This window comes from Rana temporaria, chromosome 8, assembly GCF_905171775.1.
Source record: "Rana temporaria chromosome 8, aRanTem1.1, whole genome shotgun sequence".
Classification (NCBI taxonomy): Eukaryota; Metazoa; Chordata; class Amphibia; order Anura; family Ranidae; genus Rana; species Rana temporaria.
Window position 1 is genome coordinate 174,217,316 of NC_053496.1, and position 72,089 is coordinate 174,289,404.

At 46.2% G+C, this 72,089-nt stretch overlaps 2 protein-coding genes across 3 annotated transcripts; both read right to left on the minus strand.

Annotated features, from left to right (window-relative positions):
* Window positions 1-6,749: 6,749 nt before the first annotated feature.
* LOC120909448 (oocyte zinc finger protein XlCOF7.1-like) lies at window positions 6,750-40,987 on the minus strand. Its single transcript, XM_040321223.1, has 11 exons — window positions 40,772-40,987; window positions 34,398-34,507; window positions 33,571-33,753; window positions 33,245-33,311; window positions 33,050-33,126; window positions 17,033-17,170; window positions 16,702-16,893; window positions 16,340-16,406; window positions 16,124-16,221; window positions 10,466-10,589; window positions 6,750-8,126 (listed from the first exon to the last, which is right to left on the minus strand). Exons 2-11 carry the CDS (start codon window positions 34,488-34,490, stop codon window positions 7,162-7,164), a joined length of 2,004 nt encoding a protein of 667 aa, XP_040177157.1. The 5' UTR covers window positions 34,491-34,507; window positions 40,772-40,987; the 3' UTR covers window positions 6,750-7,161.
* Window positions 40,988-56,383: 15,396 nt separating this feature from the next.
* Window positions 56,384-69,403, minus strand: LOC120909449 (tigger transposable element-derived protein 1-like). 2 transcript variants are annotated; one of them, XM_040321224.1, is made up of 3 exons: window positions 69,317-69,401; window positions 62,174-62,246; window positions 56,384-58,291 (listed from the first exon to the last, which is right to left on the minus strand). In XM_040321224.1, exons 2-3 carry the CDS (start codon window positions 62,177-62,179, stop codon window positions 56,468-56,470), a joined length of 1,830 nt encoding a protein of 609 aa, XP_040177158.1. In that variant the 5' UTR covers window positions 62,180-62,246; window positions 69,317-69,401; the 3' UTR covers window positions 56,384-56,467. The 2 variants fall into 2 exon arrangements, with proteins under 2 accessions (XP_040177158.1, XP_040177160.1); XM_040321226.1 differs by lacking the exon at window positions 62,174-62,246 and having other exon boundaries at window positions 69,317-69,403.
* Window positions 69,404-72,089: the final 2,686 nt, after the last annotated feature.

The window sequence follows — 72,089 nt, forward strand, 5'->3', positions numbered from 1 at the left end:
CGGTTGTAAAACCGCATATACATATTTTTTTTTTTTACACCTGCAAAGCAAAAGGCATAATGAGCTAGTATGTGCCGCATATTAGCTCATTATGAAATGCTTACCTCGGAATGAGGTGTAGGGAACTTAACTGGTCCACGCCGAGCGAGATGTCATCTTGACTCGGCGTATCTTCCGGGTATCGCCGCTCCAGCGCTGTGATTGGCTGAAGCGGCGATGTCGCCGGCCCTTCAGCCGAGGATCCCCCCTGCGCATGCGCCGCTGCAATCAGTGGCGCATTGCGAGGGGAATATGTCCTAAACCGTACAGGTTTAGGAGATATTCTTTATACCTACGGGTAAGCCTTATTATAGGCTTACATGTAGGTAAAAGTGGGGTTTACAACCACTTTAATGAACAAACAGAAATATGAAGGCCAAGGAACACACCAGACAGGTCAGGGATAAAGATGTGGAAAAGTTTACAGCAGGGTTAGGCTATAAAAAAAAAAAAAACATCCCAAGCTTTAAACATCTCACAGAGCATCATCGGAAAATGGAAAAAGTATGGCACAACTGCAAACCTACCAAGACATGGCCATCCACCTAAACTGACAGGCCGGGCAAGGAGAGCATTCATCAGAAAATAAGCCAAGAGGGTCATGATAACTCTAGAGGAGCTGCAGAGCTCCACAGGGCAGGTGGGAGAATCTGTCCACAGGACAACTATTAGTCGGTGCTCTCCACAAATCTGCCCTTTATGGAAGAGTGGCAAGAAGAAATCCATTGTTGAAAGACATAAGAAGTCCCGTTTGCGGGAAGCCATGTGGGGGATACAGCAAACACGTGGAAGAAGGTGCTCTGGTCAGAGGATACCAAAATGTTACTTTTTGGCCTAAAAGCAAAACGCTATGTGTGGCAGAAAACCAAAACACAGCACATAACCATAAACACACCATCCCCACTGTGAAACATGGTGGTGGCAGCATCATGTTGTGGGGATGCTTTTCTTCAGCAGACAGGGAAACTGGTCAGAGTTGATGGGAAGATGGATGGAGCCAAATACAGGGCAATCTTAGACAAAACCTGTTATGCCACGTACACACGATAATTTTTCGGGTTGTAAAAAATTTTTTTTTTCCAACTTCATCATTAAAACGACGTTGCCCACACACGATTGTGAAAAAAAATGCTCTAGCAAAGCGCGGTGACGTACAACGGCACTATAAAGGGGAAGTACCATGCGGATGACGCCACCCTTGGGGCTGCTTTCGTGTTACCGCGTGTTAGTAAAAGTTTGGTGAGAGATGCTTTTTTTTTCGCGCTTTTCAGTCTGTTACAGTGTAATGAATGTGCCATCTCCATTATGAACTCTAGTTTTACCAGAACGAGCGCTCCCGTCTCATAACTTGCTTCTGAGCATGCGCAGGTTTTTCACGTCGTTAAAGCCCCCACACGATGATTTTTTACAACCCGAAAAACGACATTGTTTAAAACGTCGTGAAAAAATAGAGCATGTTCCAATTTGTTTTTGTCGTTTTTCAGAACCCCCGAAAAACGCTCTGAAGCCCACACACGATCGTTTTAAATGACATTTTTAAAAAACTTTTTTACAACCCGAAAAATGATCGTGTGTACGCGGCATTAAAGACTGCAAAAGACTTGAGACTGGGGTGGAGATTCATCTTCCAGCAAGACAACGACCCTAAACATACAGCCAGAGCTACAATGGAATGGTTTGGATCAAAGCATATTCATGTGTTAGAATGACCCAGTCAAAGTCTAGACCTAAATCCAAATGAGAATCTGTTGCAAGAAAATTGCTGTTCACAGACGCTCTCCATCCAATCTGACAGAGCTTGAGCTATTTTGCAAAGAAGAATGGGCAAAAATGTTCCTCTCTAGATGTGCAAATCTGGTAGAGACATCCCCAAAAAGACTTGCAACTGTAATTGCAGCGAAAGGTGGTTTTACAAAGTATTGACTCGGGGGGTGTTGTGGAAATTTAAAGATATATTTATTATGTATTGTCATAGTGTCACCCATGGTTGGTTCTCTCTCAGCCCGCTCTAGAAAGCGGACTGGGGCAGACAGACTGGTGGAGATACACTTCCTGATTTGGAGAAGGGTGTTTGTGGAGGGGGGTGTCGGCCGGCGAAAGGGCCCCTGTGTGATGCACAGATATTCGCCTTCCCTGTGCTTCCGCTCTGCAAGAGCATTGTCAATTTAGCAGATGTACGCTCCTGTCATCTCTCAGTACCTGATCAATACTGTTTTGTGATGTGAGCTTACACCTGCAGATATGCTCCTCTGATCAGGAACTGTATCCTATTGTTATTATATTGCTGTATTGTTATTTATTATTACTGTATTGTATTGTGGTATTACTTTATTGTTATATTACTGTATGGAATCCCTGTTGGAGGGGTTTCCGTATATGGGCATCTGCTGGGTGGAGCTGACACCCTGTGAGCTCACTTCCTATGGAGGCGGTCACATGTTGTGACATCACTTCCTACTGAGTCTTTAATAAAACTGCCTGTGATGGCGTCGGCAAACCAGTGATGACTGGGAGCTAGGATGGAATGAGAACAATTGCTGAGGTCTCTTGACTTGAATGAATGGCAGGGAATATGGTGAGTGAATCTATTTAGCTTAAATATGGATTATTTCATTAAGACGGATTCTGTGCTTAATAGCACAGGGCAAAATGGCGGTATGCTCTGCGTACAGCCCAGTTTTTGCCACAACAGGGGGCTGAATACAAAAGTAAACAGACAATTCTTTCACCGCTCCAGGTGAGCCTCGTGGATCATCAAGGGTCGTTTGAACCACCAGGGTGCCGGCAATGCTGATTGTAGCACATAAACGAAAAGAACTCTGGACAGCCGCACTCCAAAATGACTTAAAATAAAGTTGGTCTTTTAATGTAAAAAGTACATGCAGACACTGCAAACAACGAGTACAGAATTGGCCATTCTGTACTCGTTGTTTGCAGTGTCTGCATGTACTTTTTACATTAAAAGACCAACTTTATTTTAAGTCATTTTGGAGTGCGGCTGTCCAGAGTTCTTTTCGTTTATGTGCCTGAATACAAAAGTACCCCACACTTTTCACATATTCATTTGTAAAAAAAAAAAAATTGAAAAACATTTATAATTTTCCTTCCACTTCACAATTATGTGCCACTTTGTGTTGGTCTACATAAAACACCAATAAAATACGTTTATGGCTGTAACATGACAAAATGTGGAAAATTTCAAAGGGTGTGAATACTTTTTCAAGGCACTGTACTTTATTGAATCAAATCCATTTAGGGTCCTTTCACACGTACGGACAAACGGTCCGTTTATTACAAGTCCGTTTACGGACTTGTAATGTATCCCTATGGGATTGCAGACGTTAGCGGATGAGTATCCGCTAACGTCCGCAACCATCCACGTCCGCAAACCCTATTTTTCTTCTGTCCGGCGGAACGGATCGGATGAATACGGACAGACGGTCCGTATTCATCCGATTCCCCATAGGGGAGAGCGGAGGAGCGACAGGGCGGTCTCTGCACAGTGTGCGGGGACCGCCCTGTCCGCCGACAGCTCAGCGGGGATTTCGGAGGAATCCCCGCTGAGCCAAATGGGCTAACGGAGCGGATCAATTACGGATCCGCTCCGTGTGAAAGAGCCCTTATAGATGTGTGAAAACATTTATAAAATAATGGCAGCTGGTGTTTTACTCCAGAGTCTCCAGGTACATTCCTGGGGTATAGTGTTGGGAACTAAAAAAATTCATACCACATTTATATGACCATTCTATAGACTATGATAATACTAGGGATACTCCAATACTAGGAATACTCCAATACTTTCTCTCCCAACAGAAGCTGACAGTACGGGCCAGACGGCTTCTGATTGATCACCGCCATCCATGCGATGATGTGGACCAATTAGAATCCCTGTAGTCCGTACTCTCAGGCTGGGGGGAGTGAGCCACTGGAGATGTGGGGGAACATAGCCACTATGACAAGCCTGGGTTCACACAGGAGCAGTGTGGACAGGAATCGCACTGCATTCCTGTTTAAATCGCATGCAATTCTTTGCCATTCATTTTGTATAGATGCAAAGTATCGGTTTCGGGAGTATTTTTCGTGGAACGGAAGATTTGGGTGAGTCTACAGCTGTCTCCTCTCCCCCGGGGTTGGGCTTTAAACTTAGAACACTGGCACCTCCGGGCTCTTTAACCACTTAACCCCCGGACCATATTGCTGGTCAAAGACCAGAGCACTTTTTGCGATTCGGCACTGCGTGGCTTTAACTGACAATTGCGCGGTCGTGCGACGTGGCTCCCAAATAAAATTGGCGTCCTTTTTCCCCCACAAATAGAGCTTTCTTTTGGTGGTATTTGATCACCTCTGCGGTTTTTAGTTTTTGCGCTATAAACAAAAAAAGCGACAATTTTGAAAAACAATATATATTTTTTGACTTTTTGCTATAATAAATATCCCCCAAAAATATATAAAAAAAAATGTTTTTCCTCAGTTTAGGCCGATACATATTCTTCTACATATTTTTTTTTTTTTTTATGAAAATCACAATAAGCGTTTATTGATTGCTTTGCGCAAAAGTTATAGCGTTTACAAAATAGGGGGTATTTTTATGGCATTTTTATTAATATTTTTTTTTTTACTAATGGCGATCAGCGATTTATTTTCAGTACTGCGACATTATGGCGGACACTTCGGACACATTTTTGGGACCATTGGCATTTTTATAGCGATCAGTGCTATAAAAATGCATTGGATTACTATAAAAATGCCACTGGCAGTGAAGGGGTTAACACTAGGGGGCGGGGAAGGGGTTAAGTATGTTCCCTGGGTGTGATCTAACTGTAGGGGAGGGTGGCCTCACTAGGGGAAATGACTGATCTTCTGTTCATAAGTTGTATGAACAGAAGATCAGCATTTCTCTCCCTGACAGGACAGGGAGCTGTGTGTTTACACACACAGCTCCCGGTCCTCGCTCTGTAACGAGCGATCGCTGTGCCCGGCGGCAATCGCGCCCATCGGGCACGGGAGTCGGGGGAGCCTGCGCGAGAGCCGACGTATAGCCATTTGCTCTCGCACAGGGGAGCCGACCTGCCGCCGTAAAACGACGGCGGCTGGTCGGCAAGTTGTTGAGAGGTTGATGCTGGGAGGCGAGGCGGGGCTTAAGAGCACATGACCGCCGTTATTGGCTGTCACATGATTCGAAAATGCTTGATCGCAGCAATCTGGAGCTTTTGGTTAGGCGCCATAAGCACGCATGCTCTCAGCACTGCACTTTATGCAAATATGCAGCCCCTCGTGCCAAGGCGCTGCATATTTGCGTGCGGCCAGCGCCAAGGGGTTAAAAAATAATCAGTTTAAGTGGTATTAACCGTAGGAATTTTTACCTACAGGTAAGCTTCTAATAAAGCCTACCTGTAGGTTAAATGAATATCTCATAAACATAAACCATTTAGGAGATAGTCAAGGCAGCAAGTCAAGGCAGCAGTGGCCAATGATGTCAACGGTGCATGCGCTCAGAGGGAACATTATTTGTGCTGTTCCTTCAGAGATCTGTGCCGTGGCTCCTGCGCACATGCACGGGAGTGATGTCATCACGTGAACCCGGAAGAAAAATCGGGTGAAGATGGAAGCCTCTATAGCAGTGACTGCACACCGCTGGAGGGCTTAGTTTCAAGGAAAGTCTTTCAGAGTGTGCTAGTATGCAATGCAAAGTTTACACGGTTTTATATTGCACATACAAACATTTTCTAGGCAGATTATATATATATATATATATATATAAAAAAAAAAAAAAAAAAAAAAAGAAGGGGGAATGGCATCCAGGGTCAGTAAAATGACAAAACAAGCGGTCCTTAAATTAGAATTTTTCTTCTTTTGTAGTGGTTTAATTTTTTAAATGATTTTTACAATGCTAAAATAATTTTAGTACAAATCTAGATCACCTGAGGATTTTTTTATTAATTTTTTTAACATTTTTTAATTTTATAAAGAAAAAATAAAATGAAGGGTGCAATTATATAATACAGTTTTTATTTCTTGAAATGCAAGAAGTCACTGTAAATAAATACTACCGATGCTAGAGTAAGAATGATCCCCCCCCAAACACCCAAAAACCGAAGCAAAGAACGCCCTCCCGCGCAACCCCCCACCCCACCCCCCAAAGTCTGTACAAGTTGCTTCCCGAATATGTTGAGCCATCAGAATCGCGATTAAACAAACTTTCAACTGTTAAGAGAAGAGGAGACAAGTTCCAACTACGGTTATGAGACACCAAACTACCCAAAAAAGGAGAAGCTTAGCAAGAAATGTAGAATTTTTCGTTTCCGGTTTAATGGCAGAATTGTACAAGCCTGCGTCAGGTAGGCTTTCATGTTAAGGTAAACTGGTATTTTGTTAAATTTATACAATTTAACTTTTCCAACTTGCTAACCGGAAAATCAATCAAGGAAAAAAAAAATTAAAAAAATTAATTATAGCATGTGTATAATTTTTTCCTAGATAATAAAAACTAATACACTGCACTAGGTAAAGTGCAAATATATGATTGTTAAAATACAATGTACTTTTTTCCCCCCAATATGGTAACATTTTTTTTATAGTAATCAAACTGAATAAATTAGACTACAAAAAAAAAAAAATAGCACATGTTTGATGGTAAGAAATACAAATAATTCCTACCATCATACTTAACCGTTTCTCAAATAATCACTTGTGTCCATGATATTTAAATAAAAAAAAAAAAAATTGCACTTGAAAGATTCTGCTCAAAATCAACCATATATTTTGTGATTTATGGAACTCCATTCAAAAAAAAAAAAAAAAAAAAAAAAGATGAAAATCCCCCATTTAAAAAAATTATAATTTGGATTTGATTGGCATTGAATGGTGTTTTTTTTTTACGATTATTAGAAAAAAGGATGCTGAAGGCCTATACAGTATAACTACGCACGGGTCTTGCGAATGGATGATTTTTATTTTTCTCCGGACCGATTATGACAGCGCCGTTCGGTCGTTGTTGATGTGAAAGGTTGATAAATGTGATATTGCGTTAGTACAGAGCATGATTTCTATGTGTTCTACCGCTCGGTATCGCTAAAAGCACAACCCCGTCCACCCCCCCATCCCCCCCTACTGTCCTTGGCCTCAACTGACAGGGGGGACAACTTTTGGCTTGTGAATTTTGCGGTGGATGATGAGGCCCGGCCTCTGGGCGAAACACTTGCCGCATTCGGGGCACATGTACGGCTTCTCCCCCCGGTGAAGGATCTGGTGGTTGGTGAGGTGGGACTTGCGCCCGAAGCACCGCCCGCACTCCTGGCACAGGAACGGCTTTTCGCCCGTGTGGATGATCTGATGCTTGGCCATGTGCGACTTCCGGGAAAAGCACTTGCCGCAAATGGGGCAGGGAAAGGGCTTCTCGCCAGAGTGGATTCTCTCGTGCTTGGCGCGGCCCGATTTGTCTGTGAAGCATTTGCCGCATTTGGAGCACGGGAATGGTTTCTCTCCGGTGTGGATCCTCTCGTGTTTAATGAGATCGGCCTTGTACGTGAAGCCCTTCCCGCACGAACAGCACTGGTACGGCCTTTCGGTCAAATGGATCCTGACGTGCTTCATCAGGCCAGAGTTGTCCGTAAAGCATTTGCCGCACTCGGAGCAGATGAAAGGCTTCTCGCCCGTGTGAGAACGCTCGTGCTTGATCAAATAGGATTTGTGTGGGAAGAACTTGCCACACTCGCAGCACTGGAATCGCTTCTCGTCCACGGGAGTCTTCCGTCGGCGGACTTTGGGTTGGGGTGGGGGCTTGGGCTGTGGTGTCCTCTTCTGTCTGGGTTTAGGCTTTTCGACGTAAAACCCGTCGAAATTGGGATTCAGGACTATGTTTCCCACCGTGTGTGTAATGATTTCAGGGGAGGATCCCCCAGTGTTGGATAGATCAAGGGCTTTCTCTGTGCAGTCCTCCGGTTGTACGTCTATGGTGACTGGGTTATCTTCCTCTTCCTCGTCCTCCTCATCGTCCTCTTCTTCCGGAGAATCCTGCACTACGTCGTTCTCCATGTCGCAAGATAAGATCAGACAGCCCTCCGCGGTCCGACGGATACGGCGACCATCTAGTGGATGCAGATAGCAAAAAAAAATAAAAAATTAGGGTCAACTCAAGTCAAGAGATCACTTACATTTAACCTCATCAGATAGCATTTGTCATATGGTCAAAAAGGTGAAGAAAGCCATCAAACCATGCCTGGGTGGCCAAAACATTTACCAATGTAGAGTAAATATCATTACAAATGCCAACCATGCTGAGCAGGGATGTAGCACTGTAACTCTATAGAAAGCCAATCTGGTTGACCTGAAACCTGATTCCTACCACACAAGTAGCGTTTAAACTTTGTAGACAACCTTGGAAAGCCAACCTGATTTACACAAGACTGGCCTATGGCCATTGCTAAATTTCTACTGGTTTGTAGGCCACACAGCTCTGCGAGAAATGCCAAAACTCATGTTGGCCACTGTAAAGACTTATTTCGGTCCCATGCTGATCGACCTGCTCAGCATTCTGTTGCCCAGGCAACATAGATACACTTTGGGCTCAACCTTCTGGCTTCCTATGGGTCTTGGGAGGCCTGACTGTCCAGTTTCATGGCAACATGACCACATCTGGAATTTTCTAACACTCTGTGTTCTACAGCTTGGTAACACCTGTAGCATACCCCTCCCTTCTTGCCTTCCATTGGCCTTTTGTCTGCCGATACTCAATTTACCTTCGCCGACCCTGAGCCCAACACTTGTAATAGGTCTCTCCATGTGCTCCTCTAGCTGCTATTTTTGTATCTCAAGCCTGACCTACCTGTTATCGGAATCTTGCCCATTTACGGACCATGTCTCTTGCCTGCTGCCTGGACCAGGACTTTTGCTTGCTGCCTGCATTGACCATATCCCTTGCCTGCCACCTGGACTGAACTTTTCCGACTGACAGTCCATGGGGGTTATTTACGAAAGGCGAATCCACTTTGCACTACAAGTGCAAACTACAAGTGCAAACTACAAGTGCACTTGAAATTGCACTGGAAGTGCAGTCGCTGTAGATCCGAGGGGGACATGCAAGGAAAATAAACAGCATTTTAGCTTGCACATGATTGGATAATAAAATCAGCAGAGCTTCCCCTCGTTTCAGATCTATCCCTCAGATTTACAGCGACTGCACTTTCAGTGCAATTTCATTTCCTAATATTTTTATTAAAGTTTCAAAAGAATACAATAAAAAAAGAACATCTTTTGTCATTGCCATGAAAATAGACATACAAGTACGAGTGATTGAAAGCGAATATATAACCAACATTCACTACTCTCTTGGGTCCATATACTAGAACTGCCAGTGAACAAGATCCAAATCAGAGTTATCTCAGGACCTCCTAACTAAATTTCCAACTGGCCTCAGGGATCCAGTGCAATTTCAAGTGCAAGGTGGATTTGCCTTTCCTAAATAACCCCCCCCCCCCCCCCTCCATGTCTCTTGTCTGCTGCCTGTACCAGTACTTGCCTACTGCCATATCACTCTTTTGCTCGTTGCCTGAACCGACCATTGCTTAATCACCAAACTTGTCCCTTGCCTGCTGCCTGGATCGACCTTCTCCCACCGACAGACCACATCTCTTGCCTGCTGCCTGTACTAGTACTTGCATACTGACAGATCACGTCTTTTGCTTGCTGCCTGGACTGACCATTATTTGTTAATTGACCCGGTCTCTTGCCTGCCGTCTGGACTGATCCTTGCCTATTTACAGACCGGGCATGTCTGTGCTGCCTGGACCGACCCCTTGGCCGTTTACTGACCCCATGTTTGCCTGCTGCCCGGGACCTACCCCTTGCCACTTTACTTTGATTACTCTCCAGCTGAGGCACATGGCCTGCCATCCTCTGAGGACAGCTGTACCTTCCTGAACCACAGGTAGTGTTGTTCTACCCTTGCTCAGCTCCAGCTAACTGGCCAGATAGTGTAGCATCATGTAGTAACACCTGGAGGAAACCCAAGTACTCATAGGTCCGTTTGCCTTAAGGGGATAATGGCTGCTATAGTTGAAGCTACACTAACCAGCTATACCCGCTGATCACTTGTACAGCTGATGTTGGGCAAGTCTTACAAAGCTACAAAACATTCTCACATCCAATAAACAATCCCACCAAAATGAAAAACCACAAAGGATAGGCAAAAAAAAAAAAAAAGTCAAGTGAGTAAGCTTCCATCTACAATGACCACATTTTCTATGGAGACCCAACGAACACATGGGACAGGGACAGTTATACTAAACAATATACATAAAATAGCACCACCACAAGAGGCTCAACTGAAGGCCCATGAACTGTTGGCATAATTTTTGCAGACAGAAGTGTCTAGATTATTCCAGATGGAACGATTAGGAATTTTTCAAGTCTACTGCTCATCGCTTACCTATGCCAATATCCGGTGGATACTCTTCCTCTTTGATTGTCACGTGAATGACTTCATCATCCGCCCCTTGCTCTTCTTTCTTTTCTTGTTTGACAAAAATCTTAAAATCGCCTACGTGCTCGTCCTGTAGATTTCAGGAAATAAAAAGGCTTTGTTAATACAGATTATCAGAAGACTCGAGGTCTTCGATATCAGAGACTTTTACGATCTCACATCATGTGAAGGAGAATGGTCTAAGGGTCCTTTCACACGTGCGGACCGTTTTTTAGATCCGTTTTTTATCATCAGTTGATCCGTTTTTCATCAGTTGTCATCCGTTTTTCAATCCGGTTTTTTTTTTGTTAGAACTTTATTTTTGTTACATATTTTGATGAAAAACGGATGTTAGCGGATCGGATGTTAAACGGATCGTCCGCTAACATCCGTTTTTCGTCCGTTCCGTTTTTTTGATGGAAGAAAAATTGGGTTTTCTTCCGTTCAAAAAAACGGAGCTTAACGGAGACGGATGTTAACGGATGCTCATCCGCTAACGTACGCTATCCCATTGGAAAGCATTGTGTGATAGGTAGGGGGCGCTATTTTAACAAAATATGTGTCTTGGCTAAATGACAAAAATAATGTTAGACGAAAAATCTATTCGATAGGTGATAGCAATTACAAAACTCATGTGATATCAATTAAAAAATAAACAAACACATATCAACCAAAACTAAATTGCAAAGACCTAGTTAGATCAATAGTGAAAGAAAAAAGATTCACAAGAGAACCTCTATTGGAAGAGTGATGTGCTCCCAAAACCATAAATCAAAAAAAATATATATAATTTTAGTGATGATGATAATGTCCATATATTTCTATAATAGTGGTGAACCACTAGTAAATACAGGAGTGAATCTTTGCAATGGTCCAGAAAGTAAACATGCAATCTTCTCATGGACAGCAGTGCTTCAAAATCCTTCCACCAATTCCGCAAAACGACACCCAAAAGTGTAAATAATAAATGCGCTTACCAAAGCGCTTTGACTCCTTTAGCTAAAAAGAGAGTCAAACACGCTTGTGCAGTTGTTAATGTCTGCAAACATATAGTGCGTCCTCCAGTGGTTGACACAGGCAAATCTTCTCCCAGTAATCTCAAGATACGCTCCCAGTGTAGCCAATGTAGTTCTCAATAAATGGGAACACGAAAGCATTTTTTCTAACCAAAATCAGTCTTTATGTTTCTACCGGAGATATATAGACGATGTGATCCTTTTTTGGGAAGGTTCAGCTAGTAGTTTAAAAGTTTTTCTTGCCCAGATGAATGCCAACAAGTATAGCCTTAAATTCACAGCTGAGACTAGTATGGAGACAGTGAACTACCTAGATCTCACCATTACAAAAAATTAAACCATATTTGAAACAAAAACATACTTCAAAGCAACCGATAGGAATGGCTTTGTGCCAACTACTAGTTGTCACCACCCCCAGTGGGTAGGAGCCATTCCTAAAGGCCAATACATGCGTCTCAGACGCAATTGTGCCACACAAAGGGATTTTGAGGCACAAGCAGAAGTATTGACAAGTAAATTCCTAGAAAAAGGCTATTCTGAAGCAAATTTAAATAAAGTATTGACCCAAGTGTCTGGAATGGAAAGAGAATCTCTACTTATCACCAAGCCAAAAAAGTTATTTGAGAGCCAAGTTCCTTTCATCTCAGGATTTCATCGACAATATCGTCAGGTAGAGATCATATTTAAAAGGCACTGGCCACTACTCCTTAAAGATCCTGACTTGATGACATTGATCGCATCAAAACCAAAATTCATATACAGAAGAGCTCCGGGGCTTAGAAACCGGTTAGCCCAAAATGTACCAGATCCCCCCAAAAAATTGAGTACTTTCCTAGATGGCTCTGGCTTCCATCATTGTACACGCTGTAAGGCCTGTCAGACTACAAGAAAACCTGGAGCCATAAAGAAAAGAACACATTTTCAGTCTAATGTAACTAAAGAAAAGTTTAAAATCAAACCATTGATCACCTGCAATTCTGATCATGTCACCTACGTCCTGGAGTGCCCTTGCTCGCTCCAGTACGTGGGTCGTACCACTCGTAAACTTAGAGTGAGGATAAATGAACATTTAGCGAATATAAAAAAGAAATTTCCAAATCACAGTGTGTCTAGACACTTCGAAAAATATCATCAAAGTGATCCATCTCTCTGTCAGTTCTATGGAATTGACAGGATATCAAACCACTGGCGGGGCACTCATATGAGAAGAGCTATCTCTCAGAATGAGACCATGTGGTTGCATAAGCTCAGAAGTATGCAGCCCCTGGGCCTTAACATCGAACTCGATCTCAACTGTTTTTTATCTAATGACTGAGCCTTGTGCATGCTCCTTCCTTGATGTTTACACAGTCCAATAGGTCCATCTTTTCAATCTTTGTATCCTTAATTTGGGGCCAATAATTTGTATTAATGTTATGGTCTAGATTTACCACATTCATCCATGCGAGTCAGTTTGTCAGGCCAATTCACCCTTTTGCGGGCCCCCTTTATCTCTCTCCACATATATATATAATATAGTCATATGTGTAATATCACGAATATATATTATATATACATATATATATATATATATATATATATATATATATATATATATATATATATATATATATACACACACACACACACACACACACACACACACACATATATATATATATATATATATATATATATATATATATATATATATATATATATATATATATATATATATATATATATATATATATTTTTTTTTTTTTCCTTTATGGAGCAAACTAGCTAGATATATATACTTTATCATTTTTTGACAATGGGACTTAATAAGATTTTGTTGTCTTTAAATTTTAAAATACTCCAACATATTCTGCCATACAATTTGGTGTGTTTCTCCTAATGAATTATAGGGTGCCATCTTGTGGATTTTTATTAGAAGACAGCCATTTTTCAATCCAATATATCTTATTATTTATTTTTTTAATCGAATCGCCGTCATATGTTTAAAATTACATTCTCATCGTTCCTTAGATAGAGATTGAGGAGATAATTTGTTTAACATCAGGAAATAAGTTATTTATGATTAGATATTGTTGTTAGGCAATGTCGTTTTTTTCATTAACAAATTTTAAGATGTAAGTGCTGAAGCCAACACTGGGACTGCGCTGTGAATGGCCAGAATCTGTGTCAATCATTTTTCTGTCCTTCCGTTTCCCAGTGTCTTGATACTGCGCTGCAATTGGCTGCAGCATCTGTCCATCAGCTTCGGCCATTTCCGGGTTTCATTCTGACCGCAACCGCGCTGTAACTGGCCAGATTGTGTGTCAATCAAGGTGAATACTTCCGGTTTCTCCAAAACAAGTAAACGTGACCCCAGTGACCAGGCACGCCCCCCTGAAGACGTTTATACGAAACGATCGTCGGCGGCGTAGCCTGGTCACGCTTTTTACTTACCTCCCATCATCCGACCCTTGTGAGCTGGCGAGGCGAGAGGAGACACACGCCACACGCAAATTGAGGTTGCTACCTCCTCTATTTAAAGGCCCGCAGACCCAGTGCCGGGATGGGCACCTTTTAATGTAAGTGGCCACTTGGCCCATGATTTGTTTTATTATTTTTAAAATAAAAACCGGTTGCACTATGGAGTTTTTCTGTTTTGTATTCCATTCTTGAGATTACTGGGAGAAGATTTGCCTGTGTCAACCACTGGAGGACGCACTATATGTTTGCAGACATTAACAACTGCACAAGCGTGTTTGACTCTCTTTTTAGCTAAAGGAGTCAAAGCGCTTTGGTAAGCGCATTTATTATTTACACTTTTGGGTGTCGTTTTGCGGAATTGGTGGAAGGATTTTGAAGCACTGCTGTCCATGAGAAGATTGCATGTTTACTTTCTGGACCATTGCAAAGATTCACTCCTGTATTTACTAGTGGTTCACCACTATTATAGAAATATATGGACATTATCATCATCACTAAAATTATATATATTTTTTTTGATTTATGGTTTTGGGAGCACATCACTCTTCCAATAGAGGTTCTCTTGTGAATCTTTTTTCTTTCACTATTGATCTAACTAGGTCTTTGCAATTTAGTTTTGGTTGATATGTGTTTGTTTATTTTTTAATTGATATCACATGAGTTTTGTAATTGCTATCACCTATCGAATAGATTTTTCGTCTAACATTATTTTTGTCATTTAGCCAAGACACATATTTTGTTAAAATAGCGCCCCCTACCTATCACACATTCACTAAATTTAATGAGGTATTGCCCTCTTATATTTTTAGGGGAGCAGCTTTATTTTCCATTTTATTGTAAATTTCAAGTCTATATGTTCCACATTCCTTTGGCGCGAAAATTTATCCTCAAACATTGGAAAGCATTGCAGTCCGTAAACGGACGTATGAAAAAACGGACGAACGGTCCGCACGTGTGAAAGGACCCTTAGCCGCCTGACCCTCAGGCCTTTTTCAGGTGCTTTTGTTTACATGTAAAAAATCTGTAATTTTGATAGAAAATTAGTTGGAACCCCCAAACATATATATTTTACTATATATTTAAATATTTATTTTTCGTTTTTAAGCTGGGGCCCTAGCGAAAAAAAAAAGGTGGGTTTTGCAATTTATGTAGGTTTTTCAAACTGAATTTTTTTTTGGGGGGGGGGGGGAACCCCACACACACAAAATACATAACCCAATTTTTTTGTAAAATATACGTTACGGCGAGTAAATAGATACCCAACATGTCACACTTTAAAATTACGCACAACTGTGCAATGGCTACAAACTGCTCTAAAAAATGTTGGGGTCATCGCTCCTGGGTTACCATAGCGGAGAGCCAATCCCAGCTTTGCTCGGCTGTCCGGCCAGCTGACGGACGTACTGGCTGGACACTCGGGCAAGCCCGAGCAAGCTACAGAGGGTGGCAGGAAAAGAGAAGGGGTAAAATCCTCTCCCGCTGCCTGTAAAAGCAATCCAGCGGGTAGTTAGCTGCTAGAATTGCTTTCCTAGAGCTGACCACCAGCTCAAAAAAAATAATTAAACAGTACTGGGATGATGCCTGCAACTGCAAGCATAATCCCAGTATAACTCTTGGAAGACCAGCAACGTACGGGTACATTGCTGGTCAGCAATCAGCGCTCCACCCAAAAGGGGAAGCTCCGCTCGTCTTCCTCCCCACCCTCCCTCCACTGCCATATTTAGCACCTTTTGAGACGGAAGCGGATACCTGGCTTCGACAGGTACCTGCTCCCACTTTCGGCTCATTTAATGTCAAACCCCTCCTAACATTTCTTCTTCAGCCAAACAATTCTCAAAGTTCAGCACAAGCGCAGGAGGAAATTGGTGGCAAAGGCTTCACTGCCGGTTTCCCGTAGTCACGATGGCTGCGCCGGCATCAGATAGCGTATCAAAAAATTTACTTGGGTGAGGACACAATGGGATTCCTGAACAGGCAAGTGCCCTAATATTAAAAATCAGCAGCTACAGTATTTGTAGATGTTGACTTTTAATTATTTGGGGGGGGGGGGGGGGGGCTGTAGCCCTTCTTTAAGTGGTCATTCAAAAATAAGATTGTACCGGCGGATAATGGAAGATCGTGTAGGATTCAGAGGAAGTAGAGTACCCACCTGATAAAACCGTGTGACACCATGACGAACGTCTATACAGTCCCGGGAAAAATGAGGATTGGGAGATTCCTCTTGTGAAACTACGTTACTGGATCCATCTGTAGGAAAAACACACACACACACACACACACACACTGACTGAATACATTGTTTCCATGCGTTTTATCAAATGATGGGGGGGGGGATCTAGGTGGACTCTCCAAATTCCCCTCTTACCTGACGAGGAAACAGAGTGGTGATCCTGGATAACCTCTTCTTTGTAGTCATCGTCAGACCCCCATACCTGCAGAGAAGAGGACAACCTGGTGACCTTTAATCATGACAACTGTGCTTCACATATTTCAATACTGCTCCTAGCAATGTCTTTCCCTATTTAGAGTTGGCACCAGATCTTCTGGTCTGGACACAATATACTTTCAGGAATCTTAGATCTCATCATAAATGGCTCAGAACTGGGAACTGATCTCCAGAACTGTGTCCTCTGTATGCTCCAATCGCCACAACGGTCAACCAGTTATCATTGTCCTACCATAAATCAAGCTCAGCAAAGACGCCCCGTAATTCCTGGTACAACTCACCTCTCCAGTCAGCACCTCAATGATCTTGTGGGTGACTTCTAAGATCTTCTGTTCCTTATTATTCTTATTAACCAGAGAGAGAGGAGAAGGCACCGTGTCTGGGCTCTGGCTCCTGCTCCATGCACTCGAAGTCTGGCTGCGGTTTCTGGAGGTCAGAAGCTCTCCTGAGGTCTTCCTCAAAACTATACAATCCTGGCAAGTAAAAAAAATGAATAGTATAAAATATACAGAAGGACGACATCCCAGAATCCTCCTCACCTCTCCGGTCAGGTGTGTGTTTTATTAATAGAGATAAGAGTGATGTCATGTGACCTCCCAGAATCCTCCTCACCTCTCCGGTCAGCAGGTAGATGATCTCCAGGCTGAGGTTCAATAACCTCTCGGTCATCTCATCCCTTTCCTCGATCACATGACTCTTCTCCTGGTTTCCCTTTTTTGGAAGAGTCAGGTCGATGCATTCCATGTCGTCCTGGAAGAAGACGATACATTTGCTGGTTTAGACATTGGAGTCACTATATGGATAAAATGACATTAAAAAGGACGGCGTTTTATTTTTATAATTTGGACAAAGAAGATGATTGTGTTTGTAAAACATACATCATTATCATCAACACTTTATGTACAGAGGGGGGGGGGGGGAGAAAATATAGGGGTGGGAGAATCCCATCCTCACCTCCGAAAACTTAGGAAGGGGAGGAGGATCATATCAGCCATAGCCAAGACTGAGCGGGTAGAGATTGGAACTACAAATAGTGTAAGTGCCCAAGTCCATCTTCATATCCACCTTCTGTCCGTATTCCCCTGCACAGGGGAGGAAGGGGGGCACTACACTAGGGGCCAACCAGGCACTCTTGCAATGCGCATGTGCCCAGGAACATGGTCACAAGAGCTGAACCCTAACTCATCCACACCCTGCTCCTTTACTGTCCAATCAGCAACCCAGGGGCGCGCAGCCACTTCACTGGAAGTCAAGGACCTGGCTGTGCTGTCATGGTCACAAGACCAGCCACACAGATCTTTTTTTTAAGTTTATTAAAAGTCAGCAGCTACAAAAAGTGTAGCTGCTGGCTTTTAATAAACAAACACTCACCTGCTCCACGGGTCCAGCGACGCGCCGGCCAGGGCTCCGCTCCTCGCCCCATTCTTAGTGTGGGCACCCGGCAGTGACAGCTTTCGGCTTCACGGCCGGGCACCCACTGCGCATGCGCGAGCGGCAGTGTGCATGCGCGAGCGGCGCCGTCCGATTGGACAGGCGCTCACCTACAGGGAGGGGCTGTGAAAAGGCGATTAAGCTATTCGCCTTTCCAGCCCCTCGGCGGAAGGAGGAAGTGGGACAGGAAGTCCCCTTCTCCTGTAATTTTTTTGGGGAGGGAGTGGGGGACTCCCTCCCCAAAAAAAATTACATGCCAAATGTGGCATGTAAGGGGGCGAGGAGTGGGTTAAGCGGAAGTTCCATTTTTAGGAATTTTTCATAATTTAACCATTTCAATACCAGACACTTGTACGCCTTCCTGCCCAAGCCAATTTTCAGCGCTGTTGCAATTAGGAAAGACAATTACGCAGTCATGCAATACTGTACCCAAAAACATTTTTTATCAATTTTTCCCCACAAATAGAGCTTTCTTTTAGTGTAATTTTATCACCTCTGCTATTTTTTTTGAAAACTTTTTTTTTGGGCGAAACTAATTAAAAAAAAAAAAAGGGAGAGAGAGAACTAAAAAAAAAAAAAATAATTAAAAAATAAATAATCGCAGAGGTGATCAAATTACACCAAAAGAAAGCTCTATTTGTGGGGAAAAATTTATAAAAAATGTTTTTGGGTACAGTATTGCATGACTGCGCAATTGTCTTTCCAATTGCAACAGCGCTGAAAATTGGCTTGGGCAGGAAGACGTACAAGTGCCTGGTATTGAAGTGGTTAAAAAATTATGAATAAAATAAATCCCCCCCCCCCTCTTCTAAATGTTCTGTATTTTTTTTTTAAAGACAGAATATTTTTTTCTTTTATTCCCCCATCTTTCTAAAAAGGATTTTTTTTTTGGTTTCTGTTAATTCTTTTGGTAAATACGTTTTCAATGATGTTCACCGATATGGCTGCACTGACGGGCACTGATGAGATGGCACTGATGGGCATCACTTGTCTGATCCATGTTGCCAGTCAGTGCCCATTTGTGGGCACTGATTGGCATATATTGGGCGCATTTTTTGCATATGTGGATGGCCATGGGGTACGTCCACATGTTGGGGGCTTCCTTGGTGGCCCTGACGGCTTCCCTGGTGGTCCAGTGTGGGCATCCATGGGGGGGGGGGGGCTGCGCCCCGTCAGGAGAGCCGCCGATCAGTTCTCCTCTGGCACGAGTGAGAAAAAGCCGATTAACGTCAGAGGCTCTTTAACGAGATTGGTGTAGCGGTGTGTCAGACTGACACACCGCACCACCGATCACCGCGATGGCCGACACCTGACATTTCAACAGGGGTGTGTAGACTTTTTATATTGTGTGTGTGTGTGTGTGTGTGTGTGTGTACACACACTATTTTTATCTATATATAAGAACTAGGTTAGCTTTTAAAAAAAAAAAAAAAATTATATATATATATCTATCACCATTTTATTATACATACACAATATTTTTATAATTGCACAATTTAAATAAATAATGTATACCACATCCCAGTCGATTCCATTATATATATTTCTCCTCATCGTACACATTATAATAACGATGGGATTTATCTCTCGTACCACATCCGAGATGATTAAAAATTATGATAAAATACTGTATATAATTACAATTTTTTTTATTATTTATAAAAGTAACAAAAAAGGTATATATATATATATATATATATATATATATATATATATATATATATATATATATATATATATATATATACACACACACACACAATTATTATTTTAATATATTATATATTTTTTTTAATGTTTAATAGCTAACCGAGTTAGTGTGTGATCTAAAATTATATATATAATTTTATATCTATCACACATACTAATTCGATTAGTACATTTTTTTTTTTATGTTTAATAGCTAATGTGTGTGTGAGATGTGATGTGATGGTATGTGTAATATATATATATATAAAAAAAAAAAAAAACACAACACACACACACATACACACATTTTGTTATTTTATAAAATTACTACATTTTTTTTTTTTTTTAGTATATACATTATTTTATCATAATTTATAATTATCTGGGATGTGGTACGAGAGAGATAAATCCCATCCTTATGTGTGCGATGAGGAAATCTTTCCCCCTATGATGGGTGGAGAAGGGATGGAATGAATGACTGAACACATTGGGGAAAATTATTCTGAACACCCCCCCCCCCCCCCATTGCAAAGTGTGATTAGAGTGTCAGCTCCTGGGATGTATGGTGGGCTCCTGCCCTGTGTCCCCCATACAGGGAAAGCTGTCACCACACACAGGGAGGAGGTGACCCCTCCCTCCAGCCTGATCACACACTTCATTAATAATAAAAGAACATCCCCCTCCACTTCCTCAGCTCCTCTCACCCTCCCATCATACAATGCATGCAGAATACCTGCAGCCTCCTCTTTCTTCTTCCTCCCCATCCAACAGCCGAAACTCCTCACCCCGGAACTATTGCTTCCGGGCACCTGGCTGAAACGCAAGGACCGGAAGCGCACGGCTTGGAACGCAGATGGTGTGTGTGTGTGTGTGTCAAGAAAAGAAAGGGCGGAAGTGGCGGGCGGCCATGAAGAGTGAGGGCAAGCGAGGCGGAGCGACTCAGAAGCGCGGAGGCTCCTCCCAGCCGCCCCGCCCACGCCGCTATAATCCTCTCAGAGAGGGAACCCCCGGACTCGGAGAGAGAGCGCCGGAGAGAGACGGTGACCTGAATCCTTATCACTCATTATCTACAATAGTGATTATTGTTACCCGTTTTATAGATATATTTATATACATTTAGATATATAAAATCAAAAAGTAAGAGAAGACACTATTTATACACCAATAAAGATGAATTTGTGTAACCATTAGCGTAATATTTTAACGCAGGGGGGGCGTGGTTACACAATACCAACATGCTGCGAAAAGGACAGCATGACACACCCAAAAAATGATATTTCAGCCTGGTAGGCGGAGTCTTCCCTTTACAAGCCTTGTAGTGTGATCTCCCCGCCATAAATTCACAAATCTGTTTCCCGAACAGCGTAAGCTTTACGTGATCTTGCCCTTCCCCCGTTATTTTACCTACGACTCAGCACAGGGATAGTGGGAACACCCCAAAATGGGCACAGCGGGTGTACAGACCCAGGAAATCGGCACAAGAATGGCGGGAACCCTTCACAATGGGCCCAGGTGTACAGACCCAATGGGAACCCCTCATAATGGGCACAGCGGGTGTACAGACCCGGGAACTCGGCACAAGGATGGCGGGAACCCTTCACAATGGGCACAGCGGGTGTACAGACCCAATGGGAACCCCTCAAAATGGGCACAGTAGGTGTACAGACCCAGGAACTCGGCACAGGGATGGTTAGAACCCCTCATAATGGGCACAGCAGGTGTACAGACCCGGGAACTCGGCACAAGGATGGCGGGAACCCTTCACAATGGGCACAGCGGGTGTACAGACCCAATGGGAACCCCTCAAAATGGGCACAGTAGGTGTACAGACCCAGGAACTCGGCACAGGGATAGTGGGAACACCCCAAAATGGGCACAGGTGTACAGACCCAATGGGAACCCCTCAAAATGTGCACAGCGGGTGTACAGACCCAATGGGAACCCCTCAAAATGGGCACAGCGGGTGTACAGACCCAGGAACTCGGCACAGGGATGGCGGGAACCTCTCATATTGGGCACAGCAGGTGTACAGACCCAGGAACTTGGCACAGGGATGGTGGGAACCCCTCATAATGGGCACAGCGGGTGTACAGACCCAGGAACTCTACACAGGGATGGTGGGAACCTCTCATAATGGGCACAGCAGGTGTAAAGACCAAGTGGGAACCCCTCAAAATGGGCACAGCAGGTGTACAGACCCAGGAACTCGGCACAGGGATGGTGGGAACCCCTCATAATGGGCACAGCGGGTGTACAGACCCAGGAACTCTACACAGGGATGGTGGGAACCTCTCATATTGGGCACAGCAGGTGTACAGACCCAGGAACTCGGCACAAGGATGGCGGGAACCCTTCACAATGGGCCCAGGTGTACAGACCCAATGGGAACCCCTCAAAATGGGCACAGCGGGTGTACAGACCCAGGAACTTGGCACAGGGATGGTGGGAACCCTTCATAATGGGTACAGCGGGTGTACAGATCCAGGAACTTGGCACAGGGATGGTGGGAACCCCTAAAATGGGCACAGCGGGTGTACAGAGCCAGGAACTCGGCACAGGGATAGTGGGAACCACTCATAATGGGCACAGCGGGTGTACAGACCCAGGAACTCCGCACAAGGATGGCGGGAACCCTTCACAATGGGCCCAGGTGTACAGACCCAATGGGAACCCCTCATAATGGGTACAGCAGGTGTACAGACCCAGGAACTCAGCACAGGGAGGGTGGGAACCCCTCAATGTGAACCCTTCAGTGTCCACCAACCACTTCTGGGTGGAGGGACCCTCTTAAATTAACACGGTGGCGGATCGCCCTCATACAACGTCTACTGCCCGGAGTAGTTCCCGCCAAAAATATGGGACGGCTCAGAATCATAAAATACCATCTACACCCCAACACAGAGCAGAACCAATCAGCTTCTAGCTTTCATTTTTAAAGCTCAACTGAACAAGCTGAAGAAAGAAGCCGATTGGTTGCCATGCACAGCTGCTCCAGTCTTTGTTCTCCAGCAAATCTCCCATTCAGTGTCCTCAGATGGTCAGATCCACCAACAAGGACTAATAATGACCGATTCCTCGGTACTCCGACCCCTCCCACACAGCATAACAGGCGCAGAGCGTGCAGCCAAGTAACAGACAACCGGAGGCACCATCTCTGAACTTCACTGTTTAATAAGCAAAGCTGACTGAGAATCATCAGAGCTCCACAGAAAGACATGATTCAGTCTAATAACCCATTTACAGTTTTTTTTTTTTTTGCACATTTTAGGCCTAAGGCTTAGTGAAAACAACAATATTTCCCAAGGGAAAGAACCCGGAGAATAAAATGGTGGTAGTTAAAAAAAAAAAATTCCCCCTCTCACCACCGTTCATCGATCCTGGATTTGAGTGCACACAAATATTACCATTATATTTTAACAAAAAAATTAATATATTAAAGTTGAGGTTGTGTTGAGTAAGTAGATACCAAACATGTCACACCTTAAAAAATTACAAAATCATGTAAAAAAATAAAAATAAAAAACCCACACAGCAAAAAAGAACAGAAACCAAAAAAGTTGCAAGTTTATACGTTTTTACATTTATAAAACATTTTAACTTGGTAAATCCCGAGTTATATTATGGGCTCCCTTGTGCGCGCACACACACACGCCGCAGGGATCCAGCAGTCCTCCATCGGGGAACCCCACCGCCTCTGTGCGTGCGCAAGTACGAGAGATTGCAAACTGCCTCCAGGGAACTAGAAAGCCTAACTGCAGCTTTGCTATAACTTGAAATTGTTTTGGAGGTCATCCGCCTGCCTCTCCACCTTGGCCAATCAGAGGAAGCTTTGTATTCATCCATAAAATACAAAAGCTTCATGTGCACGGCTGAGCAGCGTTTTGCCCAACTTGATTTTTAACCTGGAACTGGACAGGAAGTCCTCATATTAAACAGGCCAAACAAACCACTTAAAAAAGGGTTGCACTGCAAGAGCGCTGATACTTAACCCGATACCTGCGTAAAGGGGGGGGGGGGGGGCAGGGAGGATCGGTGGGGCAGTTACAAGCACCAATCTCCCTGTATACCTTTTAATAAAAGCAGCTGAAAGCCGCGGTAGTGAGAGAAGGAGAAGCGGCTTTCAGCTTCTTTATTAAAAAGGTATACAGGGAGATTGGTGCTTGTAACTGATCGCACCTTCCTGGGGCTCCCCGAGTCTGCTCTGGTCCTCCTCTGTGCTCCCCCTCCATGCTCCTCCAGTCCCCCGTGTCCTCTTCCGCCCCCTCGGTGTCCTCCATGCTCCTCCTCCGTGCTCCCCCAGTCGTCGTCCCCCCCCCCCCCGTGTCCTCCTCTATGCTCCTCTGCCCCCTCTGTGCTCCTCCGTCTCCTCCTCGGTGCTCCTCCAGGCCCCCCCTCCCCCCGTGTCGTCCTCCATGCTCCTCCTCCGTGCTCCCCCAGTCGTCCCCCCCCCCCCCCCATGTCCTCCTCTATGCTCCTCTGCCCCCCCCTGTGCTCCTCCGTCTCCTCCTCGGTGCTCCTCCAGGCCCCCCTTTGTGCTCCCCCAGTCGTCTTCGTCGTCCCCTCTGTGTCCTCTATGCTCCTCTGCCCCCTCCAGGCCCCCCTTTGTGCTCCCCCAGTCCCCCTCTGTGTCCTCTTCGGCCCCCTCTGTGTGCTCCTCCAGGCCCCCTCTGTGCTCCCCCTCCACGCTCCTGTGGTTCCCCTCCTGTGTGCTCCCCCACCTCCTCAGTACTCGCCCTTAGTCGCCTCCATACTCCTGTGTCCTCTTCCGCCCTCTCTGTGCTCCCCCTTTGTTTCCTCCTCTGTGTTCCTCCACCCCCTCTGTGTCCTCCCCCTCTTTGCTTCCCTCTGTTATCCCCCTCTGTGCTCCTCCGCGCCCCTCTGTGGTCCCCCTATGTGTCCTCTTCCACTCCCTCTGTGCTCCTCCTTTGTCTCCTCCCTGGTGCTCCTCCAGGCCCCCCTTGTCCTTTTCCACCCCCTCTGTGTGCTCCTCCAGGCCCCCTCTGTCCTGGGCGCCCAAAATGTCGGCCTTCGGATCGTGTTCCGGCACTGCCATAATCACTAAGAGAAACAGGCAGTGGAGCCTTGCGGCTTCACTGCCCGTTTCCTACTGCTAATGCGCAAGTTGTGCGGCGCTTTGTGACTGGGCGGCTGTCTTCTGGGAGACACACCCAGAAGATAGATTGAGGAGGAAGAAGAGTGCCGTGGTATAGGAAGTGGCAGATTAGGAAGACTGCCTAGCAACAGGCATTTTTTTTTATATATATTTTAAAGAGCGCGTTTGTGTTATTTTTCTTTTTTTTTTTTTAGGGTGGACCTCCGCTTTAAACACCACAAGGTAAATGGGCAGGTCATACCAGAAGTCTGAGATGCCTGGGTCTGCCCCCTACAGCAGGGGGAGATGCCATGTCACAGACTGGTGGCGGGGAAAACAGAAGGTATAAGGGGGCCAACGTTTTATAAACCAAAATCAAGGATGGGGGGGGGGGGGGGGGGTGTCTGTGTACTCGTGGACATCGCTGGATAGAGATGGACCTCCAGGTAAGTTTTAGGGGGTGCTGGAGAGACAGTGCTACACTGTAGCAGAAGGCTTTTTACCTTAATGCATAGAATGTATTAACAAAAACCTTCTTATTTATTAATTTATAACTCCTTTAAGAAGGCAACCTATTGAATTGAAAGCCTTTTGACTTGTCATGTGACTTTGTGCGAGTGTCACATGTTGCATAAAATAGCATGGAAAGATGCTGCAGTAAACCAGGGCTAAAGCTACACTTGATTAAATATCATGAGCAAGTCTATTTTTTTTATTTTATTACAGTCCATCTAGTGTATATAGAACCTTTCCTGCTTAGTCCGTCAAAGTATCGTGACTCATGCGACTACAACCAGCATCGTGGCTCACAAGACTCCATAACATAGTCGCGGAATATACTTTTTCGGTGTGAGCTGTCAGTCTTACTTTGGGGGGGAAGTCAACGTTTTGTCCATTTTATATCGTCATTGGCTGAACAACGGCTCGCTAATGGCAAAACCGGTGGAAGTGGAGTTGGTGGATCACGTGTGGAGTATTTTTTCCTTTTAGCATGAACACTGAGACAAATCGACTCATTTCTAGATACTGGCTTTGTCAAGCCGACAGTTCAAGGGAATGCCATGTAACATATCAACTCTATAGACTCGGGTGTTGGCCTTTCCTCGGTTTCACATCCAACAAGCACAGTTACTTTACAGAAGGCGGAAGCCATTTAGTCTTTCCTACAGCCGAAGTCCCAGGGTTGCCATCACTGGAAGTTCTACTCGGCACGGATTGCTGGAGAGGGAGCAGAGGAAGATAGTTACCCCCCTGGGGGTTAGTATATTGGAAGGATTTCTCGCTATAGTGAACCTTCATGTGTTTAGTGAGGATGGACCTTTGCGTGAAGTTCTTCCCACACTCTGCACATTTAAATGGTTTTTCCCCCGTGTGGATCCTCTGGTGCTCCACCAGAACAGTTTTCAAGGTGAAGGCCTTCCCGCACTCCAAACAGGCAAAGGGCTTGATGCCCATGTGGACTTTCTTATGGTCAGCCAGGTGAGACTTTTGCGTGAAGCTTTTCTCGCACATGTCACAGGAATACGGCTTCTCACCGGTGTGGATGGTTTGGTGCTCCACCAGGTGGGACTTCTGGCTGAAGCGCTTTCCACACAAAGGGCACAAATAGGGCTTCTCCCCGGTGTGGATCCGTTGATGTCTCATCACGTCCGATTTCTTGGCGAAGCACTTTCCGCACTCCGAACACGGAAATGGCTTCTCGCCCTTGTGGGTCTTCTCGTGGCTGACGAGGATCGACTTGCGTGAAAACTTCACCCCGCATTCCGTGCATGGAAAAGGCTTTTCGCCCGTGTGAGTCCGCTGGTGTATGATGCGACTGATATTTTGGGTAAAACACTTCCCGCAGAACTCACAGAAGAACTCTTTGTTGCGTCTCTTGGAGCCTTTTGTGGAGGTATCCGGGACGATAGTGGGCTTAAAAGTATCTTTAGGTTGTTTAGGATTAGAATCTGTTGACCTGTCAGAACTCTGACCTCCAGGATGGACAGCTGGAGGAACAGGAAATCCACCTGGAGATTGTTTGATTCTCGGTTTTACATCCCAAGCTGGCATTTGACACCCCTTCATGTTCTGCCTCATTTGACCATCTAGAGGGAATCCATTAAATAAATGTAAATATTTATGTACAAGGCATTCCTCAGCCTATCATTTGCATGAAGATCGCAAAAAACAAACAAAAAAAAAAAAAATTTAGGGGCAGAACTGGCCATACTTTATGAGCAGCATTAAGGTAAAAAAATAAATAAAAATTTAGGGTTCATTACTGACCTGTTCTAATATCTGTAGGGGTCTCTTCCTTCAAACATGGTTGACTGCCCATCGAATACATTTCCTCTTCATCTACATTTTCGGTTTTAATAACGACCAGGTCATTGACCTAGACGGCGCACAAAACAACATGTGGTTGAATCATGTCAGTGGCACCTAGTCTTACCAGCAGTTCATAGGTTAATAAAAAAAAAAAATATAGGGACAACAAAGCGAGCCCTGGATATATTATTTTTCGAATCTGCCTATCAATATTTATGAGAATTCCCTCCCTAACACTCAAGGGCAATGGCGATACTATAAAAACAGGGTTTCTCAACCAGGGTTCCTCGGGCAACTTCTGCCTCTAGGAAATATCAATTTTGGTTTGACTTTTCCATTTGGCTCGAAAACTTAGGTTCGAAAAAATTATTACTCATAGGATTCCAACTCTACAGTCTAAAGCAGGGTTTCTCAACTTGGGCTTCATGGAACCTCAGGGTTCCTCCAGAGGTTGCTGGGGGTTCCTTGAGCAACTTCTGCCTCTCAGAAATATCAATTTTGATTTTCCATTTGGCTCGAAAACGTATTACTCATAGGACTCCAACTCTACAGTCTAAAGCAGGGTTTCTCAACTGAGGTTTAATGGAACCTTAGGGTTCCTTCAGAGGTTCCTGACAGGGCTTCATGGCATCTGGTGGAGAAGAGTCATCTAGACTTGGTTTGATGTTGGGCTTTAAACAAGCTTTCTGCCACTGTATCCAGTGCTGTGCTCTTCATCTTAAAAGGAACGTTCATTCTACAGACCAGTCTGCTGAAAATCCTTGATGGAACAACCACACAATCCAGTTTCACCATAGAAATTAGCCACGGAATGTTTCCTCTTGGGATGGATATACCAGAAAAATGTTCTTATTGTCTGGCTTTATTCATGGAGGTCGGTGGAAACCTTAATTTGCCCGTTAGGAGCCAAGCAGGGCTTGTTTTCCTAAATGGACACCACACAAAGGAAGGTTCGTAAAAGGGTAGTATTATAATACCAAAATGTTTTTACCTTCCCACCTTGTGCCTTTCCGTAAACTATTTATTCAAAAACTTCTACAGTTCAGTGTATTTCAAAATAGGAAAAAAAGAGAGAAAAACCATAATGTCATTTTTGGGGGGAGGGTCGATTTGGAAAGTACTTTGAGTCACAAAAGTTTTCTATTTTTCACATCACAACAGCTTTCAGATATTGGAACATGAAGTCCAAATGTGCAGAGTGCTCCACACCAAATGTAATCCTCCTCTCCATAGGTTCAGGAGGCCCGTAGGACATTGTTCTGAAGGTCTAGTTTTATTTCACTGTACAGATGTTCAGGAGGACCGAGATTCAGCGACTAGATAGACATGACATTGAGCCACATTCATGTTTAATGAGCCATGCTCAGACAAAACCAGCCTTACAGCCAAGCACCTATATTTGTGTTCGTACATTGGCCCAGGACCTGGGACTCAGACCATGAATAATTCTCAAACCAACATCCACAATTCAAGTTACCAACCTAATGCAATAGTTTTCTTGGTTTTCACAAACAAGTTCCTTAACCTCTTGCCGACCACATAACTCATACGTACCGCGGCAAGGAAGGCCTCAACACCCAAATGGAGTACTTTGGTGTCCATGGCAGTGGAAGTCACAGACAGCCCCCAGTCTTTAGTTATGATCAGGTGGTGGTGGGACGGGCTCCCGATCATGTGACGACCAATCACAGTGTAGCCCAAAACACGTAAAATGATACGGCTTATCAGTCAGATCAGCAACTGGTGCAAGATGGAAAGGATCAGCCGGTCAGGCTCTAGTAGACTTCAACAAAATGGCGGCCTTCTACACGCAGACTCCCTGTTGTGTAAATATGAAGGACATGGGTAAAAGGTGGCTTCAGCTCCTGTTCTCCAGTAGAGAACTCCTCAGATGTGTTTCGCCTTTTTGGGGCTTAAGGCGGAGTTCCACCCAAAAGTGGAACTTCTGCTTTAAGCACTCCTCTTCCCCTTACATGCCACGTTGGGGGGGGGGGTGTTTGGAGTGTGGGCTTTGTTAGGAGTGGGACTTCCTGTCCTACTTCCCCCTAGGCGACTCCTCCCTCTAAGCAATCTCCTGGGACATGCGACAGGTCCCAGGAGAACGCCTGTCCACTCTGGGAGCCCAGCGCAATTCGCGCATTCGCAGTGCGTGCCCGGCCGTGAACCTGAAAGCTGTCGGGTGCCCAGAGTGTGAATGGAGGCGCCGGAGGAGAGGAGTGACGCTCCGTGCGGCCGCATCGCTGGACCATGGAACAAGTAAGTGTCTGTTTATTAAAAGTCAGCAGCTATACTTTTTGTAGCTGCTGACTTTTAAACAAACATTAAAAGGCTGGAACTCCGCTTTAAATGTGAGGACGTGTCTGAGGAGTTCTCTGCAGGCGGAGAACAGGAGCTGAAGCCATCTTTTACCCAACTCATTCATATTTATGCAACAGGGAGTCCGCATTTGTGTGCAGATGGCCGCCATTTTGTGGAAGCCAATCACAGTGGTCACGTAATATTACATGCCGGAAAGGAAACAGTTTTACGAATGGGTTTACTTCTGCTTTAAGACCCAGTTGGCAGGAGGTGGTTAAGGTGGTCAACCATCAAACGCCATTCAAAAGGCAAGATATTGAATGGGAAATTTACAAGAGTCTGTCCATACAAAACAAAAGATCTACTAGAAGGTGGTCAGCTCGTAATAAAAAGGGAATGAAGCATACAAGCAGCTTTTCTTACCCCATTAACACTCTGGTATTGTACACGGCCATAATGGAAGGACAGCAATTACATGCATCTTCAAGCCCAATATTTTCCAATGCCGTGGGACTGCGTCTGCACTGCACAAGTCAACTTCTTGTTTTTGTCTAGGGGATGGGAGAACAGAGATATACTTACCTGATCCTCATTGCAGAAGGCAGTCCCTGCGGCTCCTGCCCCCACTCCCGCGGTCTAGCATGGTGGACTGTTCCTGACGTCATCACGCCCATAGAACTGCTCTAGACGTGAGGACGTCATGAACAGGCCAATGCTGGATCGTGGGGGGGTATAGGGGTGGAGTGCCATTTGCCAGTGAAGCGGAGGATCAGGCTAGTATACAGCCTTCACCTCCCCCTGACAAAATTAGCAGCTGATCTGCAAAGTGCAGGTGATCTGCCGGGCTTGTTCCAGCTAAGGTATTTGTTCCACTTAACAGCTGATGATCAGCTGTTGCGTTCGGCTATTTCCGTAGCCTGCTACTGCGCATGCCCGGAGTCTGCGCAGTCGGTAGTGGAACTTCTTAGATGGTCATCTTCTCCTCCTCCCTCCCTGAGGCAGCTATGGGGCCTCCCCCGCCCGGGTGCTCGCTGACTGGTGCCCTGGATGGGCCGCTCTATTGTCAGTAAGTGAGCTCCTCCTGCTCTGTCAGCCCCATAGAGCCGCACACAGCCCCCCCCCCCCCCCTCTACGATCCGTTTCAAACCCGACGTGCTGCACCGGCCAGATTGCGATCCATTTACACAGAAACACAATTTAAAGGATGTAATAAATATACATGTCTGGAGGAAATGTTATGAAACTGACGGTGTGGCGCAGTGAAGCTTTCCGTCCTCCCCTGCTGACTTTTGGTACGCTCCACAAGCCGGGTTTCCTGTCTCAGCAGCTAGCTGCCGATTCCGTGTTCCACAGCTGACGATCAGCTGTTTTGTTCGGCTATTTCCGCAGCCTGCCCATAGCCTGTTACTGCGCATGCCCGGAGACTGCGCAGTCGGTTGTGGAACTTCCCATATGGTGGAACAAGAACGTTAATACACCAGTATGGTTCTGGCTATCGTGGAAGTTCCTGTGCAGGCGCAACCTGATTCCTTAAAGGAACTTTTTCGTTAGCCGGAACCATATCGTTCAGGCTAACGAAAAAGTTCCTTTAAGGACTGCGCAGGCGCAAACTTGCCGACAGAAATCTCCGATCCTCGGCCGGCATCCAGGGCGAAGTGGATTTCGGGGAAAGTGGCCAGTCGGCCTCACGTCCTAGGTTCGCTCGGACGGCTCGCTCCGCCTCCTGCCTCTTTTTTTAACATCCTCCAATCCACGGGGATGTTAAAGAATGAGCCTGGATGCTGGGCGAGGTTCGGAGATTTCCGTCGGCAAGTTTGCGCCTGCGCAGTCCTTGAAGGAACTTCCCCGTTAGGGGAACCTTAAGGACAAGTCACCGGCACAGCCTCTCTGTATGGGAGAACGTCAGTCTATTTTCATTACTTGGTTGAACGCCGTCTTATTTTATCGAACTAAAATTTGGAACACGCGAGACAACTGTACAAGTCGGAGAAGTACCATACACAGAAAGGTGGACCGATCCATTTACAAAATGTTCCATGAAGCAAAATCAAGTGTGGGTTGTGTATTTAGGTTGGTAAAACCTTTTCTCCATCATGTGCAAAGCAACGGCCAAACGCTGGACTTGCCCATAGTTTTTACCATATGTCTAAAGCTTGGGCTGCATCACAGGAATAAAAACACAACCTAGAGCAGTCATGAGTGCAAAAGCATTCTCTCGCAGCTCTTCTTTTGGCAAGCAAAGACCATCTGATTGGTCACGGATCACCCCAATCTTTCATTATCAGAGATTTTCTTCCGTATTACTGCTACTTTCACATCATTCAACAGTGCCCCCCCCATTTCGGAGCACGGATCACTATTGGATGTCAGTCCTTGCCAAAGAGGACCATTTCAGATGAACAGGAGAGAACAAAAAGCATTCCAAGTCTGGTCCTTCTCAAACTCACTTTTGACATACACTCACCGGCCACTTTATTATTCGGTACACCCGTTCAATTGCTTGGTAACACAAATTGCTAATCAGCCAATCACATGGCAGCAACTCAATGCATTCAGGCGTGGTAAAGACGACTTGCTGAAGATTAAACTGAGCATCAAAGTGGGGAAGAAAGAGTATTTAAGTGACTTTGGGACCAACAACCATGCCACGTTCAGGCGGGCTGGTCCATTTGAAAAACAGCTGATCCACTGGGATTTTCATGCACATACATTTATAGGGTTTACAGAGACTGGTCAGAAAAAGAGAAAATATCCAGTGAGTGGGAGTTGTGTGGAGGAAAATGCATTGTTGATGTCAGAGGAGAATGGGCAGACGATACATAGAAAGGCAACAGTAACTCGAATCACCACTCGTTACACCCAATGTATGCAGAATACCTTCTCTGAATGCACACCACATTGAACCTTGAAGCAGATGTGCTACAGCAGCAGACCACACCGGGTGCCACTCATGTCAGCCAAGAACAGGAAACTGAGGCTACAATTTGCACAGGCTCACCAAAATTGGACAATAAAAGATCGGAGAAACGTTGCCTGGTCTGATGAGTCTGGATTTCAGCTGCAACATTTAAATCAGGGATCCTCCAGCTGTTGCAGAACTACACATCCCATGAGGCATTGTAAAACTCTGACATTCACAGACATGACTAGGCATGATGGGAATTGTAGTTCCTGAACAACTGGAGGGCCGTAGTTTGAAGACCCCCGATTTAGATGGCCGGGTCAGAATTTGGCGTAAACATCAAAGCATGGATCCATCCTGTCTTGTTCAGGCTGGTGGTGTAATGGTGTGGGGGGGGGGGGGATATTTTCTTGGCACCAATTGAGCATCGTTTAAACACCACGGCCTACCCGAGTATTGTTGCTGACCATGTCCATCCCTTTATGACTACAGTGTCCCCATCTTCTGATGGCTCCTTCCAGCAGGGTAATGTCACCATGTCACAAAGCTCCAATCATCTCACCACTGGACAACAAGGTCACTGTCCTCCAATGGCCTCCACACTCACCACATCTCATCCAATAGAACACCTTTGGCATGTGGTGGAAGAGGAGATTGGCATCATGGATGTGCAGCCGACATCTGCAGCAACTGCGTGATGCCATCATGTCACTATGGACCAAAATCTCTGAGGAACGTTTCCAACACCTTGTTATATCTATGCCACCGAGAATGAAGGCAAAAGGGGGTTCAACCCGGAACTAGCAAAGTGTACTTAAATAAAGTGGGCGGTGAGTGTATATGCTACACAGCTTAAAAAGGTTTATTCATACCCATTCCATTGGTAATCCAAGTTTCATTCACTTACCTCGTAATCCTGATCATCGTCTGCGGGGTCAGGAGATACGGGACATCTCTCTGGTGTATTTCTGTTACTGGATCCATCTGTAGGAAACACACACACTGACTGAATACATTGTTTCTATGTGTTTATGAGATGATGGGGGGGATCTAGGTGGACCCTCCGTACTGCTCTCTCCTTTACAATAAAGTCTCCTCTTACCTGGTGATGAAAGGGGCTCATGGACTTCCATGACTTCATCTTTGTCATCATCCACACATTCCAACTCCTGCAGAGAGAGAGGGGGGAAAAAAACGACATCCTGAAACCTGGGATGGGAACCACATAAGTGGTGCAAAGGAAACATAATCCAGTCAACTTAAGGTGGTAGAAGAAAAAAAATAAAAAATTCTCTTGCCCGTAACTGGATGTCTAAAGTGAACACAGCATCCCAACAATGAAGGAATGTTTTTGAAGGAACCATACATTATTCCCCCCTCTCCCCCCCCAAAAAAAAATGGCAATGCGACATTCCCACTACTGCTCACCTCTCCTGTCAGCAGCTCGATGATCTTGTTGGCGAGCTTCAAAATTTGGTAGTTGTTTTTTCTCTTCTGAAAGGGCCCGAGAAGCTTGCTGGTGATATGGGCATGGCTGGTTCCTGCCGACCCTAAGGCGTGGCTGCTGGCAGCCACACAGTCACCAGATGACTTCTTCACAACTATGCAATCCTACAAATCGAATGCAGAGAAAAAAAAACGATCAAAACGGTGTTCTAGAAAAATCACAGCTTTCAGAAAGGGGATGCCAATGTAGGTGGTGGGGCACACAAAGCAAAAAGAGCAGCGAGAGCAACCACAATGGCCAGACTAGAGGTAAAAAGGAGTCAGGTCTCCCTGACTAGGTGTGTCGTTCCTCCAAGAAACCTCCTCACCTCTCTGGTCAGGTCTGCGTTTTATATATAGAGATAAGAGTGATGTCATGTGACCTCCCAGAATCCTCCTCACCTCTCCGGTCAGGTCTGTGTTTTATTATTAGAGATAAGAGTGATGTCATGTGACCTCCCAGAATCCTCCTCAACCTCTCCGGTCAGGTCTGTGTTTTATATATAGAGATAAGAGTGATGTCATGTGACCTCCCAGAATCCTCCTCACCTCTCTGGTCAGGTCTGCGTTTTATATATATAGAGATAAGAGTGATGTCATGTGACCTCCCAGAATCCTCCTCACCTCTCCGGTCAGGTCTGTGTTTTATATATAGAGATAAGAGTGATGTCATGTGACCTCCCAGAATCCTCCTCACTTCTCCGGTCAGGTCTGTGATTTATTATTAATAATAAGAGTGATGTCATGTGACCTCCCAGAAACCTCCTCACCTCTCCGGTTAGCAGGTAGATGATCTCCAGGGTGATGTTTATTATCCTCTCCGACATCTCACTCTTGCCCTTCTCCATTTTGCCCTTCTCCATTTTCAAAGGAGGGGTCCCTGGTGGAAAAACAGTGGACACCAAATGACAATGTAATAAATATAAACAAGACTAAATACTATAAATATAATACTATCAGGCATCAACAACCAAAATACATGCCAATGATGATGGAGTACAACACGTGTCAAACACAAGGCCCATTAGGCCAATTCATATGGCCCTAGCACCTCTCCTTCAGCTGCGACACCCCCTCATCTCTGCCCCCACCCATATCAGCAGTCAGCAGCAGAGGACGACAGAACTCCTCCTACAGATCCTGCTCCTCTCTGTGCAGCCACAAAGAGGCTCGTCTCTGCTCCTCCATCTCAGCAGTCGTCAAAGGAGGAGGACAGAACTCTTCCTACAGATCCTGAACCTCTCTGTGCAGCCACAGAGAGGCTCGTCTCTGCTCCCCCGTCTCAGTGGAGAGGACAACAGAACTCCTCCGTGAGATCCTAAGCTTCTCCATGCAGCTGTAGAAAGGCTCTTCCCCGCTCCTCTCCTCCCATAGAGAGGCTCGTCTCTGCTCCTCCCGTCTCAGCAGTCAGCGAGGACGACCAAACTCTTCCGACAGATCCTGCTCCTCTCTGTACAGCCACAGAGGCTTGTCTCTGCTTCTCCCAGTCTCAGCAGCAGAGAGGACGACAGAACCCCTCCTTCAGATCCTGCACCTCTCTGTGCAGCCGCAGCACACCCTCGTCTCTGCCTCCCCCCGATCTCAGAATTCAGCAGCTCTCCTCTGGTCCTCCTCCAAAGCCTGCACTCTGTTTCCCAGCCCCAGCTTCTTCACAGAAACAGCACACTGGGGGTGAACTGTGATGTAAGGAAGGATGGAGAGGATGTGTTCTGGACATCTAGTCTTACAAATATAACCGGCCCTTTGAGGGCAACCATAATGCCGATTCGAACTCCCACTCCATTCTGTCCAGTTATCACCTATTCCTGACAGCTCAAACCACTGCAGTGAAGATGAGAACTTGTGTAGGGGAAATAAGTTGGTCAATATACTTACCTTATTCCAAGTTTCTGCCTGTGCCACCTGGGTGAGGGTGACATCGCCAACCCTCCAGAGAGATGCCAAGAGATGCCGACTATCACAAATCTCATGAGAAAATGGTCCTGTGTGGTGATGAGAAGAACGTCTCCATACAAAGTTTGGGCTACCAAGCATTCCTCTGGATTTTGATAAACAGCATGGTGGCGTCACCCCCTACAGTACAGAAGCCAGGTAAAAGAAGTATAGTGGGCTTCCATGCAGAATAATTCCCAGCCGATGTTCTAGTCCAGGGTTCGACAAACCCCCGGGCGCCAGGTCACAATTGCGACTAGAATTAGCGACCTGGCGCCGCACAGCTGGGGTATCCTGCGTGTCCGTGCGCCCCCGGCGTGTGACCGCGTTGGTCGGTAATTGAGGCCACGGCTTTGCGGCCTTCTGCAGGCCTATGCTTCCTTCTGTGATATGGCGCCATCTTGTGGTGGCCGTTGGTATGACAAGACAACCAGCAATGCTAATGGAGCTTCCCCTGTATGTTTTCACTGCCATCTCCTTCCCTCTAATTAGAACCCTCAAACATTATATTTATTTTTTATTCTAACACCCTAGAGAATAAAATAGCGGTCATTGCAATACTTTGTCACACTGTATTTGCGCAGCGGTCTTACAAGCGCACTTTTTTGGGGAAAAAAATACACCTTTAAAAAATAAGACAACCGTAAAGTTAGCCCTATTGTTTTATATTGCAAAATAATGTTACGCCGAGTAAATTGATACCCAACATGTCACGCTTCAAAATTGCGTCCGCTCGTGGAATGGCTACAAACTTTTATAGGCGACATTTAAAAAAATTCTACAGGTTGCATGTTTTGAGTTACAGAGGAGGTCTAGAGCTAGAATTATTGCTCTCGCTCTACCAATCGCGGCGATACCTCACATGTGTGGTATGAACACCGTTTTCATATGCGGGCGCTACTCGCGTATGCGTTCGCTTTAGTGCGAGAGCTCGGCGGGACGGGGTGCGTTTCTGGCTCCTAACTTTTTTAGCTGGCTCCTAGATTCCAAGCAAATTTTGTCAAGCCCTGTTCTAGTCCCCTTGGGAGTTTTTGGTGTCACAGTTCCCCTCCAATTATACTCTCCATTATATAAAAGAAAGAAAAAAGCCAGAAGGGATGGTGGGAGACCTTTTTTAATGGGCACAACAGGTGTACAGACCTAGGAAACCCCAATAACGGGCACAGCAGGTGAACAGACCTAGGAAACCCCAATAACGGGCACAGCAGGTGAGCAGACCTAGGAAACCCCAATAACGGGCACAGCAGGTGAGCAGACCTAGGAAACCCCAATAACGGGCACAGCAGGTGAGCAGACCTAGGAAGCCCCAATAACGGGCACAGCAGGTGAGCAGACCTAGGAAGCCCCCCAATAACAGGCACAGCAGGTGAGCAGACCTAGGAAGCCCCCCAATAACGGGCACAGCAGGTGAGCAGACCTAGGAAGCCCCCATAATGGGCACAGCAGGTGTACAGTTCTAGGAAGCCCCCATAATGGGCAAGGCAGGTGTACAGTTCTAGGAAGCCCCCATAATGGGCACAGCAGGTGTACAGTCCTAGGAAGCCCCCATAATGGGCACAGCAGGTGTACAGTCCTAGGAAGCCCCCATAATGGGCACAGCAGGTGTACAGTCCTAGGAAGCCCCCATAATGGGCACAGCAGGTGTACAGTCCTAGGAAGCCCCCATAATGGGCACAGCAGGTGTACAGTCCTAGGAAGCCCCCATAATGGGCACAGCAGGTGTACAGTCCTAGGAAGCCCCCATAATGGGCACAGCAGTTGTACAGTCCTAGGAAGCCCCCATAATGGGCACAGCAGGTGTACAGTCCTAGGAAGCTCCAAAAATGAGCACAACAACAGGTGTAAAGAGCCAGGAGCTGAGGGCAGAGATGGTGGGAGACTTATAAAAGGAGTACAGTAGGTGTGCAGAGCCAGGAACCCAGCCAAGTAATGGTAGGAATCCCTCATAATGGGCACAGCAGGTATTAGTCCTTAAAGGGTCACTAAAGGAATTTTTTTTTTTTGCTGAAATGACTGTTTACAGGGCATAGAGACATAATAGTTAACTGATTCCTTTTAAAAATGATTAAAAATAGATAAAAAAACAATCATATAATGTGCCTGCAGTGTAGTTTCGTTTTTGCTGTTGTTTGCTGGTTCTCTGATGTACAGAGAGCCACTAGAGGGCAGTCAGCCAATAGAGAGCAGTGATACTTTGTCTAAAACTCCTCAGCACCAATCCAGTTTCGTTTTACACACAGTAATCACACCTCCTTGATTAGTGACCACCGTGAGAAATCTCCCAGTACTGTGGTCATCAGGAAACAGGCAACCAGGATGTGTCCAAAACAGAGAGGATTTACAGCAACATGAAAGCAAAAACGAACAATGAGCACATGAAACCAGGACTGCAGCAAGGTAAAGGAAGCTATTTAGCTAAAAAAAAAAAAAAATTCCTTTAGTGACCCTTTAAAAAATCGTGATCTCGATTCAACCCCCCTAACGACCTCCAATGCAGAGTTTGCTTATTCTTTCATTTAACAAGAGGAGAGACTTATCAGCTGTCAAAAGATATTATCTGGGCAGTCTGCCAAGTTTTTAACAAGAAACATTGTAACAAATGCTTCCTTCTTCGATCAAAGTGATAAACTTCTGTGAGTAAAGAAAAAATCCAGGCAGTCTGCCAAGTTTTTAACAACATGAAACATCTTAGATCAAACTTCTGTGTGTAAATCAGGGTTTGACAAATTTGCTTGGAATCTAGGAGCCAGCTAAAAAAGTTAGGAGCCAGAAAACGCGCCCCGTCCCGACAAGCTTGCGCGCAGAAGCGAACACATATGTGAGTAGCGCCCGCATATGTAAACGGTGTTCAAACCACACATGTGAGGCATCGCCGCGATCGTTAGAGCGAGAGCAATAATTCTAGCCCTAGACCTCCTCTGTAACTCAAAACATGCAACCTGTAGAATTTTTTAAACATCGCCTATGAAGATTTTAAAGGTTAAAAGTTTCTTGGCATTCCACGAGCGGACGCAATTTTGAAGCGTGACATGTTGGGTATCAATTTACTCGGCGTAACATTATCTTTCACAATATAAAAAAAAAATTGGGATAACTTTACTGTTGTCTTATTTTTTTAATTAAAAAAAAAAAAAAAAATGTAATTTTTTTCCCAAAAAAGTGCGCTTGTAAGACCGCTGCACAAATACGGCGTAACAGAAAGTATTGCAACGATTGCCATTTTATTTTCTAGGGTGTTATATATATATATATATATATATATATAGAAATAATATGTTTGGGGGTTCTAATTAGAGGGAAGGAGATGGCAGTGAAAAAGGACATATTAGAATTGCTGTTTAACTTGTAATGCCAACGGCCACCACCAGATGGCGCCAGCTGTCGGAAGGAAGAACTTGGCACTTCACAAGGCCGCGGCCTCAATTACCGGGCCGGCAATGGAGCACGGAGACACAGGATCGCAGGCTTTGCGGTCTCAATTGCCGGCGGGCACCAGGTCACAATTTTTTGTCGCAATTGCGACCTGGCGCCCGGATATTGTCGACCCCTGGTGTAAATGCGGGAAGTTTAACCACTAGAAAATTACTTGGAACACACACACACACACACACACACACACACACATATATATTTTTTAAAAGAGCCCTAGGGAATAAAATGGCAATTGCTGTCACACTGTATTTGCCCAGCGGTGGGAACCCAGAGAAGTGGGAACCTCTCATAATGGGCATGGATGGCATGCAAGCCTACGAACTAATTTAAGAGATTGTGGGAACTCCTCATAATGGGCACATCAGGTTTGCAGACCCGGGACCTTGGCACAGGGATGGCCAACAACAACTGAGTTCACTCTTGAGTCTGTCTCTTGACAGAAGAAACTTAGTGGGCTTAAATAACCAGCATCCACAGGACACGAACCGTAAGCGGATTGACCCTAAAAAACGGTGGCATCTACTCCGCATCCTAAACCTAAAAACCGATTCATGAGAAAAACCACATCAACAACATTTTAGGACCTCGCAGTAAACCCAACTCAAGCATGACATGGGTTTTCTTCTAAATCAGTGATGGGGAACCTTGGCACCCCAGATGTTTTGGAACTACATTTCCCATGATGCTCTCGCACTCTGTAGTGTAGTTGAGCATCATGGGAAATGTAGTTCCAAAACATCTGGGGTGCCAAGGTTCGCCATCACTGTTCTAAATGGTTGGAACCATCTGGTCGATTCAGAAAGCGCTCAACAAGGTGGTCCACATCTCAAAATTATTTAAAAAAGAAGACACAAACTTCTTAAAGCCAGACAACCAACATCTTGAGGTGTCCAGTGATGATGGCCTTTCTCCGTCTCCCATGACCGGAGAACTTTGAATCCCAACTGAATGTTTTTCTATAAGCCTCAAGCGATGATGGATGGATTCTTCACGGCAAGCGAAAAGGCCTACAGAATGGATATGAGAGATAACTATTCGGCAGGACTTCCGATCTAGAGTCCGTATGGAAGCTCGCAGCCTGTAGTGTCCAATGAAGAGCTTGCACCCTAAAAGTCATAGGGGGCTCGCCATCAATAATGTCCAACTTGACGAAGACCACCTAGTTTATGGTGGTATATGGAGTGCCCCATGGATGTAATTGTTGCCCCAAACCCTCATAAGAACCTATCAGACTTCAAGATCTCAATACAACCCCCACTCGCCACCAGATATAAGTGAAAAGACTCGTCATTGGCCAATTCTTGAATGTTGGGGGGCTGCCAAGTTTCGTCCGACCTGGGAAGAACTGTGACAAGTCTCGATCGCCCATATCTACGAACCGCACCATTTCGACAATCACCGGTGGCACAATTTCAGGGAGAATAGCTACGATTTGCCAAATTTCGAGACGGTCTGGTTTCTACCAGTGACTGTCCCGGAGAAATTGGCTTTTGCAGGTCAACCATGGAAAGTCGAGAGCAGGAAGGTCGGGAAATTTGATCGATCCTTCGCTTTGCCATGTAGGAAAGGGAAGGAGACCACCCACGCGCCAACACAGGTCGGCCAAGTCGGAGGGAACTCTACAGCGCCCCCAAGTGGAATTCCCCCTCAGTCATCCATGCCAATGGGAGATTGGTTGGTCTATGGGCAGCCTTAGGGCGGAAGATCAGTTGATGACCCTGAGATGTGGGCAGGAAACACCCTAAGGCTGCTCAGACATGGGAATTACATCACGTATTACCTGTATGGGAGTCCGCTCGGCCCCTCGGCGGTAACTGGAGGCCTTTTTCCTGCTTTAGGGCCCCCAGGAATCCCCCTGCACGCTTATCCGGGAAGGAGGAGAGGGCCGGACGCTTTTTTTCCCCCTTTCGTCGAAATCCAGGGCTCCAACAAAATGGCCGCCGCGCTCCTGCGCCGACGACCAGCGCTCGACTCCATCGGTGGGAACCTTTTCCGCCTGGTGCCCGTACGTAGCGGCGCGCTCGGGGGGGCGGTGCCCTGGCCGCTTCCATATATGGTTTGCCTCTTTGGCGCATGTCCAGCGGGCGTGGCCACAAGCGTTGGTTGAGAGGGAGGCGGCCATGATAACTGAGGGCAGGAGTTGCATAAGTGCCTGAGAGTCAATGGCGGCCGCCATGATGATTGAGGGCAAAATTCTGTGATGCTTGTGGGCAGTATTAAAATAATATTTATTATGGTATGAGTATGCAATGCCATATCTATACGAGGGGTGACCATTTAATTCCCAGAATGGACTGTAAAAAAAATGTTTGCTTACTTATACGCTAGCGGCTGTTGTCACCTTCAAAGTAGTCCCCTTGTGAAGCGACAGAGTTTTCAGGTGCCCCCAAGCGGAGTCCCTCCTTACATTAGGTGCCCCCAAGCGGAGTCCCTCCTTACATCAGGTGCCCCCAAGCGGAGTCCCTCCTTACATCAGGTGTCCCCAGCGGAGTCTCTCCTTACATCAGGTGTCCCCAGCGGAGTCCCTCCTTACATCAGGTGTCCCCAGCGGAGTCCCTCCTTACATCAGGTGCCCCCAGCAGAGTCCCTCCTTACATGAGGTGTCCCCAGCGGAGTACCTCCTTACATCAGGTGCCCCCAAGCGGAGTCCCTCCTTACATCAGGTGCCCCCAGCGGAGTACCTCCTTACATCAGGTGCCCCCAGAGGAGTCCCTCCTTACATCAGGTGCCCCCAAGCGGAGTCCCTCCTTACATTAGGTGCCCCCAAGCGGAGTCCCTCCTTACATCAGGTGCCCCCAAGCGGAGTCCCTCCTTACATCAGGTGCCCCCAAGCGGAGTCCCTCCTTACATTAGGTGCCCCCAAGCGGAGTCCCTCTTTACATCAGGTGTCCCCAGCGGAGTCTCTCCTTACATCAGGTGTCCCCAGCGGAGTCCCTCCTTACATCAGGTGTCCCCAGCGGAGTCCCTCCTTACATCAGGTGCCCCCAGCGGAGTCCCTCCTTACATCAGGTGCCCCCAGCGGAGTCCCTCCTTACATCAGGTGCCCCCAAGCGGAGTCCCTCCTTACATCAGGTGCCCCCAGCAGAGTCCCTCCTTACATCAGGTGCCCCCAGCGGAGTCCCTCCTTACATCAGGTGCCCCCAAGCGGAGTCCCTCCTTACATCAGGTGTCCCCAGCGGAGTCCCTCCTTACATCAGGTGCCCCCAGTGGAGTCCCTCCTTACATCAGGTGCCCCCAGTGGAGTCCCTCCTTACATCAGGTGCCCCCAGCAGAGTACCTCCTTACATCAGGTGCCCCCAAGCGGAGTCCCTCCTTACATTAGGTGCCCCCAAGCGGAGTCCCTCTTTACATCAGGTGTCCCCAGCGGAGTCTCTCCTTACATCAGGTGTCCCCAGCGGAGTCCCTCCTTACATCAGGTGTCCCCAGCGGAGTCCCTCCTTACATCAGGTGCCCCCAGCAGAGTCCCTCCTTACATGAGGTGTCCCCAGCGGAGTACCTCCTTACATCAGGTGCCCCCAAGCGGAGTCCCTCCTTACATCAGGTGCCCCCAGCGGAGTACCTCCTTACATCAGGTGCCCCCAGAGGAGTCCCTCCTTACATCAGGTGCCCCCAAGCGGAGTCCCTCCTTACATTAGGTGCCCCCAAGCGGAGTCCCTCCTTACATCAGGTGCCCCCAAGCGGAGTCCCTCCTTACATCAGGTGCCCCCAAGCGGAGTCCCTCCTTACATTAGGTGCCCCCAAGCGGAGTCCCTCTTTACATCAGGTGTCCCCAGCGGAGTCTCTCCTTACATCAGGTGTCCCCAGCGGAGTCCCTCCTTACATCAGGTGTCCCCAGCGGAGTCCCTCCTTACATCAGGTGCCCCCAGCGGAGTCCCTCCTTACATCAGGTGCCCCCAGCGGAGTCCCTCCTTACATCAGGTGCCCCCAAGCGGAGTCCCTCCTTACATCAGGTGCCCCCAGCGGAGTCCCTCCTTACATCAGGTGCCCCCAGCGGAGTCCCTCCTTACATCAGGTGCCCCCAAGCGGAGTCCCTCCTTACATCAGGTGTCCCCAGCGGAGTCCCTCCTTACATCAGGTGCCCCCAGTGGAGTCCCTCCTTACATCAGGTGCCCCCAGTGGAGTCCCTCCTTACATCAGGTGCCCCCAGCAGAGTCCCTCCTTACATCAGGTGCCCCCAGCGGAGTCCCTCCTTACATCAGGTGCCCCCAAGCGGAGTCCCTCCTTACATCAGGTGCCCCCAGCGGAGTCCCTCCTTACATCAGGTGCCCCCAGTGGAGTCCCTCCTTACATCAGGTGCCCCAGCAGAGTCTCTCCTTACATCAGGTGCCCCCAGCAGAGTCCCTCCTTACATCAGGTGCCCCCAGCAGAGTCCCTCCTTACATCAGGTGCCCCCAGCAGAGTCCCTCCTTACATCAGGTGCCCCCAGCGGAGTCCCTCCCTACATCAGGTGTCCCCAGCAGAGTCCCTCTTTGCATCAGGTGCCCCCAGCAGAGTCCCTCCTTACATCAGGTGCCCCAAAGCGGAGTCCCTCCTTACATCAGGTGCCCCCAGCAGAGTCCCTCCTTACATCAGGTGCCCCCAGCGGAGTCTCTCCTTACATCAGGTGCCCCCAGCAGAGTCCCTCCTTACATCAGGTGCCCCAAAGCGGAGTCCCTCCTTACATCAGGTGCCCCCAGCAGAGTCCCTCCTTACATCAGGTGCCCCCAGCAGAGTCCCTCCTTACATCAGGTGCCCCCAGCGGAGTCCCTCCCTACATCAGGTGTCCCCAGCAGAGTCCCTCTTTGCATCAGATGCCCCCAAGCGGAGTCCCTCCTTGCATCAGGTGCCCCCAGCGGAGTCCCTCCTTACATCAGGTGCCCCCAGCAGAGTCCCTCCTTACATCAGGTGCCCCCAGCAGAGTCCCTCCTTACATCAGGTGCCCCCAGCGGAGTCCCTCCCTACATCAGGTGTCCCCAGCAGAGTCCCTCTTTGCATCAGGTGCCCCCAAGCGGAGTCCCTCCTTACATCAGGTGTCCCCAGCGGAGTCCCTCCTTACATCAGGTGCCCCCAGCAGAGTCCCTCCTTACATGAGGTGTCCCCAGCGGAGTCCCTCCTTACATCAGGTGCCCCCAGCAGAGTCCCTCCTTACATGAGGTGTCCCCAGCAGAGTCCCTCTTTGCATCAGGTGCCCCCAAGCGGAGTCCCTCCTTACATCAGGTGTCCCCAGCGGAGTCCCTCCTTACATCAGGTGCCCCCAGCAGAGTCCCTCCTTACATGAGGTGTCCCCAGCGGAGTCTCTCCTTACATCAGGTGCCCCCAGCGGAGTACCTCCTTACATCAGGTGCCCCCAGAGGAGTCCCTCCTTACATCAGGTGCCCCCAGCAGAGTCCCTCCTTACATCAGGTGCCCCCAGAGGAGTCCCTCCTTACATCAGGTGCCCCCAGCAGAGTCCCTCCTTACATCAGGTGTCCCCAGCGGAGTCCTTCCTTACATCAGGTGTCCCCTTGGCCACGGGGCGGAGGGTTGGCGGCAGCTCCATTTGCATGTCTCTTTCCCCCGTGTGTTCAGTGGAGAGGGGAGGTGCCTCTTATCTGTCCAGCTAACCGGCTTCAGTGTACAAGAATATTGCCTTCTTGTACACTGAAGAGAGAAGCCGATTGGCTGCACGGATCGGAGGCCCCTCCCCTCTCAACTGAACACACGGGGAAAGAGATATCGCGAAAGCAGACATATTTTCGGAGCCAGAAGCTGCTTTTTGTGCCAATTTCTGGATTTTGATCGAGACGGCCTCAGATCAGAATGAGGGTCCAAAAATTGGGATTGTCCCGGGAAAATCGGGACTGTTGGCAAGTGTATGTTTTCTAGATGATTGTGCCCATTCCTGGAATTAATTTTCTGGAACACTGCGCAGTATCTTTGTCGCGGTGCGCTTGATGTTCGGAATGTCCTTTTGATAAATTTTTTTTTTTTTAAATTGCGAACACTAGATATGTGCAATTCGCTTTGGTCCACAAATAAATATGGACTAACTTTTGGTTATTTAGAGATCCGGAAATATCCGAATCTCCAAATTAAAAATTAACGAACCAACGTACTTGCTCGTAGTTTTGTGCATGAGTCACTGTGGGCGCCCACGCTGCACAGCCGGCCACCCGCAATTACTCCTCAGAGAGGCAGAACGGTCATCTGTCAATGTAAACAAACAGATCCCCATTCTGACAGGGGAGTAGAGAAAGATCATCTGTTCCTAGTGATCAGGAACAGTGATCTCTCTCCCCCCCCCCAGTCAGTCCCCTCCCCCCACAGTTAGAAACACCTCCCTAGGACATACATTTAACCCCTTGATCGCCCCCTAGTGTTAACCCCATTCCTGTCAGTGTCATTTATACAGTAATCAGTGGTTATTATTAGATCTGATCACTGTAATGATGTCACTGGTCCCAAAAGTGTCCAATCTGTCTGCAGGAATGTCGCAGTCCCACTAAAAATCATTACTAGTAAATGAATAATAATTAAAAAAATGCCATAAATCTTTCCCCATATATTTTGTAGACGCTATAACTTTTGCACAACCCAATCAATTTGGCGCTTATTGTGATTTTTTTTTTTTTTTTACCAAAAATATGTAGAAGAATACGTATTGGCCCAAATTGGATAAATACATTTGATTTGTACATTTTTTTGGGGGGATATTTATTATAGCAAAAAATATATATTTATTTTCAAAATTGACGTTTTTTTTTAGTTATAGCGCGAAAAATAAAAACCGCAGAGGTGATCAAATACCACCAAAAGAAAGCTCTATTTGTGGGGACATCAATTTTGTTTGGGTACAACATCGCACAACCACGCCATTGTGAGTTAAAGCATCGCAGTGCCGTATCGCAAAAAAATGGCCTGGTCATTAAGGGGGTAAATTCTTTCCGGTCCTTAGGTGGTTAAAGAGGATTCGTTCCCCCCCCCCCCCCCCACACAAAAAAAAATGCAAAGTCAGCAGCTACAAATACTGTAGCTGCTGAATTTTAATATTAGGACACTTACCTGTCCAGGGTTCCCACAATGTCAGCACCCCAGACGATTTTTGGATCGGCTCTCAGGTGCTTCCACCGCCATTCGTGGTAAGGGAAACCGGCAGTGATGCTTTTCGGCTTCACTGCCGGTTCCCTACTGCGCATGCACAAACAGCACTGAGCTTTCTAACTGGCCCGGCGGCGGAGGAAGGAGGAAGGGGCCGATTTTCCGAAAGTCGCAGTCTCCTGAAAGTGGGGATGGGTACCTGTCAAAAACAGGTACCCGTTCCCCCCTCTGAAAAGTGCCAAATGTGGTACCTGAGGGGGGGAAGGAAGCACTTTTGGGTGGAACTCCGCTTTAAAGCGGAGGTTCACCCAAAAATCAACTTTCTGTCACTAGATCCAGCATACTGCTGACATCGGCAGTACGCTGGATCTTTTTTTTTTGTACTTATCGTTTTAGCGGTCTTTTCTCTCCGGCTCCGAGCGGGGAATCCTGCGGGGAGTAGGCGTTCCTAAATCAAGCGCAGTTGATTGATGGGCTTGGATAGCACGTCACGCCATCCGAAAATAGCCGGAGTGACTCTCGGCTGCTTACGGCGCTATACGGCGCCTGCCGTGTAGAGCTGACTGCGCAGGCGCCGTAAATTGCCATGTCACGTCGGCTATTTTCGGAAGGCATGACGCGCTATTCCAGCCCGTCAATCAACTGCGCTTGATTTAGGAACGCCTATACCTGGAAGGATACGCCGCTCGGTGACGGAGAAGAAAAAGACCGCTAAAATGATAAGTACAAAAAAAATAAAAAATCCAGCATACTGCAGATGTCAGCAATATGCTGGATCTAGTGACAGAAAGTTGATTTTTGGGTGTAACTCCGCTTTAAGTCCCCGGCTGGAAAGTCGACTGCTGCATCCTTAAAGTGGAGTTCCACCCATTTTTTTATGTTTGTCTGTGCTGCATGCCCTAATCTCATAGTGTTCAGAATGGACAATTTTTATTTATTTTGTTGCTTGTAAATACCTTTATTTTGTAGTCCTTCATTACTTCCTCCTCCTTATTAGCCTAGGCTATTAAGTCACAAGGCTATTCGCAAGGGTTTCTGGGATAGGCATCATGTATCCCAGTAGTCCTTGTAAATAGCCTATTTGCATAGAGAAGGGGCGGCAACTTCCTCTGACACTCCCGTTGCTATGGAAACCTGACTGAAACCTATTACATCGCTTGTGCAGCACTGAGCATGTGCGAGATCTGCAAGGCTGAAATCCAGGAAGTCATACAGTCTGGCTTCATGATGCCCACACTTAAGATGGCCACGGTCTATTTCTAGATTATAAACTAAACTAAATGCTCTAACAACCTAACAAAACGGACCTTAGTTTACAGACTAACTTTAATAGAATACATTAAGCTTGTGTATTACAGGGGTATTTATATTTAAAAAGTGAAATTGTGGGTGGAACTCCCCTTTAACAACCGATGACTCATAAGCTAATATGGTCAAATCGAGATATTTTTTGTTATAATTGTTTAGACATTAGAGTGTATCATATACACATTTCCCACATATACCATTTGGGATCACGTTTTCAACACCCCATTAGAGGTATTTTTTACTAGCGCCCTCTTCCCCCATTAGATGACTCATAAGCTGTCAGCGGGCTTCCCCACTGAAATGTAAACAAAAGAAAAAAATGCAGAAAAAAATATATGGCGTGGGGTCTCCCCAAAATCCATACCAGACCCTTATCCGAGGATGCAGCTGGGCAGGCCAGGAAAGAAGAGGAGGCCACATGCCCTCAACATGGGGTGGGGGGTGTGCTTTTAGGGCCTCTTCCCCACAACCCTGGCCAGTGGTTGTAGGAGTCTGTGGGCAGAGAGCTTATCGGAATCTGGAAGCCCCCCGATCCCCCCCCCCCCCCCCCATGCGAATGAGTATGGGTTACATAGTACATAGCACCCATTCACAAAAAAAGTGAAAAAAGGTTATTAAAGACACAACACATGTTTTTGACAATTCCTTTATTTAAAAAAACAAAACAATATCCCCCATGTAGATCCACCGTCAAGCTATTTATTTTTTCTGAATTTTTCATTTGTGGTATTCTTTTCTTGACATTTCAGCTGTCAGTGGGGTAGCTCGCTGACAGCTGATGAGTCATCGGTTGTTAACCACTTCAGCCCCGGAAGAATTCATCCCCTTCCTGACCGATACGGCACTGCGTCGCTTTAACTTACAATTGCGCGGTCGTGCGACGCTGTACCCAAACAAAATTGATTTCCTTTTTTCCCACAAATAGAGCTTTCTTTTGGTGGCATTTGATCACCTCTGCGCTTTAAATTTTTTTCCACTATCAACAAAAAAAGAGCGACAATTTTGAAAAAAATATATATTTTTAACTTTTTTTTATAATAAATATCCCCCAATTTAAAACAAAAAAAACAAGTTTCTTCATCAGTTTAGGCCAATATGTATTCTTCCACATATTTTTGATAAAAAAAAATCGCAATAAGCGTATATTGATTGGTTTGTGCAAAAGTTATAGGGCCAGATTCAGGTACAAATACGTTACGCTGCGGCGGCGTAACGTATCCCATTTACATTACACCGCCGCAGGTTTACAGTGTAAGTGCCTGATTCACAAAGCTCTTACCTGTAAACTTGCGGCGGTGGAACGTAAATCCGTCCGTCAAATTACCCGACGTGCATTACGCTAAATGACGTCGCAAGGACGTCGTTGGTTTTGACATTAACGTAAATGGCGTCCAGCGACATTCACGGACGACTTACGCAAACGACGTGAATTTTAAAATTTCGAAGCGGGAACGACGGCCATACTTAACATTGGTTAAGCCACCTAAAGGGCAGCCTTAGTTTTACGCGACGCATCTCGACGGAAACAACGTAAATTTAGAGCGACGGGTAAAGCGTACGTTCGTGAATCGCCGTAACTAGTCATTTGCATATTCTACACCGACCGCAATGGAATCGCCACCTAGCGGCCGGCCTAGAATTGCATTCTAAGATCCGACGGTGTAAGTCAATTACACCTGTCGGATCTTAGGGCTATCTATGCGTAACTGATTCTATGAATCAGCCGCATAGTTACGACGGGCGGATCACAGAGATACGACGGCGTATCAGGAGATACGCCGTCGTATCTTTTTTGTGAATCTGGCCCATAGCGTCTACAAAATAGGAAATAGATTTATGGCATTTTTATTTATTTTTACTAGTAATGGCGGTGATCTGCAATTTTTAGTGGGACTGAAACATTGCGGCAAACAGATCACTTTTGACACATTTTTGGGGCCAGTAACGTTTATACAGCGATCAGAGCTCAAAATAGCCACTAATTACTGTGTAAGTGTCACTGGCAGGGAATGGGGCTAACACTAGGGGGCGATCAAGGGGTTAATGTGTTCATTGGGAGGTGTTTCTAACTGTATGGGGGCTGGGCTGACTGGAGGAGAGAGATTGTTGTTCCTGATCATTAGGAACAGCAGATTTCTGTCAGAACGGGGATCTGTCTGTTCACATTGACAGATCCCCGTTCTGTAGAAAACACACACACTGACTGAATACATTGTTTCTATGTGTTTATCAGATGATTTTTTTATTTTATTTTTTCGAAAGCCCATGGCGTGTTAAACACACTCAAAAACTTGACCCGACGCCAAAAAAAAGTGCACAACATAAAGAGGTGACACAAAAATGTGCAACGGGTGTACACAAGCCCTCTAAAATCAGAGGGCCTTGCCCTGAATCCACCGGGGCATTAGGCTCCAAACGGGGACAAGGGTACTTACACTTGGTCCATCTGGCCGAAACCAGACGGACCCTTTTCTCTGGAGGGTCTGCCAAAACAGACCCACCCAAGTACTAGGTGGGGCTCCCCCAAAGGGAGATCCCATGAGAGAGGGCGAACTAAGCCAGAAGGCCATGTCCATCCCCTCCCAAGACATTCAGGGCAGACCTGAAGACCTACACCCTACTAATCACACCGTGGAACAAACCGTGTAAAAATACAAAAAGTGACAGATGTTTATCAGATGATGGGGGATCTAGGTGGAGCCTCCGTACTGCTCTCTCCTTTACAATAAAGTCTCCTCTTACCCGGTGATGTGAGGGGCGGCTGATTCTCCATCATGACGTCCTTGTAGAGATCCTTGTGTCCTTCTAAATACTCCTCCATGGAGAAATAGACAGTGACATCCTGACACCTTATAGGAACCTGACACACACAATGATACAGTCACCATCCAGACACATCCCTTGTCTGTTACTGGATAATATCCCAGAATTCCCGACACCGCTCACCTCTCCTGTCAGGAGGTCAATGATCTTGTTGGTGATTTCTAGAATCTTCTTCTCGTTGTTTTTCTGTAGGGTTAGGAGGGTTGGTGGATGCATGGTGACGGGGTCTTGTCTTTCTCTTTGTCTTGTGGACAAGCGGTGACTTCTCCCTCTTACATTATTCTCAATAGATGACTTCATAACTACAGTACAGTCCTGTAATATACATCAATTATTAGTATATCAGAATCCTTCTCACCTAATGAGGCAGGTCTGTGTTTTATTAATAGCGTTAAGAATGATTAAACTTTCCCAGAATCCTCCTCACCTCTCCAGTCAGTAGACAGACGATCTCTAGCGTGAGTATTAATATCCCATTATGGATATTAATTGTTTTCATATTTACATAATTGGGAAGCTGCTGATTGTCCATCATGACGTCCTTGTAGAGATCCTCGTGTCCTTCTAAATACTCCCACTCCTCCATGGAGATATAGACAGTGACATCCTGACACCATATAGGAACCTGACACACACAATGATACAGTCACCATCCAGACACATCCCTTGTCTGTTACTGGATAATGTCCCAGAATTCCCGGCACCGCTCACCTCTTCCGTCAGCAGAGCAATCATCTTCTGGGTGACTTCTAGAACCTTCTTGGCACTGGTTACCTCTGTTGTCAGGCAGTGAGGTGGAGGCACTGTGGTGGGTGATGTCCTGTGAAGACGACTGGGTGTTAATAGTTCACCAGATATTTTTCTCACTACTTTATAATCCTGTGTAAAGAGAGAAAGTAATAATTATCACCACAGACTTCCCAGAATCCTCCTCACCTCTCCGGTCAGGTTTGTGTTTTATTAATAGAGATAAGAGTGATGTCATGTGACCTCCCAGAATCCTCCTCACCTCTCCGGTCAGGTCTGTGTTTTATTAATAGAGATAAGAGTGATGTCATGTGACCTCCCAGAATCCTCCTCACCTCTCCGGTCAGCAGGTAGATGATCTCCAGGGTGAGGTTCAATATCCTCTCAGTCATGTGATTTTGGTCCTCCTCCATCTTCATTGATGTGGTCATGTGACCTGTACAGGACTCTCCTCTCTGTAGACGGATAATAAACTGAGAAATATCTGGACTGTACTGGGATGAATAATGTCTGCAAAGAGTTCCTTTATAGTTCTGACATTGTAAATTCCCTTTAACCACTTCCCGCAAACCGACATACCTGTATGTCCGTAGGAGGAAGTGGATTTACCGGGGTGATATGCAGATGCAGGCTTTACCCCAGTACTGTTTTTTAGAGCTGGCGGTCGGCTATCTGGTAATAACGGCCGACCGAGGCCGGCAGCGGCTTGGCGGTTATCCCAGGCAAAGGGAGGGGGGGAACTTCCTCCACCTTTCCCAGGCCTCCCGCCCCACCAGGAGACCCGAGCCAACATCTGGCATGTCCGCCGGCTAGGCTGAGACCCGAATGAATCTGGATTCAGCTTTGATCGGCTCTCCGATGTAAAATCCGGGAAGATGTTTGGAATCTATTTTCCCAGCGTAACATCATCTTTCACAATATACAAAAAAATTGGGCTAACTTTACAGTTTCGTTTTTTTATTTTTATTCAGTGAAGTGTATTTTTCCAAAATAATTGCATTTGAAATCAAATATTGCAACGACCATCATTTAGTTCTCCAGAGTCTTTGCTAAAAGAAATACATATATATAATGTTTGGAGGTTCTAAGTAATTTTCTAGCAAAAAATGCTGGCCCGGATTCAGGTAGATTTGCCCCTTTGTTACGGAGGCGCAGGGCAGCGTTTTTGCCCTGCGCCCCCGCAAATTTCCCGCGCTACCCGCGATTCACGGAGCAGTAGCTCCGTAAATTGCGTGTGCGCTGTGTAAACTTGCCCTGCGTAAGGGCGCCTAATGTAAATGATCCTGTAGGGGGCGGGAATCATTTAAATTAGGCGCGCTCCCGCGCCGAGCGTAGAGCGCATGCTCCGTCGGGAAACTTTCCCGACGTGCATTGCGGCAAATGACGTCACAAGGACGTCATTTGCTTCAAAGTGAACGTGAATGGCGTCCAGCGCCATTCACGAATCACTTACGCAAATTACGTAAAATTCAAACATCGCGACTCTGGAACGACGGGTATACTTTAGCATTGGCTGCCCCTGCTATTAGAACGGGGCAGCCTTACGCTAAACACGCCGTACGGAAACAACGTAAATTGCGTACGCAGGGCTCGCGTAACGTTGTGAATCGGCGTTAGTATGCAATTTGCATACTATACGCTGACCACAATGGGAACGCCCCCTAGCGGCCAACGCAAGAATGCAGCCTAAGATATGAAGGCATAAGGAGGCTTATGCCACGCATATCTTAGGCTGTAGTCGGCGTAACGAGCTCTCTGAATCAGGAGAACTCGTTACGCCGGGGCAAGTAAGCAATTGCGCTGCGTAACTATGGTTACGCAGACGCAATTGCTTCTTGAATCCGGGCCACTGATTTTAAGTTGTAAACAACAGGTGTCAAAAAAAAAGCCTGGTCCTTAAGTGGTCAAATAACAAATCCCACCAAAATCTTTCATTTTAGCCTTTGAATGACTGGGGAAGAGTTAGGACTTCTTTCAATGTATTCTTCTGTGTCCTGGTTGGGGAGATGTCCTTTGACTTCCTGTCCAGCATGTATTTAGACTATATACCAGAGGCTCTTGATGGACAGTTGGATAAATGGCTCCATATTTAGGATGTATCCGGTCTATAAACCAGAAGATCTGGATGGACAGTTGGATAAATGGCTCTATATTTAGGATGTATCTGGTCTATAAACCAGAAGATCTGGATGGACAGTTGGATAAATGGTTCTATATTTAGGATGTATCTGGTCTATAAACCAGAGGCCCTGGATGGACAGTTGGATAAATAGCTCTATATTTAGGATGTATCTGATCTATAAACCAGAGGCCTCGGAATGGGCAGTTGGATAAATAGTTCTATATTGAGGATGTATCTGGTCTATAAACCAGAGGCTCTGGGTGGACAGTTGGATAAATGGCTCTATATTTAGGATGTATCCGGTCTATAAACCAGAGGCTCTGGAGGTATCTGGGCACATTTAAAAAAATAACCCCTGATAAGAGTAATTTAGGTTTGTGTAATAGTGGATGTTGAAGATAAAGACATCATAGTGACTATGGAGGAAGAGAACGGACATGCCGGGGGGGAATATCTTGGTTTAAATAGAAAAATAATCTTATTACCCTCTCTGTGTGTTCCAGCGATGTGTGCTCTCTTCTTCCTCCTCCTTGGATATTGTACGTTATACAACGTTCTATGCTTATCTTTCATCAGTTCCCATCAGAGTGATCCACGCACAATATGTGATATTGCTATCCTATATCTAGTCTATACTCCTCCCACACTTCCTGTGCTACTTCCGCTAACTCACCTACGGTTTTCTGCAAACATGCAGAAAGGGGAAGTAAGGTCCACCCTGCCCCCCATCTCCAAATTGGTATAACTTCTTGTATTTTGGCCATTAAATCTCTTCCAAGTAAATTCACAGATCACCCGGGAATGACTCTTCAAGGGTGATACACCGTGCATCTATCATCTAAACAGCTCATAAGTAAGCAAGGTTTTTCCCGGGTCTTTGTCAAGACCCCATTTATACCCACAGAAGGCTCACATTCGTACCGTTTTTCAGATTCTGAAAACCCCCTCGCCCGCAGACCCCCACAAACACCGGGCAAGGGTTGTGGGGATGAGGCCCTTTTCCCCATAATATCTATACCAGACCCAAAGGGCCTGGTATGGACTGGGCGGGGGGAACCCACGCCAACAAACGAGACAGATGCAACACTTTACAGGCAGACTATGGACACCCCCCCCCCCCAGGCCCGATATTTAAAGTAATATTTAATTTTTATTGTTTCATTTTATTTATTAAAATCCCTACTCCTGAAAAAATTTCCATTTTAAAAACTTTTTTTTTGCATTGATACATGTCCCCTAGGGCAGGACCCGGGTCCCCAACCACTTTTCATGGCAATAACTTGCATATAAGCCTTTAAAGGGAACACTTTTAATTTTTCATGTTCGTGTCCCATAGACTCTAACGGTGTAGGAGCAAATCTTTTGTCTGTTCGCATGCTCTGGTGCAAACCGAACCGGGGGGTGTTTGGCTCATACCAGCACTTGATTCACAACTTCACATTGCTTTGCCCTTTTTTTCAGCAATTTTTTTATTTTTTTCAATACAGTTTGGACTTTTTCTGTCATTTTTGAATTTTTTAGCGCAACTTTTTCTGTTTCATTCTCTATTAGAATTTACCGCACTGTTTCCCTGTTCACATTCAATTCTTCTGCCGCCATCTGCACACTCAATTTGTGATCTGAGCGTATGAAGGTTCGCATTCTGTCCACATTTACATCTGTCCTTTGTGGTTTTGGCTGCTCACTTCTTGTGTCTTCGTGGACATTTTCCTGCTCCTCCACCGCTTTTGGCATTCACAAACATATATAGCTGGATTCATAAAGACGTGCCTAACATTAGGCAGGCGTAGCGTATCTCATATACGCTACGCCGCCGTAAGTTAGAGGGGCTGTATTCACAAAGCACTTGCGTCCTAAGTTACGGCGGCGTATCGTAAATGTGCCGGCCTAAGCGCGCCTAATTCAAATTGTGAAGAGGTGGGCGTGTTTTATGCTAATGAATCGTGACCCGACGTGATTGACGTTTTTAACGAACGGCGCATGCGCCGTCCGTGGACATATCCCAGTGCGCATGCTCCAAATTACGACGCAAAGACTTATTGGTTTCAACGTGAACGTAAATTACGCCCAGCCCCATTCACGGACGACTTACGCAAACAACGTAAACATTTTAAAATTTGACGCGGTTCCGACGTCCATACTTAACATTGGCTGCGCCATCTTTTTGGTGGAATAACTTTAGGCCTGAAAACGCCTTACGTAAACGGCGTATCTTTACTGCGACTGGCAAGCGTATGTTCGTGAATAGGCGTATCTCGCTGATTTACGCATTCTAGGCATAAATCAGCGTACACGCCCCTAGAGGCCAGCCTAAATAGACAGCTAAGATACGACGGCGCATGCGGTCGTATCTTAGCTAGATTTAAGTGTATCTCAATTTGAGAATACACTTAAATTTACGACGGCGCAGATTCAGAGTTACGACGGCGTATCTACGGATACGCCGGTGTAACTCTCTCTGAATCTGGCTAATAATTTCTTCATGGAATGTTCACCATAAGCCTGTTGTAACAAAGCAAAAGTTTCACTCATACTTTTTCCAATTTTCATTTAAAATTTGATGTTCCAGATTTTTTTCACTCATTCTCCACCAACAGCGCAACACACACACACGTTATTTCTTCTACTACTCTGTAAAGACTGGGTCAACTGGTCAGGCAGCAGGAGCGTACCGACAGGGGTCACAGGGGTTGCAATTGTGACCCGGTCCCCATGCTGCAGGGGCCCATTGTACACTTCGATAGGAGGAGTCACTGGGGCGGCTGCATATAGAGGAACCGATCTCTTAATTTTCCTCCTGCAGCCACTGAATGCTTGTGAGAGGGAGAGGAGAAGCGGGCTGAGGAAAGCGGGCTGAGGAAAACAGAGAGATCGGCTCTTCTATATGCACCCGTCCCCCCCCCCCCCCCTATCCAGCTTCTGAGAGCACAACCAATGGGAGTGTTAGTTTTCCGTCACGTGCCGGAAATGAAACGGTTTTATGGATGGGTTTACTTCCGCTTTAAGACCTGGGGTATGTAAACTTTTGATCAGGATCATTCGGGTAGTTTCTGTTGTCATTATGATTTAAAAGAGTAAACACAATTGATTGATAATAAATGGCTTCAGCCAAACACTAACCATGAGTGAAAGTTTTTGTGTTAGCATTCATATTCTCTGAAAAAATGGCCAAGAAATCATAAATTCTGCCAGGGTATGTAAATTTATGAGCACAACTGTATATACAGTAAAACCTTCAATTGCGAGCATAATTTGTTCCAGAAACGTGCTTGTAATCCAAAGCACTCGTATATTAAAAGCAAATTTCCGCATAAGAAATAATGGAAACTCAGATGATTCGTTCCACAACCATTTATTCATATAAAAATGATTGCAGTTATGTAAAATACAGTATAAAGTGTAAATAATAATAAAAGAAAATTAACCTGCACTTTGCCTTTGAAAGGAATCGTAGTTGGTGTGAGGGAGATGAGAAAGAAGAGAAGAGGAGGAGGGGGAGGGGGAGGAGGAGGGATTTTGTGTAGGACGTCTATCACTAATTTTACCAAGTAATCTATCCAATGACACTTGTTTTTGTCTCCTTTTGAGGATTTGGTGGAAATGCGACATTGTATTGTCGTTAAACAGATTTATCGTTTGCACTGCTACATCCTTATTCGGGTGGTACTTTTCTACAAAATGTTGCACTTTTTCCCACATTTTACACATCTCCCTAATCTCATTTGAAGTGAGGGATTCCTGTGCCCTTTTATCCTCCTCTTCAGACGAGATCTCCTCCTTAACCTCCAGCCGTTGATCGCGATGCAGATCCATCAGTTCGTCGGTGGTCAGCTCCTGGCCATATTCCTCCAACAGTTCTTCAATGTCTTCCTCATTCACCTCCAGTCCCATAATCTCCCCCAAGGACAGAATTTGATGGACAACTGGCGGCTCCAGTTCCTGATCAAACCCGTTAAAGTCATGTCCAAGAACACAATCAGACCACAGATTTCCCCAAGCAGAATTGAGGGTTCTCTTGCTGACCCAATTCCAGGCGTTATCGATGAGGTTGAGGCAATTTACGATGTTGAAATGATTTTTCCAAAACTCTCGGAGGCTAAGGTCTGTTCCTTCGGTAACCTCGAAGCATAGCTGAAAGAGTGCTTTGGTGTAAAGCTTTTTAAAGTTGGAAATGACCTGCTGATTTATGGGCTGGAGTAGTGGAGTGGTATTGGGGGGAAGGAACTTGACCTTAATGAACTTGAATTCCTCCAGTAAGTCGTCTTGTACGCCTGGAGGATGAGCAGGAGCATCATCCATTAGCAGCAAGACTTTGAGTGGCAGATTATTTTCTAAAAGATATTCCTTCACTGCAGGACCGAAGACCTCATTGATCCACTCAACGAACAAGATACGAGTGACCCAAGCCTTGCTGTTGGACCTCCACATAACATTTAACTGGCTCTTCTCCACATGGTATTTCTTAAAGGCGCGTGGATTCTCGGAATGATACACGAGCAGGGGCTTGACTTTGAAATCCCCGCTTGCATTAGCACAAAACAAGAGGGTGAGACGGTCTTTCATGGGCTTGGGACCGGGCATTGCATTCTCTTCTGCTGTAAGGTAGGTCCTCTTTGGCATCTTTTTCCAAAAAAGCCCCGTCTCGTTGCAGCTAAAAACTTGCTCCGGCAGGTAACAATCGAAAACCATGAGCTTTTGGAACTCTGCAGCGAACACCTCAGCTGCCTTAGCGTCAGAACTCGCAGCCTCTCCGGGCTTCACAGCACTATGGATGCCACTTCTTCTCTTAAAGTTATCAAACCATCCCCTGCTCGCCTTGAAGCCGTCTTCGTTTTCTTGCGACGTACCTGGCTGTTTACTCACAAGGTCCACATACAAGGCCTTTGCCTTCTCGCAGATAATGCTCTCGGACACATTATCACCTGCTCGTTTCTTCTCGTTTATCCAGATGAGAAGCAACTTTTCTACATCTTCCAGAACACGTGGCCGTTGCTTTGATACTCTCGTGACTCCTTTTGCTGCATCTAGCCCCCTTATGTTTTCTTTCTTCTTTAATATTGTGCAAATCGTCGACGTAGACTTGTTATAAAATCTTGCAATGTCGGCCACTCGCATACCTCGCTCATGCTTCTCGATCATTTTCTTTTTAACTTCCACTGTAATCATCGCCTTCTTCTTACCGCCTTCCTTTTCCACCTTTTTTTTCTTACTTGGGGCCATTATTGGTGATGCACGTCGACAATCCTGCAGCGAGAAAGAGAGAGAAGAACCATCGGCTCAGTTATGACTTGTATAAGGAAGCGCAAAAGCTGATATTAATAATAGACATACCTCTGTGGTGAACAAAAATTTCAATAGGGACACATACCGTTTCCCCCGAAGGTAAGACCTACCCCGAAAATAAGACCTGCCTTGGTTTTCCAAGAGGGCTGCAATATAAGCCCTACTCTGAAAATAAGACCTGGTTTGAAGTGATTGTCTCCTCCTGCCTGTCTGTGGGCGATCTTGACCACTCTCCCTCTGTGATGCTCGGATCGGGGAAGAGAGCTCAGGCGGGCTATGGAAGCCCAGACCGGCACTCAGATCTCCTTCTCATGCCTGTCGGTGGGGGGACCTCGGCCCCCCTCCCTCTGCAATGCTCGGCTAGTGGAAGACAGCTCAGACAGGCTATGGAAGCCCAGAGTGGTGCTACAATAAGGTACCTGACACACACACACGCACCTTTCCCACCACATACTACTGTAATAGAGAGGGATCTAGCAGCCCACAACCGCTTTTACTTTGCTTCACACAGGGGATTTCCTGTCAGGCAGGGAGGGAGAGGGGTAGAGAAAACAGCACATTAAATAGCAAGCCCTACCCCAAAAATAAGCCCTACCATGTTCTTGGTTGCCAAAATTAATATAAGATCCGGGTTTATTTTCAGAGAAACACGGTAGCACACACAATAGCTGTCTAGACAGTCCTCCTCACCACCGGCTCTCACCGCTGTCAGTCTGCAATCATGACCAGGAAGACTACTTTGAAGCAGAGCGATCTGAAAGCGAGACTTTAAGCACTCGTGGAGCGCAGCGTGGAAGGGATGATGTTGACAGCGGTGCGGAGGGCGGTCTATGTCGACAGCTTTACCCCGGATGCCTGCATACTTAGATGTGCCTCTTTTAATCATCAACAATGTAAGTTGCTAAATGTTTACCTTCATTAAATTTCACCATATTGCTACACCTAGAGGCACAAAAAACACAAGTTATTGGCACACTCCAGCTGGGGTTGTTTCTGTTAAAAAGTCCCAATCAGGTGGTGATGTGACCACCAATACATTGTCCATAGGTCCGTAATCTGTAAGTCTTTAAAACAGGGCTGGACAAATCCCGGGCGCCAGGTCGCCATGGCGACTAGAAATGGTGTCCTGGCGACTTGGCTTGGAAGGTGGGCAAAAAAAAAAAGCTGGTGCCATCTGGTGGTGAGCTGTTGGTATTACAAGTTATTACCACCAGATGTGTGAGCTGGCGCCATCTGGTGGTGGCCGTTGGTATTACAAGTTAAGCATTATAAGTTAAACAGCAATTCTAATGTAATTTTTCACTGCCATCTTCTTCCCTCTAATTAGAACCCCCAAACATTATATATATTTTTTATCCTAACACCCTAGAGAATAAAATGGCGATCGTTGCAATACTTTCTGTCACGCCGTATTTGCGCAGCGGTCTTACAAGCGCACTTTTTTGGGAAAAAATTACACTTTTTTTAATTAAAAAATAAGACAACAGTAAAGTTATCCCCATTTTTTTTAATATTATGAAAGATAATGTTACGCCGAGTAAATTCATACCCAACATGTCATGCTTCAAAATTGCGTCCGCTCGTGGAATGCCGACAAACTTTTACCCTTTAAAATCTTCATAGGCGACGTTTAAAAAAATCTACAGGTTGCATGTTTTAAGTTACAGAGGAGGTCTGGGGCTAGAATTATTGCTCTCGCTCGACCAATCGCGGCGATACCTCACATGTGTGGTTTGAACACCGTTTACATATGCGGGCGCGACTTACGTATGTGTTCGCTTCTGCGCGCAAGCTCGTCGGGACGGGGTGCGTTTTCTGGCTCCTAACTTTTTTAGCTGGCTCCTAGATTCCAAGCAAATTTGTCAAACCCTGCTTTAAAAGATAAAAAAAATGAACACCTTCAATGGCTGCCAGCTCAGATGAGAGCTAGAGGGGACCCTGGAGACACAAAGCACAAAAAGAGCGGCGCCTTCTAAGTGTAGTGTGATCACAGTTTTAATGTAAAAAAAATGTGGAACGACACTCACAATGTTAAAAACAATATCCAGCATTAGGGAGCCTGGTGCTCATCCGCCTTGCTTCCAGAGCGTAAAGCATAAGGTCAGGGGGCGCTGGTGGCTCCCAGTACTTCCTTGAGAACTTGGAGACACTCTGAGACAATGGGGAACTGTTGACGTCCGTTCAGGGTGGGGCGGGTGTAGCGCACGTTCAGAGACACTGGAGTACTGTTGACGCCACTTCTGGGTGAAGTAGGCGTAGCGTGTGTTTCGGAGACACTGGGGAACTGTTGACATCACTTCCGGGTGGGGCGGGTATAGCGCATGTTCAGAGACACTCAAGGATACTGGGGAACTGTTGACATCACTTCCTGGTGGGGCGAGCGTAGCATGCGTTTGGAGACACTGAGGAACTGTTGATGACACTTCAGGGTGTGGTGGACGTAGTGCGTGTTCGGAGACACTCAGGGATACTGTGGAACTGTTTTTTTTTTTAAAGTGTATTTTTGTGCGTGTACTCAAGAGAGGAGCCGGACTGCCGGAGTTGGGAGTAGGCAGGCCTCCCCCAGAGGCAATCTGCCACCTTTCTCCATGCCCCGGGTGGCAATGGCGGGTGTGTGAGGGGGTCCCACACAGCCCGCCCTACCTGCTCCGCTTTGAAGCCCAACGGGGCAGAGGGACTCCCTATAAGGGAGTGAGAGGATTTTGCCCGCTCAACCAACCCTGTTAGTCCTTCGCCTCTCTTTTTTAGAGACCGCGTGGTCAAAGTGCGTGCATGTTAACCCAATTTCGAGTGCGTGTAAGTGTGGTGGTTTTTACGGGAGGGGGGTGGGCGTACTAAGCGCAAGCTTACCTCGCATAGCACACCCACCGGGAGCCGGGCTGAGACCACCAAACTCAATTCACATGTAGCCGAGACCGGGATCCGAACCCCTAGCTGCAGAGGTGAATGGCTTGTCAGCGCAGTGCCAATCGCGTTGAGCCACCACAGCTCCCTTTACTGTGGAACTGTTGACGTCACTTCCGGGAGAGGGGGGGTTGTTGGGCCGGCATAGCGTGCGTTTGAAAACACTCATTCCTATTGCACACATTCCTGGAAAAAGCAGCTCATAAAATGATGGGTGTTGCAACGATTACCAGTTGGGTTCTGGAAAATCAAACAAGCGTATATATTTGATAGCACACCATGGATCGAACTGTTGACGTCACTTCTGATTGGGGTGGGCATAGCGTACATTTGGAGACACTAGGGAACTGATAACGTCACTTCCAGGTGGGGCGGTCGTAGCACGTGTTCGGAAACACTCGGAAGACACTGGGGAACTGTTAACGCCACTTCTGGGTGGGGCAGGCATAGCATGCATTCGGAAGACACTGGGGAACTGTTAACGCCACTTCTGGGTGGGGCAGGCATAGCATGCATTCGGAAGACACTGGGGAACTGTTGACAACACTTCCCGGGTGGGGCGGGCATAGCGCATTTTCAGAGACACTCAGGGATACTGGAGAACTGTTGACGTCACTTCTGGGTGCCCAGTTCCCCAGTGTCTCCCCAATTCTCCAGGAAGCGCTGGGAGCCACCAACGCCCCCCGGACCTCTGGCCACGTATACACCAGTGGCTTTACGCTCCGGAAGCACCGGACTCCTTAACAATGGATATTGTTTTAAACATTGTGAGTGTCATTCCACGTTTTTTAGATTAAAACTGTGATCGTACTACACTCAGATGGTGCTGCTCTTTTTTGTTCTTTGTTTCGACACTTAGAGGCGCCTCTCTTCTCTTTTATTCTCAGTTGTGATGCAGGTCCTCACTCATTTACCAAGTTAAAATTTATTTTTACTCACTTGCATACGCTTGAACTAGGTCTCTTAGGGACCTCAGGGACCGTTACACTTGACCTTGGGGGCCGGTTGTTCTCTGCATTGAATAAATAAAATAAAGAAATTAAAATTTATTTTTAAAAAAATTGCTCGTCTTGTCTTGTAAACACTCGCAGTCCAAGTTACTTGCAATCCAAGGTTACATTTTAGGCCCCGTACACACGACCGAACATGTCTGCTGAAACTGGTCCGCGGACCAGTTTCAGCAGACATGTTCGGTCGTGTGTACGGCCGATCGGACAGGATTCCAGCGTACATTTGCCCGCCAGACCGTTTTCGAGCGGACAAATGTTTCTAAACTTGCTTAGAAACATGCCCGCTGGAATCCTGTCCGTCGGACATGTTCGGTCGTCTGTACAGACTTACCGTACATGTCCGAGCGGCCGCCATCCCTCGCATGCGTCGAATGACTTTGACGCCTGCGTGGAAGCATTGACCTTTCAGCGTCGCGGCGACGGCGCGAACACGTCACCGCGCTGTCTGTCCGCGCGGATTGTCTCTCATTTCTGTATGATGGTGTGTACAGCCATCATACAGAAATCTCCGGGTGGGCATGTCCGCTGAAAACGGTACGGCGGACCGTTTTCAGCGGACATGTTTGCCCGTGTGTACGAGGCCTTAGAAGTAGAAATACCCTCTGTCTTCCCCGAGGAAGGAATACGTTTCCCGAAACATGTCGGGATTTATCGAAGGAACCAATTTGGGCTGACCATATTACACACGTCTTTTTCTCAAAGAATAGGTGCAGGAACGCCCCTCTTTCAAGTCACCCCTTGTCTCCACCCCCTACCCACCTCCAAGCACCGTTCCTTCTATCCACCTCCCAGTACCACCTATTTTTTTTTTTTAAAACCACAAAGTATCATTTTTCCAGTGCTAAGTAATCGGTGTGGAATTTGGTAATTATAATAGGAAAATAAGTTAAATGGTTGCCTTGCAGCAAGCAAAAATAACCTTCCCAAGCAAAAAAAGATCCCCCCCCCACAATAATAGATACCCCCCCCAACAATAACAGATCCCTCCAGCAACAATAGGCCGCTTGCAGCAAAATACCATCTCGCAACAACAGCCCCACCCCAAGAACAACACCCCCCCACCAGCAACAATAGATCTCCCAGCAGCCAGCATTAATAGACCCTCCAACAGCCAACAACAATAGACGCCTCCTTAAAGCGGGAGTTCACCCATAAAACAATTTTTCCCCTTCCCAGATTCCTGCTCGTTCGGTCTAGGGGAATCGGCTAGTTGTTTTAAAATATGAGCCGTACTTACCGTTTTCGAGATGCATCTTCTCCGTCGCTTCCGGGTATGGGTCTTCGGGAGCGGGCGTTCCTTCTTGATTGACAGTCTTCCGAGAGGCTTCCGACGGTCGCATCCATCGCGTCACTAGTAGCCGAAAGAAGCCGAACGTCGGTGCGGCTCTATACTGCGCACCGACGTTCGGCTTCTTTCGGAAAATCGTGACGCGATGGATGCGACCGTCAGGAAGCCTCTCGGAAGACTGTCAATCAAAATAGGAACGCCCAGTGCCGCAGCCCATACCCGGAAGCGGCGGAGAAGATGCATCTTGTAAACGGTAAGTACGGCTCATATTTTAAAACAAATAGCCGATTACCCTAGAGAAAACGAGCATGAAGCTAAGGGAAAAAATTGTTATGTACGGGTGAACCCCCGCTTTAACAACAGATCGCTCCCAGCAACAATTGACCGCCAGCAACATTAAACCCCTCCCTGAACAATAGATCCTCCTGCAGCCAGTATTAAAGGGTTACTAAACCCTTGTTTTTTAAAAAAAATAACAAACATGTTATACTTACCTCCACTGTGCAGTTGGTTTTGCACAGAGTTTCCCCGATCCTCCTCTTCTGGGGTCCCTCAGCGTCGCTGGTGGCTCCTCCTCTTCTCGAGACACCCGTGCGGGCGTGCTTCTGTGTCTATTGACACAGAAAAGCAGGACTTGGCCCCTGTCGCTCGCGTCGTTGGATTTGATTGATAGCAGCGGGAGCCAATAGCTGCGCTGCTATCAATCAATCCAAACAGGACACGAGACGCCAGCCATAGCTGGTGTGCTCGTTCCCGGGGCGAGAAATACAATGGGGGGGGGTCTCTGGGGGCTGCAGCATGAGAGAAGGTTTTTCACCTTAATGCAGGGGTCTCCAAACTTCTTGAACAAGGGGCCAGTTTACTGTCCTTCAAACTTTAAGACGGCCGGACTGTGGCCGGTGGGAGTATAAAATGTCCTGGCATCAGTAGGAGTAAATCGTTCCCCTTGAATAATATTAGGGGGAGGAATTGTGCCCCATTAATACTATCAATGGGAGGAATACTGCCCCATCATTGCCATCAATGGGAGGAATAGTGCCCCATTATTGCCATCAATGGGAGGAATACTGCCCCATCATTGCCATCAATGGGAGGAATGAATGAATGAATGAATGAAAAACTTATAAAGCGCGGCGCATGCGAACTGAATCGCTTCTGGGCGCTAGTTGTTCGTGTCTCATGACATCAAAAGAGCAGAGTTTTGATTCGCCTTCTGAAAGTCAGGTGGTTTTCCTCCAACCGAATGCTGGTTGGTAAAGCGTTCCATAGTCTAGGACCCTGAAAAGCAAACCTTCTTTCTCCTTTGGACTTGTATTTGGTTTTTGGTACCCTGACCAGATTTTGGTCGGTGGATCGCAGAACGCGATTCGAATTGTGAGGTTCTATCTTGTCGCAAAGATATTGCGGAGCCTTCCCATGGATGCACTTATGTGTCAGGCAGAGTGCTTTAAATGCAATTCTGTCTTTTACTGGCAGCCAGTGAAGGGTTCTCAACGAAGGTGAGATTGATTCCCATTTTTTTTTCCCAGTCACAAGTCTGGCGGCCGTATTTTGTACGACTTGCAGACGAGAGATTTGGTACTTTGGGAGTCCGAGGTAAAGGGCATTTGCATAGTCCAGTCTGGAATTCACGATTGTTCCCACCACGACTGCTACGTCTTCTTTGGGGATAAATGGAATAAGTCTGCGTAGTAGGCGCAACAGATGGTGCGCTCCGCTGACTACTGACCCTATTTGTGCGTCCATTGTCATGAAGGTGTCGAAGATGACCCCGAGACTTTTGACTTTGGAGCTAGGGGTGATGATTTGGCCCAGAATGGGCGGGGGTGTCCAGGTTGTTGCCAGTTGACTCTTTCGGCTGGCGTGAAACATAAGGAGTTCTGTTTTTGAACTGTTGAGTTTAAGATAACTCTTAGTCATCCAGTTTTCTATCAAAGAGAGACATTTCTCTAAACTGAGATGATGATCCTTTTTGTTGCAGATGCGAAAATACAGTTGCGTATCGTCTGCATAAGAGTGATAGAGTAGTTCTTGGCTACTGATAATATCAAAGAGAGGGCGAAGATAGATGTTGAAAAGCACCGGTGACAGGGGGGATCCTTGGGGGACTCCACATGACACCGTGCGCTTTTCCGACGTGAAACAACCCAATTTAACTGTTTGTGATCGGTTTTCAAGAAAGGAAGAAAACCATGGTAAATCACCTTCTGCGACTTCTGCTACCTTGGCTAGTCGCATCAGTAACAGTTTGTGGTCTACCGTGTCAAAGGCTGCGCTTAGGTCCAGCAGAATCAGGAGACAAGATTCTCCTTCGTCTGCGGCCTCGAGGGCATCGTCCCATATTTTGAGTAAGGCCGTTTCTGTCCCGTGTCCGGGACGGAAGCCTGATTGTAATGGATCCAGTAGATTGTGGGTATCTAGATGCTGTTGCAGCTGTTGTACCACTACTTTCTCCATTATCTTGGAGAGAACATTTAGGCCTGTTATGGGACGGCGGTGAGTTGGGTCCTTGGGATCCAGGTTAGGTTTTTTCAAGATGGGCTGGATTGTGCCCTCTTTCAACAGGGATGGCACTGTGCCTTCCTTAAATGACTGGTTTATAAGCTGTGTGATGGGTGGTGCCAGGATGTCGGCACATTCCTTCAGCAGTTTGGTGGGGATGATATCATTGGGCGATGTGCTGTTCCGCAAAGCACCAATGATATTTTTTGTGGTATCGATGGAGATCGGTTCCAGAGTGAACTTTGTTGATTGTAGAGCGTTTCTGTGGGTGTTTTGTGGTTGATTGACGGTGGGGTTGAGGGGGGTATTGTTTTGCATGATGCTTTCCCGGATTCTTTCAATTTTGTTGATGAAGAAATCCGATAGTTCATTGCAGAACTCTTGGGTGTCTGAGTTGGGGACTTCAAGACATCCTGGGTTCATGGTCTGGGTGACCATCTTGAAGAGTTCGCGGGGGCGGTTTAGGGCGCTGTTAATCGCCATAGAAAAATGATGTTTCTTGGCTTTGAAGATTTCTTTATGATATCGTGTTGTTATTGCCTTGTAGATGATGAGGTTATCCTCTGCAGGACTTCTTTTCCAGGCGGCTTCCGCCCTTCTGCGCTCTTGCTTCAGAAGCGACAGCTGGTTGTTGAACCAGCCGGACTTTCTTTTTCGGATGCAGGCTTTGCGTTTCGGTGCTACTAAATCGGCTGACTGTAGCAGGGCTGCGTTTATGGCATCCAGTGTATCTGCGGCTGTTTGATGTGGATGGATTGTTTTGATTCTGTTTCCCAAGGTAGATTTGAAGAGTTCCGAATGGAGCTTCTTCTGAGATCTAGCCCAGTGTATTGTCACCGGCTTGGGTGCTTTTATCACTGGGGGAATTTTGGAGATTATGAAATTAATTGCATGGTGGTCTGTCCATGGCAATGGTTCATTTTCTAAAATGCTTATTTTCAGATTTTGTCTGAAAATTAGGTCGAGTGTGTGACCTGAAGCATGTGTTGGCCCGCATATAAGTTGCTGTAGCCCTAATCCCTCCAGGTGATCAATGCAGGCGTCCGCAATGGGATCCTGTGCGGAGTTGGCCCACAGATTAAAGTCCCCGAGCAGCAAAAGGTGTTTGCTGTTAAGGGTATAAGTGGATATAAACTCCGTTAATGATGGCAAAAACTGCGATTTTGGCCCAGGTGGCCTATAGCAGAGGAGAATGTGAACAGTCTCCTGGGGGGAAGTTTGAAGTTGAAGAGTAAGGGTTTCCATGAATGGAAGAGGATTTTGAAGGGCTGGCTTAGTGATTGTAATGCGATTCTTGTGGATCACCGCCAGGCCTCCTCCTCTTTGCCCTATTCTGTTTTCCGTTATAATGCGATAGTTTTCTGGCACCAATTCTCCGAGAATGGTGTTGCAGTCGTCTGAGAGCCAGCTTTCTGTAATAAAGAGGCAGTCTAGATCGTTTTGTAGTAAGAAATCGTGGATTTCTAATCGGTGTTTTACTGCCGATCTTGTGTTGATCAAAGCACATGATATGTGCTCGAGCTGGGTTAAATAGTTAAAATTTTTGATGGTCGATCGTCGATCGAATCTCAAAAGTTGCTCTATTTTTAAGGCCTTTTTGGTGACGGCTGGTAATGCTGTTGCGAATTGTCTCAGACCCCGAATAGAGTGCGCAGAGTATCGCAGATTAGCCATTGTCGCCAGTCACATTGTCATCAGTCTTTCCTAATTGCGGCGGCCGCGAATGAGGCCTGGTCTGGCGCGGATGCGGGAAGAGCCGCGAGACGCCGGACGTGATGGGTGGAAGACTGTCCAAGTGAGCCGTCACTCGTTGAGTCTTCTCTCCCCGATTGGTCCAGAGGAAGGCGAAAAACCCCAGGCGTGCTGTGCCAATCTGCAGCGATCGGGGGAAAAAATTCCTTCCTGACCCCTTAACGGCGATCGGTGCAACCCTGGATCAATTGGCTAGGGGGGTGTGGTGGACCCTGCCTGGCTGCACTATCCCTGGGGAGAGCCGACTCGTTTGAGAGCGTCCTGCTCTCACTATCCCTGGGGTGAGCAGACTAAGATGAGAACGTCTGCTGCACCGCTGAATCTATATAGCAAGAGTTCCAACTTTATTAGCTGCAAGCTTGTTCTGGATCAGTGATTGAAAAAAATAATGAAGACTCCTGTCTTACCTCCTGTTTCAAACTCCTGGTTTTTAACTCGCACTTTTGATCAAAGAATGCACTTCTGATCAGAGAGTCCACATGTGAAGCCACCATCAACTGGGAGCCAGCTCCTCTGGGAGCTTGTACAGCCACTTTAATACTCACCTGTGTGAGTATTAATAGTGCCCCATTCTTGGTATCAGTGGTAGTATTTGTGCTTCATTGTTAGTGTCAATGGGATTAATAGTGCCCCATCATTGGTGTCAGTGGTAGTAATACTGCTCTGCTATTGGTGTCAATGATAGTTAGGGTTGCCACCTCATCCCTTTAAAAAGGAACACATCTGAATTACACAGGTTCTGAGGCTAATTTAATGCAGATAAGGCACCAAGTGAGTTTAATTACCACCTTAATCAGCCACAGAACCTGTGTAATTCAGATGTGTTCCTTTTTAAAGGGATGAGGTGGCAACCCTAGTGATAGTGCCCCATTGTTGGTGTCAGTGGGAGGAATAGTGCCCTATCATTAGTTGCAGACAGTAGGGGGGGGGGTAATGCCCCTAGGGCCAGATAGCAGCACGTAAAGGGCCGCATTCGGCCCCCGGGCCGCAGTTTGGAGACCATTGCCTTAATGCATAGAATGGTAAAAAACCAAGAGGGTTTGCAACCCCTTTAAAAGACCCTCCAGCAGCCAGCAACAAGAGATCCCTCCTTCAACAGTAGATCCCTCCCAGAAACAATTGACCCCCAAGCAACATACTACCCCCCCAAGCAACAATAGACCCCCCCCCCCTGCAGCTAGCATCATTGGACCCTCCAGCACACATCGCTACCCCTTGCGATTGCATACATTCAGTGCTGGAGATCTCAGAACTGCATTCCTGGCTATTCCTATATAATAACTACAGAACAAAAGGCCATCAATACTGTAATAATAAAAAATTATAACAACTAGAAAAGTAAAAAATAAACATGCACCGGTGGTATAATATGATGAATAGACAGACAAATAATAATAATATAGAACAAATAAAATATTTAAAAGATAGCCATATAAAATAAAAAAAAGTCATAATAAATGATTAAAGTATAGTAAGGCAGGCATATAATATTTGTAGATTGTGACAGACTAAAGTATGTAAGATCATTACCTTCTCCGATACAGAGCATAATCCTCCCCTCCTTACTTCCTTCTGTTTCCCCCTTGACCCTCCACTGTTTCTGTTCAGGAATCACTTCCTGTCTGTGCGTGCCAGAGACAGGAAGTCACATGTTTTATCCATTATCAGCTTCTGGGTGAAAGGTGAACTGGGAAGGAATACAGAAGACATCAATGTTACTGGCAGCAGGTAACTATTTCAGTGTATGAATGTTTTGTATTTATTGGGGTAGATTCAGAAAGAAGTTACGCTGGCGTATCTATTGATACGCCGCGTAACTACTAGGATGCTCCGGCGTTTTTTTTTTCTGTATTCAGAAAACGAGATACGCCAGAATTTGGCTAAGATCCGACTGGCGTAAGTCTCTTACGCCGTCGTAGCTTAGTTGCCTATTTACGCTGGCCGCATAGGTGGCGCTTCCTCGATTTATGCGAGGAATATGCAAATTAGGTAATATACGCCGATTCAGAAACGTACGTCCGCCCGGCACATTTTTTTGCGTCGTTTACGTTAGGCTTTTTCCGGCGTAAAGTTACCCCTGCTATATGAGGCGTATCCTATGTTAAGTATGGACGTCGGGCCAGCGTCAAATTTTCCGTCGATTTTACGTTGTTTGCGTAAGTCGTTCGCGAATAGTGCTGCGCGTAATTTACGTTCACGTCGAAAGCATTGGCTTTTTGCGGGTTAATTTGGAGCATGCGCACTGGGTTACGTTCACGGACGGCGCATGCGCCGTTAGTCCAAAACTTTATTTACGTGGGGTCATGTTTTATTTAGATAAAACACGCCCACCTCTTCACAATTTGAATTAGGCGCGCTTACGCCGGCAGATTTACGCTACGCCGCCGTAACTTAGGGCGCAGGTTCTTGGTGAATACAGAACCTGCCTCACTAAGTTACGGCGGCGTAGCGTATCTGAGATACGCTACGCCCGCACAAAGTTACGGCGGGCTATCTGAATCTAGCCCATTGTATGTATCCTACTGAATTCTAATTTAAAGAATAACATTTTCAAATTATATTACACTATATATTTGCCATATAATAATTATTTTTTATATATATATATATATATATATATATATATATATATATATATATATATATTTGTTATAGTATAATATATGTAGATTGTAGCCTATGATCGAACATACCAGGACTGTTGGGGGCTCAGAAAGTCCTTCATTAGAAAAACAGGGTAAGGATGGGAAAGAGCGGAGCAGTACGATATTGTAGATCGCCATCATCTGGTTATTATAATACGGGAAGTGGAGAGGGCCACGATATGCGTTCCTTATGACATAGGAGCATAGGTGTGTGCGCACAGGGTGCGCCAGGTGTGCCTGGGCACACCCTAATCACCCTGTGTGGCGCAGATACCCCCTGTTTAAACCCCTGATATTTCACCAAAGCCCTCTAAAAACGGAGCTCAAAAAAACGTAAAAAAAAAAAAAAAATTGTAAAAAACAATAAAAGATAAAATAAAAACTACTGACACCGATCTCTTCCCTACAGACACCATCAGTGTATATATATATATATATATATATATATATATATATATATATATATATATATATATATATATATATATATATATATATATATATATATAACATGTACACACACATACATGTGTTTGAGTTCTGAAGTGCACACCTATACGTAGGAGTGTACCCCAGAGTTCAGTCGTTATAATAGCACCAGGAGGTTTACAAAGGAACTCTGATTTGGTGACCATAGTCCTCGGACCTAGATGAGGCATTTGTAAAGTGCATATGGGAACATAGGGTCAGATTCACATATACTTGCGGCGGCGTAACGTATCGTCTATACGTTACACCGCCGCAAGTTTTCAGCCCAAGTGCCTGATTCACCAAGCACTTGCGTGTAAACTTACGGCGGTGTAACGTAAAGGCGTCCGGCGCAAGCCCGTCCAATTCAAATGGGGCGTGTACCATTTAAATTAGGCGCGCTCCCGCGCCGGACGTACTGCGCATGCTCCGTTTTGAAATTCCCGCCGTGCTTTGCCCGAAGTGACGTCATTTTTTTGAACGGCGACGTGCGTAACGTACTTTCGTATTCCCGGACGTCTTACGCAAAAAAAAAAAAAAAATAGAAAATCGACCCGGGAACGACAGCCATACTTTAACATGTCTCATCTAAAGTTTAAGCCATGTTAAAGCAGGCTTGACTTTGCGAGGGGAAAAAATTACTAGCGACGACGTAACGAACGCGAAAACCGTCGTGGATCGCCGTAAAAGCTCATTTGCATACCCGACGCTGGAAAACGTCGCGAACTCCACCCAGCGGCGGCCGAAGTATTGCATCCTAAGATCCGACGGTGTAAGTCAATTACACCTGTCGGATCTTAGAGCTATCTATGCGTAACTGATTCTATGAATCAGTCGCATAGATACTCCCAGAGATACGACGGCGTTTCAGGAGATACGCCGTCGTATCTCTTCTGTGAATCTGGCCCAATATCTCTGCTTATGGGGGCCCTCTGTAAAATGTCTGCAGTATCAACAACTATCATTTTGTTTGTTTCCACCGACCTCAACTTCTCAATAGAAAGAAATACCACGAAGATCACATGACAGCCTCGGCGATGATGAAGAATGGCAAGGGTCACCTGCGTGAGACACTATTAAACCTCACCCTGGAGATCATCTACCTGCTGACGGGAGAGGTGAGGAGGATTCTGGGAGGTCACATGACATCACTCTTATCTCTAATAATAAAACACAGACCTGATCGGAGA

What these genes read in the sequence shown, in the direction of transcription:
- LOC120909448 (XM_040321223.1), bottom strand. Translation starts at nt 34,490, where the DNA reads ATGGAGAAGGGCAAAATGGAGAAGGGCAAGAGTGAGATGTCGGAGAGG. An exon ending in TGAGCCCCTTTCATCACCAG is followed by an intron (nt 33,127 to 33,244) that starts GTAAGAGGAGAC and finishes TGTTTCCTACAG; the next exon opens with ATGGATCCAGTAACAGAAAT. An exon ending in CCACTCTGTTTCCTCGTCAG is followed by an intron (nt 16,222 to 16,339) that starts GTAAGAGGGGAA and finishes TTTTTCCTACAG; the next exon opens with ATGGATCCAGTAACGTAGTT.